General features: G+C 39.6%; 1 protein-coding gene and 1 long non-coding RNA gene across 3 annotated transcripts in view; one reads left to right on the top strand and one right to left on the bottom strand.

Annotated features, from left to right (window-relative positions):
- Positions 1 to 261, bottom strand: part of LOC134155581 (uncharacterized) — a 2,237-nt gene extending 1,976 nt beyond the window's left edge. The window contains exon 1 of the long non-coding RNA XR_009961626.1: positions 1 to 261. This exon is cut by the window's left edge and continues 933 nt beyond it. This is a non-coding gene — a long non-coding RNA (uncharacterized LOC134155581).
- Positions 262 to 13,473: 13,212 nt separating this feature from the next.
- Positions 13,474 to 57,130, top strand: SI (sucrase-isomaltase). Of its 2 annotated transcripts, XM_062603009.1 has the most exons (31): positions 13,474 to 13,500; positions 21,063 to 21,214; positions 29,163 to 29,219; positions 29,531 to 29,655; positions 30,037 to 30,125; positions 31,645 to 31,694; positions 32,965 to 33,135; positions 34,025 to 34,174; positions 35,778 to 35,984; positions 36,804 to 36,958; positions 38,715 to 38,883; positions 39,664 to 39,760; positions 39,872 to 39,984; positions 40,089 to 40,214; positions 41,287 to 41,415; positions 41,533 to 41,640; positions 41,919 to 41,981; positions 42,225 to 42,359; positions 43,145 to 43,229; positions 44,189 to 44,327; positions 48,122 to 48,255; positions 48,671 to 48,705; positions 48,790 to 48,906; positions 50,141 to 50,289; positions 51,259 to 51,343; positions 51,454 to 51,510; positions 52,172 to 52,296; positions 52,584 to 52,672; positions 53,948 to 53,997; positions 54,576 to 54,746; positions 55,993 to 57,130. In XM_062603009.1, the coding sequence occupies exons 4-31, from the start codon at positions 29,567 to 29,569 to the stop codon at positions 56,053 to 56,055; spliced, it is 3,150 nt and encodes a 1,049-aa protein (XP_062458993.1). In that variant the 5' UTR covers positions 13,474 to 13,500; positions 21,063 to 21,214; positions 29,163 to 29,219; positions 29,531 to 29,566; the 3' UTR covers positions 56,056 to 57,130. The 2 variants fall into 2 exon arrangements, with proteins under 2 accessions (XP_062458993.1, XP_062458994.1); XM_062603010.1 differs by lacking the exons at positions 13,474 to 13,500; positions 21,063 to 21,214 and having other exon boundaries at positions 28,696 to 29,219.
- Positions 57,131 to 72,089: the final 14,959 nt, after the last annotated feature.

Genomic DNA, 72,089 nt, shown 5'->3' with positions numbered 1-72,089 from the left:
CTGTGAGATGTATCTGTTAAGCAACTGTATGTTCTCTAGGTGCCAAAGAGAAGGACAAGCATGGGCACCTGCAGCAACAGGGAATGGGGGAGCATGGCTGGCAGAAAGCAGTAGCACTGCACATACACATCTGCACTGTAGCCTGAAGGTGCTGCCACTTATTATCTTTGTTCCAATATCATAGAAACTGCATGTAAGTTTTAGCCCAACTGAACAGATTACATCCGTCTAAGTCAAAGCAAATACATGTCTGCAGGAAATACTGATAAAACTGCATGCAACATGCATGTTTGGAGGCTAAGCTTATTCCTTAGTTACTGTGAATGTCAGCTTGCATTATTGGTGAACACTGAATGAAACTAGTCTTGAAGGTATTATGGATAATCATGTTTTATTTTAAATATTTTGTCAAGCAAATTTGAGCAGGAGATTGCAGAACAGTCACTGAAAAGAGAAACAAAGTTGTGATGCATCTCCTCTTTTTGTGTTTATTTGAGATACTATAACCACGTAACAATAGAGTCACAAGCAGAAAGACATTCTTCAGATTGGTGCTTTTCTAGGGCATGGTTCCTCACATGATTTTGTATGGGCACATCCCTGTGGACAAACAAAGCTCCATCAAAGTGAGGTCTGACTACTGCGTAGCATTTCATAGAAACAGGATGTAAGAAGAATCCTTTCAATTAAATAAGTTTGTTTACAACTAGTAAAGCAGTTTGCAACATTCAGAAAAATCGATTTCCTGGTGGACTCGCTTACCATTTTATCATATTGTGCCAGATTGTGCATGTTACTGATGAAAAGTAAGAACTCACAGAAGTTATGTAGGGAAAAAATACTCTAAGTTTTAAAAACCTACAATCCTAAAGATCAGATTTCTGGGGGGGGCGGGGGAGTTGGTCTCCTTTGTAATAGTAGTTAGTATTATTCAATAGAATTTCCTATCTGCAGATGTGGAAAATCTTAGTAAATGATATGGATTTGTGTGTGATCAGAATGAGGGTAACTGAACAGTTAACTAAAAGACTGATGCTGTATTGATCATGACGGTTATATTTCAGTGACTAGAATAAAGAATATACTGTAATTCAAAGCATGTATTCAACAGAAAAATGCATAGACATATACAAAATAGAAACAAAACCCCAAAAACTTCAGCTTGTGCAAAGTTTACACCTTTATTTATTTTGTATCTGAGTTTATAGTAATAATTTGAGATAACTTGATTGTCTGAAAACCCAGACTATTAAAGCTTTCAAGAGAATAATATTCTTATAAAACCTACACAGTACTTTTAGAGCATTTGGATACTCTAAATAACTATGTACAGGTTGTGGATGTCACAATTTCTTGCATTATTAATAAAAGTAGTAGCTTTGCATCTTCCCAGTTCTAGTTATTTCTCTAAATATCTCCAGGAAATAGAAGCATAAAACAGCAAGCATTTAAAAATAATGGGTAAGCTTCTTTTGGGGAATATGCCTATAAAATGAGTCATGCTTATGTTTACAGTTTTATATTGATTTTCAAATCATAAAATAAGTACAACGTTACAAAATGGGCAAATCAAGGCTGTTACTGTGAGGTCATGACTAAGAGTCAGTAGTATCTCACTATATAAGAAACTCTAGTATCAATGGGTAATTCTTGTTTATTGATGGACTTTTGACACTAAACTGAAAAGATACATAAAATCACGTGATATTTCAGGAAAAGAAACCACACAAACCTAGGCTATTTCAGCAGCACTGAAACAGTTTTCAATCAAATGAAAATTTTAGTCACCTCTGAAAGATCAGTCATTTTTATGTAGGGTGTACATTAAAGAACACCTAACAATTGTATTTATATAGACATAAGTACATATCAAACATACATATTTTGATAATTTTGCAGATGTCCTCAGGACCTCTATTTCATGAAGGGCCCTGACTGGGCATTTTGTCTAACTAAGTAAAATACTATATAGTACTAATTAAGTCCTAAACTACTATCTTCAGTACCACACTATGGACTCTACTTTCCTTGAAGTGCTGTATTCATGGTAACTTCATTATTTGTTAAATATCGTAATAGAAAAGCAAACCAAACTTCTTGTTTTTTAAAGACAGACATCTTTTCCATCTCATTAAATATTTCTCTACATTGGCTCACATATTTTATAATGTAATTACAGTACAGTCAGTATAAAATTGATAATATTTATTCAATTTTAATTTACAGAGATGTAGCAGGCTGTCTTCACTGAAACACTACCATAATGAGACGAATTACTTTGATGCTACTTTTCAGAAGATGTGACTTTGAAGCAAAGTACTGACCTTTCAGGAGAAAATTCCCAGCATACAGTCTTGGTTCATAAACAAGCATTTGTTACACAGAATGCTGACTACAATTGCACCCTTGTATTGTTGCTTAACATTTTTCCTTGGAAATAAACATATGTTCAACTGTGTTCAGCCATAAATAGATATGTTAGAAGGAAATCTAATCCCCTACTTGAAAATTATACTGAAGAAATTGTATGCTTTATCTTCTATTGGTAATGTCTCTCTTAAGATAATATCATTATATAGGAAATCCTGAGCCTTTCCTCCACTGTGTTTTTTGCCAGTTTTATCACTGGTAGAACTAATTGCAGATCTCAGGTGGTTTTCAGTGAAGTTCACCTCTACGTTTCCTGGTCATTCCTTCTTTTTTTTTTTTGATGGAGCTTTATATATTTTCCAGAGTATGTGAGGTAAAAGCTTGCTTTATTGTGAACTAAAGGTTTCTTCTTTTTCCTTTTTAATCAGAAGATGCAATATATGTTTGAAGAGGAAGCAGGAAACTAATCCTTTTTGCACAGATAGTATTTTTTTACTAATACTAGATCCAACTATATGCATTTTGTATTAATTAATTTATTCATTCTGGAAGGGGCAAGCACCCCTAATAGATGATAGTAATTAACAAAAGTAACAAAACATATCTCCAGCAATGTTGTCAACTAAACTGTGTAATCTTTTCTGAACAGCAAAAGTATATGCCTGAAAGATGGAAACTAGCTAATCAGTTATAGCAATAGCTGGCCAGTCAGTAACTTTTTAAAGCAACACAAAGGACTCTAAAGTCTTAGGTAACAGAGTGTGCTTATCTGTTTAGATCTGACGGTTTTCCTTATTTTCAAGTGTTTTAACATCCTGTAGAATTACAGAGAAGTAGACTTGATGTTCTTCCAATTCTCTAAGCAAAGCTTAGTCACTCATCTTGCTACAAACAGTAACTCCTTCTGGGGAAGAAACAGGATCATGTTGCAAACCACATACCTAAGCAGTCAGGGAGAGGAAACCCTTCATTCTCCAGCAATTACTACAATGCTGCAAGACCTTCTGGTAGAGCCAGGAGATGTAGCTCTTGCGCATCCTGACAACAACCATCCTTGAGGAAGTTCTGCCAGCTCTCAGCACAAACAATACTCCTCAACAGCCATTCCTCATCAAGGAGCAGGGACCCAAGTTAAATACATTAAGAATTAACAGTGGAAAGGCAGGTACAGATCTCACTGGTAACAGTTCTGTCCCACACTGCGTGGATGACCATGACTGCCTAGGTCAGGCTACATCAACTTTGAGAGCAAGGTGAAAGAATAATTTCAAGTATCTGCAAGTCTTATTTACAGTATTATTTAGGCAAGTCTGAGCTTTCATGTATGCTGCATGTCTTTGAGATCAACCAGCATCAAAGCTTTGGGCCTGGAAACTCTGAGTTGTTCTGTTGCTGCTGCCAAGGAAGAATAAGAAGAAAAAACTCAGTGAGTTTATTTCTCCAGAGCTTGAACTCATTGACAAGAACAACCTAAACAAAGCATCTGTGGCCACACAGTTCTGGATTAAGTGTCTATAAAAGACTAAACCCCACCAAGAGATTACTACTGTAAAAGCTGAAACTATGAGCTGGGCGAAGGGATACACCCACGTAAAAGACAAGCAACTAAGATGGAGGTTGCCGAGGAAAAAGTTTGTTATTGTCTCCTGGATGTCATTTCATATGAGAAAAAGCAAGAGGTAGTTTTGTCCCATGAGCCCAGTGATTCTCCACCTCAACAGCGGGTACATGCTAGGTAGATTCAAGTAATGTATATGGAAAGGCATGCTCTCTCTCCTCTCTGACTGTTCATTTAACCAGCTTTTACTTTCACTCTTGGAATAGGGTTTATTTAGAAAAATAAAAAGTGTCTGTGTCAGTCTTCAGATAGGAAAAATTACATGTTAAGAACCAGCAGTTCATTGTCAAATGAACTTCAATTTCAGTTCAAAATAATTTGCAATTATATAATGCTTTCCACTTTCAGAGCAATTTCCATATTAATTAGGTTTTTTAGCACCTTTTGGAGTTTAAATTTAGTTTAGTATTGGTCAAAAATTTGTTCTGGTTCTTTCTCTATGTGACTAGAGCAGTGGCCTTGGACAAATTTCTCCTGCTCAATTGGCATGGTCATTTGATACTAAACTGGTGCCTTTTGGTAGCGATTGCACAGGCTGAGGGCGGAAACAGCACCTACGCTTTAATTTTCAAACCAGCCTTCTCAAGGTTCAGGCATCTGTTGCCTCTGCTGTGCTTTCAATCATGTGCAGATGCTAAATCTCAGCCTGCTACACTATTGCAAAATAGCAATAATGAACTTGGTTTTCCTTTGTTTGTTTCACAAAAGTAGTTTCAAGACAAACAATTGAGTATTTAAATGTTTTAAAATGTTATCATTTCCCTTTGAATTGATGTGCAGTTCCCCCCAGCAGCCACAGCATTTTGGGAGTGCTGTCAGTAGGACAGGCTACAAGCACTTTTTCTCCAAGTCCCATGCACACTGTGGGGGTTCAGCTGAGCTAGCCACCAGTACATTCAGTGTGCTGAGCTCACCTCACCCTGAGGAAGCCAATTTTTCACTTGCTCCTTTTACTGTAGAAGGAAGTTAAGGGACAAGAAACCAGGAACTAAAGAAAAAGATATGATCCATCAATGTCACTAGTTCAGGGCTGGGTCACCCAACTCCAGAGCAAGAGCCATGCCTGCAGGTGTGATACTACAAAGTGTGTCTGCTCCCTGGCTGTGTGAAAAGCAGCTTTCTGAAAGCTCTTAGACAGCTGAAAGCTCCAGTACGAACAGTGACAGCTGAAGGTACAAGAAATGTCTGAATTCTTACCTGGAGAAAATAGCAAATCTAAGACAAGGCTAAGCTTTCTTTGTGCGAGAGGTAGGGACGATGACAGGCAGAAGGTTAGTGATACGTCTCATTTAGTCTAGCCTCACACCAGAATGCTTCTGACACTGGGTTGTTTCTGTAGAGACTAAACTACAGCAGTCTCTTCTGTAGAGACTAAACTAAGCCCTTGGCTGCAGGAAGGAGTGACAGTAGCTCTGAAAATCAAGAAGCCTTGTGCAGTATCAGAAGCACTATGCATGAGCAAGGGCACCATGTACTAATGGCTGCACAGGCGACAAGAAGTGCTTACCATATCATCTTTCCAGGAAGAGAGGATATATAAGCACAGGTCACCAGAGTACTAAGAAATAATCTTATTTGTGATTATATTGCCAGTCTCTGAGGGCTGCAGATTCTGGTTCCTGACTTGCAATCCTGACTGAAACAAGTGAAAAAACAAGTAAGGAATTACAAGCAAATGGAATAATTTTTCCTTCTAATAGTTCTTTCAAACATCAACTTGGTAAATAACTAGCTCAGATGAAATAGTAAATATTTCCTTGTCCTTTCTCCTGTTTCTTGTTTAAGAAATACACTTTAGAGGGGAAAGATACCTAGTATAATTGATTATTATTTTTAAAAAAATCTTTTCCATCTGTAGAGCATGAGTCTTTTTTTTTGTCCTCATTGCTTGCTGATTCATTTTATTTCATGGCTACCCATATCCCTTAAGAGTTTAGAAAGCATCTCTAAATCTTTCTCTGAATTGCCTCTGATAGAAAAACATGCAGAGGTGCTTAATGCTCTATAGGTGTTGGGTATGTATCTGTCTCTTCTTGGGTGAGCAAAGCTGGCATAGCTGGTTATATGATTCCCTAAAACCACAAGCTTGGCTTGACAGCAACCAAACTTCCCAGACCTTGTGCCTAGGCTTCTGGTGTGTAGAAGCTGCGGCTCACCAGCAAACTGAAATACACCTGATTCCCATCCAATCAGATTGCACAGTTTGCCTTGCCAGCCAATCAGCATGCACATAAACACCCACCAACAGAGCATGCTCCACATTGTCTCTTGACCAGTGTGTGGCCAGGCATGAGGTCCTTGAGCTCCAGCTCCTACTGAGATATGAAGGCACTGAAGGGTAAGGCACTGAAGGGTAAGGCACTGAGGTGCTCCTCAAGTTCACATGGGCCATTTAAACCCAATGTGTCTTTTGCTGCTGTATGTTGATACAGCTTTGGTTTGCTAGTTCTCTACCTGTGGCACAGTGCAGCTTTTCAAATTCTTAAATTACATTTTTGCTGATGTTTGGAATACATCTGCATGCATACTTTTTAATTATTATTCATGTGCTGCAGCTTTGGGGAAAAGCATCCGATGAGCTATGTTGTTCTTATTAGTAACCTGTTTCCACTAACTGGGTGGTAGAAATGCGTGATCAAGTTCTTCCTGTCGTGACCCTGGCTGAGTCAGCTAGCAATGCCCACATTTCTATATGGAGGCAGCTGCAGTAACTAAGATTGTTGTGGTAGCCATGAAGTTATCAGCTGTTCCAGCATGACCTTCACTGTGATGTAAAGGGTACTAATAGTGCTAGTGATTTCAGTGCTGTTCCCCAGGTAATACATAAAGACTGCTGTTGTATGGGAAAGACCTCTGGAGCTCCAAAAACTAATTTTAACAAAAGAAAACAAACACTGCCAAAAGCCAGGTAAGTTTGCTCCTGGGTTATCACCAGGAAAGTACAGATTAAGTAACTCTGTATCTTTGCTATCAACAAAAACATTCCTTATTTTATCAATTTTTAATTGATTTCAAATTCGAAGGTTAAAGGAGAGGTGGGAAAACTTAACCACTTTTAAATATTTGTGATCCAGATCAGAGTATAAATTCTCATTAAAGAATGGGAAGGTTGTGCAGTAATTCATTCCTATGTGGCTATATTACAGATTTTTCTCATTTTCTCATTTTTCTCATTTCTACGCTGTATTTTCAGTAGAGGTACCAAAGCTCTACCATATATAATGGGCCTCTATTTAGAATGACATTATGCTTTGTCTTCTGGTTTTGTTCCATGTAATTAGGATTTCCCTTCAATCCTATTTATTTCACTGTAACGTCTCACCTTGTGTTTTCTTCATGCAATCTGCTTTACATATCTGCCTGAATCTGACAATTTGGGTCTGTGGATTTTAAGTTTACACCCTACGAGTTAACAGATTGCAATCTTTCTCTGACACACACTAATGACCAGTTATGTTTTACTCAAGATGCTGCCTGAAATGAATAAAGACAGGAAACTTTTGAATTCATTTGCATTTAGCTTCTTGGTGCACTGCTACTAGGTAAAGACAGAAAATTTTTGATGTATTTCTGTGTTATTACATCTATAGCCAGAACCAATGGCTCTAGGTTCTATACCAAGTGGTTTCTTAAAAATCGCATGGACTGAATAAAACAGCCTATGGTTTTCTGTCACAGGAGTTTAATTTTAAAATATTGCAACTTTTTTTCTTCTATCTATAGTGGACTTGGAAAAATAACTTGAAGAAAAGAATGTGTTGTGTGGGGGGTTTATTTTTTTTTTCCCATGCAAACCAAGTGCAATTTCTATCTTTTCCTGAACAATACATGAAGCCTAATGGTAGTTTGTTTGTTTGTTTGTGTGTCGTCGTGTCCCCCCCCCCCAAGTGAGGACTGGAATGTTTTTATTGAACCAAGATAGAATCTCATTTTTATACAGCTGTTTCTACTGAGCTCTCCACCCCCGCCTCCCTCCCTGAAAACATCACCTAGTTAGAAGTGTCAGCATGCCCTTTATCCTCTTTTTAATAATAATGAGGAGACCAAGTAACTGATATTAGGGATCCAATCCATAAAAATAAAAGTAGCAGATCAGAAAGTACAGAAATGGCAGACAAATGCAGAAAATGTAACTGTAAAGTGAAGCATATTTGAAATAGTGCCATTGGGCAAATATACTGATGACACCTTTTCTTTCAAAAGTCAGTTGATTTTACACTGCATGGGCAGAACCTGCAGCTTAATGATAGGTTAACAAAAAAAAAAATAGAGGAGGGTTTTGTTTTGTTTTTTCCCTTAATGCTAGGTTAAAAAAAAAAAAGGAGGGTTTTGTTTTGTTTTTTTCCTTTTTGTTCCCAGCCACCACCTTTGAAGCAGCTACAGAGCTGATGCTGTGTAAGAGTCTTCATTCCCATAAATGTGTGCTTTGAATCTCCGTTATGTTTTTTGCATTAAAGTTGGGAATAGAAATATCCGAGGACTTCTGCTCAAGCCTTGGTTCAAGGGTTAGGTCTCACTGGCTTAATATCGGTTTCAATGTAAATTGAATAAATGAAAGCTTGATCAATATTTGGTTTTGATAAAGCTATAAATAGACTAACTTGAATGGCAATTTGCAAATTTTAGTTTATTATGATTATTTTGTTATTTTTTAACCATTGTAACCTGGAGAGCTCCTAGGATATTTTGGAAATTCTGCTGAAAACAGATAACAGTTCAATATAAAAACAGAAAATGTAGTCATACATTTCCTGATATATAGACCTTAAGGAATTTAGGCAACATTCTAGGACTTTATTACAGAAATACATCTCTTCAGATATTAGCATAATATTTCATTGGGAGCACTGTGGTATCTAGCATTAAACCAGTTGAAACAAAGGGTACTGTAATATCCTCTACTTGCTAAAGGGATCTTGGTTCATATTTCAAGAGTAATTTATCTGACGGCAGCAAGAGCGTCTCCACAACAAGGTTACACTGGTAAAAAAGCTGTTTCTTCTTTGGAGCAAAGTTTTCCATGACTGTGAGTAAGGCATTGTTAAATCTGTAGAGTCAGTAAAAGATTGGACCACATTCTTAAGGAAGTATTGATAGAGAAGCAGTATTAACTGTAAGAATAACTAAATTCCCACTGAGCTGCTGCTGTTGCTTTGGAAATTTAAGGAATATTTCTTATGGTGCTTCTTTTATGCTAGTCACTATGAAAATGATTGCCAACTCATGGCATAACCCATAGCTTTTGTGTTCACCCAAGGATGTTGCACATACTCATTTCTTCTGTTGGCAGCATAGCAACCCTGGGTCCTTATGGGAGCTGCCTAAGCACCTATCATAAAACTTAACTTGCTCCCGGGGAAAAAAAAAAAATATCAGTATGCTCCATGGCCACTTTTACATCCTGTAGAGACACCAATTTTAGGTTACAAAAATTACTGGATCAAGTTTTTTCCTAAGTTTGGCATGTTCCTTGCTCCTGTCTTTCTATTCTCTCACCTTTTTCTCTTTCAAGAGCCATTGCCTATGGCTGATCCTGTGGGACACACAAGTGTCTAATTCTCCACAGACCATGACTTTGTTCCAATCCTCCTGTGCATCATGGGGTCACTCAAGTTGCAAAATCATTTAGTTACAGGCTGGACTGAGAGATTTTCTCTCCCAGCAGCCATCAAAGAGGCTGGTCCTAGTCCTGGCTGGTCCTAGCTACCTGGTCCTAGTAGCTTTCTACCCTAGACTGATGCACTAAGGTATTTTCCTCACTTGATTATACTAAGTAGTGGCAAGAGCTGGAGTCAAGGACTTTGTGGTGATGTTTAAAGGAGAGGAGACTGAGAAGATTGAATGAGAGAGTATCTTAGAATGGAAATGAGGTGGTCACAAAGTAATATACTTGTGCTTTGAGATTTGTCATGTGGAGAGCGTAACTTAAGGACAAGGTAAAAAAACCCCAATGTATATTAATGGAATAAAGCAATTGAAAAAATTATGGTGCTGAGCCTTGTGGTGACAGCTGTAGTAAGGAACCCCAAATGAGCTGCAAGATACATTCTGGTTAATGAATGATGGTGTTAATACCTCAAGGTATAGATGGAAGGGGTCTTCCTCAAACATGTGAACAGTGTACCTGGTGATTTTTTTGGAGCTGCTTCTAACAATTTCAGCTACTGTAATGTGACTGGGTTTCTGTGGTGTTTGCTGTACCCATGGTGTGACCAGAGCATCACGAAATAGAAATTATTGATAGAGAATGGCAGACAAGGAACTGCTTTGCATCATGTACCCTTGTATTGTTTGCAGCTTCTACTCTGCCCATTATGAATCAGTCCCTGGTCTCTTATCACAGAAGATGCCACTTCAGTCTCTTGCTGCAAACATCTTGTGATATAAATTCAAGGCTGTCCTGCGTTCAGCAGTAGGAGTCATGTTTCTCCTTCGTGGTAGCTGGTGCAGTGCTGTGTTTTGACTTCCAGCCTGGGAACAGTGCTGGTGATACCGATGTTTTCGGTTGTTGCTAAATGATGTTTACCCTGACCAAGGACTTTGTGAGGCTCATGCTCTGCCAGGGAGGAGGGAAAGCCGGGAGGAAGCAGAGATGGGGCGCCTGACCCAGGCTAGCCAGGGAGGTATTCCATACCACAGCACGTCATGCCCGGGGTGGGGGGTAACTGGGAGCTCCCCGGAAGGACACGGGCTTCCGGGTGGAACTCGTTTCTTGGCTGGTGGTATCATATTCTCTTCCCTTGTTATTTTCCCTTATTGTTGTAGTTGATAGTAGCGGTGGTGATTTGTGTTGTACATTGGTTGCTGGACTGTTCTTGTCTCGACCCGTAGGAGTTGTACTCTTTCGATCCTCCTCCCTGTTCCTCCAGGGGCAGGGAAGGGAAGAGCCCGGGGGGGGGGGCTCGATTGTTGTCAGCCCGGCACCATTCACTGGGAGTGAGTGAACAAGTTGCCTGACTGGGTTTAAACCACGACATGTATGTGTTTTGACATGCCAGTGCAATGCACATGTATTCCCATACTTTCTTTCTTTAACTAAAAAGAAGAAATTTCTCTATATTTAAGGCTATTTAATAAAGTTAAATGTTCCTAACAAATATTAAATGAATTTCAGCTGCCTGTGTGTATTGATCTGGATGCTGGAGGTTAATTTTAATTAGCTTTATTGCTGGTGCACTGTTTAATGAAGTATTGTTTCTCACATGGGATTGAGCAGCTGGCTCTGCAACCAGCATGAGCACCTTAGTGCAGCATGCCTTGCTCCACTGTGTCTCACAGGAAAAAAAAAACAATACTTGGAAAAAGATGACTTTTAGACAGCCTTTTAAAAAATTAATTCCATCAGTATACACTCCCTCATTGCAGTTGTGATTTCAGCAGCAACCAGTGTAATTTTTGTGGCAGTTTCTTCTGCCTTCACTGAACTGCAGCCCCTGTGAAATGCCGTAGGAACACATATGTTCTTCCACTTTACAGATAAGTAACTTACTCTATTACCTATTAGCCTTTCCCAAGTGTCACAAGCATGGTATCAGAGCTCATTAGAGGCTTTTGTCAAGTATGTTTATAACAAATCTATACCTTCTTTCATAAAACAAGATACAGTTTGAGTTATTCCCTGAAGAAGGGAATAAACTTGGAGGGAAAAAAAAAACCCACCACACAACAAAACAATAACAGGGGGGAGAGGATTTTGTTATTCTGTTTCAGGAATATCAGTAACACATAAGAAACTTCACAGTTAATCTCAGGAGAAAATTGTTCCTTGTGTGTAAAGTGTTCTGCAGGCAACAAAATACGTTTCTGTGATTGCCCACTAGTGTATTAAATAGCAGTAATCTACACTGTGTGAATTATCCTGAATTAGAGATTTATTGCATGAGGTCCTTAAGGAATGTTTTATTTAATCACCAGGGTTAGGAGACATGGTTTAAAACCTGCATCATTTATAAATTTTGTTAATTTAGTAAAGTAGTAATGTAATTTTTGGACCTGTGTTTTCCTTTTACCAATGTTGTTCATCTGGGTCTAGATGGGCAAGAGGAAGGTCAGTGGGCTGGAAATCACTCTGATTGCCCCATTCTGCCTGGTTGTGATCATAGCCTGTGTCCTCATTGGGCTTTTAGCATCAGGGCAATCTGGAGTCAAAAGAACAGGTAAGTGGTTCCCATTGCTGCTGTAGGACCAGAGCAAAACTCCTAAGTGAGAGGTGCTCAGCTCTGCTTCCTGAGAATATTTAGAAGCCACAGATCTTCAGGAAGTGTGGTTGGCATCACTTCCATCACTGTTGGATTCAGACTTTTCAATCATAGAGCCATAGAATGGGTTGATTTGGAGGAACCATAGTTCCAACCCCCTTGCCATGGGCAGCGACACCTGCTGCTAGATCAGGTTGATCAAAGCTCCATCTAGCCTGGCCTTGAGTGTTTCCCAGGATGGGAAATCCACAACTTCTCTGGGCAACCTGTTCCAGAGCCTTGCTATACTTACAGGAAGAAATTTCTTCCTAACGGTCAATACAAATTTATGCTTTAGCAGTTTAAAGCTATTCCCCCTTGTCGTTTCCCTAATATATGTCCCTGTAAAAAGTCTCTCTCCGGATTTCTTGTGGGCTTCTTTAGGCTCTGGAAGCTGCTCTAAGTTCTTCCCCGTAACTTGTCTTCTCCGAGCTGAACAACCCCAGCTCCTCCAGCCTGTCTCCATAGGTGAGATGCTCCAGCCCTCTGAGCATCTTCATGGTCCTTCTGTGGACTAGCTGCAACAGCTCGGCATACTTCTTAGGTTGGTGGCCTCAGAGCTGAACACAGTTCTCCAGGTGGGATCTTTTGAGAGCACAGTAGAGTGAGAGAATCTCTTCTCTTGAGCATATGGAAATTCAAATGAAAAGAAAGGAAAAAGAAAACAAAATCCACAACAACGTCCCTGCTGTCCTTTCCAAAATCAGTATTTTTGCTGCTCTCAATGTTCCTGTTATGTTTTTACTCTCAACCAAAGTGAAGCATGGTTATTCCTTCCTGTAGATAATGTTACCTGCTGTAAATGCAAGACATAAATCACATATCTAGAAATTTATGATCATAAAAAAAACTTTTGCCCCATTCCCCCAAAAGACTCATTTTTAGTCTGTTTATTTTATATCTCTTCAAAATGGTTTAAGACGAAAAACACAACTGGGGAGGGAAAAATAAACGAAGGTATCAGGAAAACTATGTGGGAGTACACAAACTGCGGAAAAAAACCCTACAACCATGAAACCCTGTATTGGTACATTAGAAAAGGTGTATGCCCTCTTACAGGGGTCTGATATAAAGCACCCTGATTTACATACAGTTCCATTATGTATTAATAAGTCCACTTAAACACCAGGATTGAAGCAAATAGCTTGGGGATGGAAATAAAAACAATGGCTAATACACAAAAAACACTTCTGTGTTTTAGTAAAACTACTCATACAGACTAATATGTGCATATTTTCTGCCTGCTTTTGTGCATGTTGCAGACAAAGCAAACAGGTGACTCCATGTATTTGTGTGCATCTCAGCCTAAGACAAGATTTTTGCATTTTGTAGTTCTCATTCCAAACATATACAATGTTCCAAAATACACATAAAGTGACTTTCAATGGTTGGAGGAACTGAAAACCACCATTGAGTCCCCTTTTGTCAGCTAAAGTTGCCAAGAGGTCACCTTAAAGCCAGTCTGACAAGCATGAAATATAATGAAGCATCTAATAAGAGGCTTAAGGTATTTTTACCTGGGCTCTAATTCAAGCTGTGGTGGAAGAACAGTATATCAGGTGTCGAGGTTTAAACCCTAGCCAGACATCTTGTTCACTCACTCCCAGTGAGTGGTGTCAGGCTGGAAGCAATTGAGCGCCCCCCCCCCTTCCGTCCCCCGGGCTCTCCTGTTCCCTGCTCCCGGAGGGATGGGAAGGAGGATTGAAAGAGTGCAACTCCCACGGGTTGAGACAAGAACAGTCCAGCAACCAATGTACAACACAAATCACCACCGCTACCACCAATGACAGCGATGATAAGAGAAAATAACAAGGGAAGAGAATACGATACCACCTGCCGAGAAATGAGTCTGACCCAGAAGCCCGTGTCCTTCTGGGTAACTCCCAGTTACCCCCCACCCCGGGCATGACGTGCTGTGGTATGGAATACCTCCCTGGCTAGCCTGGGTCAGGTGTCCTGTCTCTGCTTCCTCCCGGCTTCCCCTCCTCCCTGGCAGAGCATGAGGCTCACAAAGTCCTTGGTCAGGGTAAACATTACTTAGCAACAACCGAAAACATTGGTATCACCAGCACTGTTCCCAGGCTGGAAGTCAAAACACAGCACTGCACCAGCTACCAAGAAGGTGAAAAGTTGGCTGCTACTGCTAAACCCAGGACATTATCCACCCCTTATTCCATACCATTCACGTCATGTTGAGATCCCACATTTTCAATATACCATCACTCTCCCACATATATACATCCATATACATACAGACCAAGAGAAAAAGATAATTTTCTTAGTGCATGGACGAATCCCTATAATGCTGCTGAGTCCATTAGGTCCATGATGTCAGGTTCCATCTCTTGTAACAATCTTTCAGGGCAGGAAAGGCTGTGTGCAGTATCGGATCGTTGCCTGCTGATGCTGGTCGTTCCTTTACTGTGGAACTCATCTGGTTCTATCAAAGTTCATTCTCTGTTGGGATGATGGTTGGAGGGAAGTCAGGGCTAGTCGCTGGTGACCTGGAGACATCTAGTTGATGAGCTATAAAAGTATTACACAGCAGGCAGCAGCATACAGTTAAGTTCATTGGCTGTTTTCCCCTAAAATCAAATCCCCTTGAGGTATACATCGGACTTCCCCATCTTCCCGCATTACCCACCAAGTATATCCAGGTCCCTGAGCAAAAGCAATCCCACAAGTGGGTTTGCCTTTACCTGAAGCAGGAATAACCCAGACTCTCTTTCCCAGCAAATTCTTCATATGCACCATGGGAACTTTGTCCCCCTCTACAATATGTAAAAGTTCTGACTGGGCTGGGCCAGCCCTGTTGGCAGATCCTCTGGTGTTGACCAACCAGGTGGCCTTTGGTAAGTGTGTATCCCAATGCTTGAAAGTTCCCCCACCCACTGCTCTCAGTGTAGTTTTTAACAGCCCCTTCTACCATTTGATTTTCCCAGAGGCTGGTGCATGGTAGAGGATGTGATATACCCACTTAATGCCATGCTCTTTGGCCCAAATGTCTATAAGGTTATTCCGGAAATGAGTCCCATTGTCTGACTCAATTCTCTCTGGGGTGCCGTGTCGCCACAAAATTTGTTTCTCAAGGCCCAGGATGGTGTTCCGGGCAGTGGCGTGGGGCACAGCATGTGTTTCCAGCCACCCGGTGGTTGCTTCCACCATGGTAAGCACATGGCGCTTGCCTTGGCGGGTTGTTGGCAGTGTGATATAGTCAATCTGCCAGGCCTCCCTGGTTATACTTCAGCCATTGTCCTCCATACCAAAGAGGCTTTAACCGCTTGGCTTGTTTAATTGCAGCACATGTTTCACACTCATGAATAACCTGGGCAATAGTGTCCATTGTTAAGTCCACCCCTCGATCCGGGGCCCATCTGTATGTTGCATCTCTGCCCTGATGGCCTGAAGTGTCATGGGCCCACCAGACCAAAAATAATTCACCTTTATGTTGCCAATCTAAGTCCATCTGAGCCACTTCAATCTTAGCCGCTTTATCCACTTGTTGGTTGTTCTGGTGTTCCTCAGTGGCCCGACTCTTGGGTACGTGGGCATCTACATGACGTACCTTCACCACCAGGTTCTGCACCCAGGCAGCAATATCTTTCCACAGTGCAGCAGCCCAGATGGGTTTACATCTGTGTTGCCAGTTGCTCTGCTTCCATTGCTGCAACCACCCCCACAGGGCATTTGCCACCATCCATGAGTCAGTATAGAGATAAAGTACTGGCCACTTTTCTCGTTCAGCAATGTCCAGGGCCAGCTGGATGGCTTTCACCTCGGCAAACTGACTCGATTCACCCTCTCCGTCAGCAGTTTCTGCAACTTGTCGTCCAGGACTCCATACAGCTGCCTTCCATCTCCGATGCTTTCCCACAATACGGCAGGACCCATCAGTAAACAAGGCATACTGCTTTTCACTTTCTGACAGTTTATTTTATGGTGGGGCCTTTTCAGCATGAATCACCTCCTCCTCTGGTGACATTCCGAAATCTTTGCCCTCTGGCCAGTCCATGATGACTTCTAGAATGCCTGGACGACTGAGATTTCCTATTTGAGTTCGTTGTGTAATTAGTGCAGCCCTTTTACTCCATGTAGCATCAGTTGCATGATGTGTAGAGGAGACCCTGCCTTTGAACATCCAGCCCAGCACGGGCAACTGGGGTGCCAGGAGGAGCTGTGCTTCAGTGCCAATAACTTCTGAAGCAGCTCAAACCCCTTCATAGGCTGCCAGTATCTCTTTCTCAGTTGGGGTATAGCTGGCCTCAGATCCTTTGTATCCCCGACTCCAAAAGCCAAGGGGTCAACCTCGAGTCTCCCCTGGAGCTTTCTGCCAGAGGCTCCAGGTAGGACCGTTCTCCCCAGCTGCAGTATACAGTACATTTTTTATATCTGGCCCGGTCCGGACTGGTCCAAGGGCTACTGCCTGAACTATCTCTCGTTTAATTTGCTCAAACGCTTGTTGTTGCTCAGGGCCCCATTTAAAATCATTCTTCTTCCGGGTCACATGATAGAGAGGGCTTACAATCGAACTGTAATTTGGGATGTGCATTCTCCAGAGCCCCACTGCACCCAAGAAAGCTTGCGTTTCTTTCTTATTAGTGGGTGGAGACATTGCTGTTATCTTGTTGATCACATCTGTGGGGATCTGGCGACATCCATCTTGCCATTTTATTCCCCAAAATTGAATCCCCTGTGCAGGTCCCTTGACCTTACTCTGTTTTATGGCAAAACCGTCTTTCAGCAGGATTTGTATTATTTTCCTCCCTTTCTCAAAGACTTCTTCCGCTGTATCGCCCCACACAATAATGTCATCAATGTATTGCAGGTGTTCTGGAGCTTGCCCCTGTTCCAGTGCAGTCTGGATCAGTCCATGGCAAATGGTAGGGCTGTGTTTCCACCCCTGGGGCAGTCGGTTCCAAGTGAACTGGACACCCCTCCAAGTAAAAGCAAACTGTGGCCTGCACTCTGCTGCCAAAGGAATTGAGAAAAATGCGTTGGCAATATCAATCGTGGCATACCACTTGGCTGCCTTTGACTCTAGTTCATACTGAAGTTCTAGCATGTCCGGTACGGCAGCATTCAATGGTGGTGTGACTTCATTCAGGCCATAATAGTCTACTGTTAGTCTCCATTCTCCATTCGACTTTTGCACTGGCCATATGGGGCTATTAAAGGGCAAGTGGGTCCTGTTGATCACCCCCTGACTCTCCAGTCTACGGATCAGCTGATGGATGGGACTCAGGGAGAATCGGTTGGTGCGATATTGCCACCGGTGCACTGTTGTGGTCGCAATTGGCACTTGTTGTTCTTCGACTTTCAGCAACCCCACAGCAGAAAGATCCTCTGAGAGACCAGGCAAGGTGGACAGCTGCTCAATTTCCTCAGTCTCCCTCCAAAGCAGCAATACCAAAAGCCCACCGGTACCCTTTTGGGTCTTTGAAGTACCCTCTCTTGAGGTAGTCTATGCCGAGGATGCATGGAGCCTCTGGACCAGTCACAATAGGGTGCTTTTGCCATTGCCTCCCAGTCAGGCTGATTTCAGCCTCCAGCACAGTCAACTCTTGGGATCCTCCTGTCACTCCAGAAATATAGATGGGTTCCACCCCTTGACAGCTTGATGGCATCAGGGTACACTGTGCACCGGTATCTACTAGAGCATTATACTTCTGTGGGACTGATGTGCCAGGCCATCTGATCCACACAGTCCAATAAATTTGATTCTCCCCTACCTCCACCTCTAATGGTCATCACAGCGTTGGACACTTAAGTCATGGTGAAAGGGATTATTCTTCGTTATCACAGGAGCTGGAGTAAAATCAGCTCTTCCACTCCATCTGGGAAACTGATCACCGGCGACTGAAGCCATAGCTCTCATGGGATGATCAGTCTTGGCCCTTGCTCCCCTCTTCAATTCAATCACCCGTTCCTCCAAAGCTGAAGTAGGTTTCCCATCCCACTTTGTCATGTCTTCTCCGTGATCCCACAGGTAAAACCATAGGGTACCCTGTGGCATATACCTCCTGTATATCCTCTCTTGAACAATAGGACGCCTTTTGTTAATAGCTGAGACGTGTGTTGGTACACGTGAGGAGCTGGATAAATCAGATAGATCGTCCCTCAATTGTTTGAGGTCCTGGGACAGTTTTTCCACAGCTGAGATGATGGAAGGGGTGAGATGGTCTTCGAACTCTCGGAGTTGATGAACCATTTCATCCACTGTTAGTGGTACTATGTCATTCCAAGTTACTGTTGCCAATGAATGGGCATATGATGACGGTGCATTCCATGTGAGTTTTCGCCACATGGGTCGTGTACATTCAACTTCATCTGGATCTATGGATGTATCCCCATTATTCGGCTTGATGTGATAGATCATCTCTACAATGGCTGATTCCCTCAGAGACTGGATGCCTTTGTCTATAGTAGTCCACTTGGCCGAACGACTCGTAACATCGTCCTTGTATGGAAACATTTCTTTCACAGCTGCCAAGAGCCGCCTCCAAAGGCTGAGGGACTTTCTCTCTTGCAATTGCTTTGTCAATTCCCCCTTCTCTAGCAAGTGATCCCAGCTGCTTGGCTTCTGTACCTTCTAGTTCGTGACCATCGGCCCCATTGTCCCAGCATCGGAGTAACCAGGTGATGATGTGCTCCCCTGGTTGACGGGTAAAATCTTTTTGCATATTCCGTAGCTCAGTTGAGGTCCAAGGTTGAGAAGTTACCTCTTCTTCTTCTTCTTTGTCATGTGATGATGACTCCTGATCAGATGCTAGACCGGGTGGTGAATTCATTGTTTCTTCATCTCGCTTCACCTTTCTTGTGTCTTTTTTGCTTTTTCTCTTGTGTATAGGGGCAACCGATATTGGTACAAATTGGTCCTCTGGTTTGGCTGCAGTGATTATCACTGTGGTTTGAGTAGCGACTGTACTTGATGATGGGGGTGGTGTAGCTGCTGTGCTTGGAGCTGGGGCAGCCGCGCTGTCTGTTGCAGTCGAAGTTTGAGCAGCTGCTGTACTTGCCACTGGGGTAGCTGTGCTGTTCATTGCAGCCAAAGTTTGAGTAGCGACTGTACTTGTCGCTGGGGGTGGTGAAGCTGCTGTGCTTGGAGCTGGAGTAGCTGTGTTGACTGTTGCTTTGCCCTCAGATCCACCAACATTCTTTTCCTTTTGAAGGTGCTGGATAGTGTTGAACAAGGCCCTGTAAGCATAGGCCAAGCCCCAGCACGTTGGCATGATTTGTCCCTCTCTGGTATGGCCAGAATGACCACACACCACATTTAAGTGTTTTACTAATTCTTCTGGATTTTGCAGTTGTTCAGTAGTGAAATTCCAAAGTACTGGAGGGGCCCACTGACCTAGATACTTGCCCATACTATCCCACACACCCTGCCACTCATGGCTGTCCAGCCTCAGGGAAAATCTCTTGGTCCTCCTACATCATCATTTGACCCCAGACAAGACCCAAACCTGACTCTGCTCAACTCTTGAAATCAGTCGTGGGCAAAACACACTCTGTATGCGTGCCAACGTGGTGATCCCCATCATGCTCAGCAAACAAGTCTCAACAGCATTAAAAGGCCATTCAAAACCTTCAAAACTCTCAAATGATGCTGTAAATGGTCTGGAGAGAGGACTGGGAGGGCAAAAGAATGTCTCCTTCACAGGTTGAGCACCTGAGAAGGAGAAAAATGATGTGTAATTGCTAAGCACTTCTATTATATACCTCCCAAAGTATAAAGGTGGTGACCACACTGGGAACATAAGCCAGATCAGTTTCATGATCAATGATTCTATTGTATTACAAGTCATTACCATAAAGTACAATGAGACAAAAACCTTAGCCCAAGCCCCACACTTGAAAAACACTAATACAGCAAATACCGGATGGAAGTAAGGTAACATATACTGAAACTGTGAGATCAAGAGGAACAACCTTGAGAGCCAGTAAATCAGCATTGTGATGAGTGACTATTAATCCGGTCAGATCTGTCATTACCTCAACCCCTCGAGCCCCACGTTGGGCACCAAAATGAACTGTCAAGGCTTAATCCCTAGCCAGACATCTTGTTCACTCACTCCCAGTGAGTGGTGTCAGGCTGGAAGCAATTGAGGCCCCCCCCCCTCCCCCCTTCCCCCAGGGCTCTCCCCTTCCCCGCTCCCAGAGGGATGGGGAGGAGGATCAAAAGGGTGCAACTCCCATGGGTTGAGACAAGAACAGTCCAGCAACCAATGTACAACACAAATCACCACCGCTACCACCAATGACAACAACAATAAGAGAAAATAACAAGGGAAGAGAAAATGATACCACCTGCTGAGAAAAGAGTCCCACCCGGAAGCCCGTGTCCTTCCAGGTAACTCCCAGTTAACCCCCAGGGCATGATGTGCTGTGGTATGGAATACCTCTTTGGCTAGCTTGGGTCAGGTGTCCTGTCTCCGCTTCCTCCTGGCTTCCCCTCCTCCCTGGCAGAGCATGAGGCTCACAAAGTCCTTGGTCAGGGTAAACATTACCTAGCAACAACTGAAAACATCGGTATTATTAGCGCTGTTGCCAGGCTGGAAGTCGAAACACGGCACTGCACCAGCTACCAAGAAGGAGAAAAAATGACTGCTACCGCTGAACCCAGGACATCAGGGCAAGGAGCATATGTGAGCACAACAGCACAGTACCATTTAAGAAAAAGTAGTCTTTTCAATTTTAATTTTCTTGTATTTTCACAAGAATAAGCATATTGAACTAAAAGACTGGCAATATCCTAAGTCAGAACTATGTGTTAGCAATGGAAATTGTTTGAACTAGCTTTTAAAGGCCTAGCAGTTCTGTTGTTTAGATATGCACAGATCACTGATCCTAGAACACAAAGATTTGAAGTCCCTCATGAACATGTGGGATCTTTCACTGGATCCGCAGCCTCCAATTTAAACTACAAAGTGGATGTGAAGCAGAACCCCTTTGGCATCGTGGTGACGAGAGTGAGCAACGGTAGAGTGCTGTAAGTAACATTGGTGCTTTTTTTGAATAACACAGATGTTACTGGTTTTCTCTGAAAGCCCATGTTACCACGTAAGCAATGTGTGGCCAGGGTGTGAGGTGCGCTTTTGTACATGTAGTGTACTTCTCTTTGTTTGACTGATGGATGCTCTGCGAGGACTCTAGCTGTTCCTTTGCAAGCAAATTCTGTAATATGGAGAGCTCTGCCTGAAAGGTTTAGGTCTGTCTCTTTGTTCACTTTCCCCCAATACTAGGGAAATCTTTACAGCTACTTTGTGCCGTCATTACAGGGATTTTTGCTATCCCAAGGACTCCTTTCCAGTGCTTCAAATCTCATGGGAACATTCTTCATTGCTTTTTTAATCATATTTGTCACAGTAATGCTGCAGCCCTGAATCACTAAAACCAGGCTGCCCTTTGGACTTACGAGCATAGAATCATGGAATGGTTAGGGTTGGAAAGGACATCAAGAGTCATAGAATCATAGAATCTTTAGGGTTGGAAAGGACCTTAAGATCACCAAGTTCCAACCCCCGTGCCATGGGCAGGGACACCTCATGCTAAAGCATATCACCCAAGGCTTGAACACTGCCAGGGGTTGACAACCTCCCTGGGCAACCTATTCCAGTGCCTCACCACCCTGACAGGAAAGAATTTCCTTCTTATATCCAACCTAAACTTCCCCTGTTTAAGTTTTAACCCGTTACCCCTTGTCCTGTCACTACAGTCTCTAATGAAGAGTCCCTCTCCAGTTTCAACCCCCCTGCCATGGACAGCAACACCTAAACCTAGACCAATGTCACCCAAGGCTCTGTCCAGCCTGGTCTTGAACACTGCCAAGGATGGAGCATTTACCACTTTGGTCAACCTGTTCTAGTGCTTCACCACCTTCCTTATATCTAACCTTAACTTCCTGTCCTGGGTTCAGCAGTAGCAGTCATTTTTCTCTGTCTTAGTAGCTGGTGCAGTGCTGTGTTTTTGACTTTCAGCCTCAGAACACCGCTGATAACACTGATGTTCTTAGTTGTTGCTAAGTAATGTTTAGTCTGACCAAGGACTTTGTGAGTCTCAGGCTCTGCCAGTGAGGAGGGGAAGCCAGGAGGAAGCAGAGACAGGACACCTGACCCAAACTGACCAAAGAGGTATTCCATACCACAGCATGTCATGCCCAGCATGTAGAGCTGGGGACAGTTACCCGGAAGGGCTAGATCACTACTCGGTCGGGCTGGGTATCTGTTGGCAGGTGATGAGGGGTTGTATTCTCTTCCCATGTTATTTCCATTATCATTATTTTTATTGGTGGTAGCAGTAGTGATTTGTGTTATACCTTAGTTACTGGGCTGTTCTTATCTCAACCTGTGGGAGTTGCATTCTTTCAATTCTCCTCCCCATCCCTCCAGTAGTGGGGGAGGGAAAGGGGGGGAGTGAGACAGAGACTGTGTGGTTCTGATTTAAGGCTGGGCTTAAACCACAGCACTTCTCCTGTCTAAGTTTGAACCCATTACCAAGAACAGCTGGTGCAAGCCCTGTCATGTGACACTCCAAATAAAGTATTTGATAGATTTGTATATTGACTGCTTTCTTCTCATGTAGGTTCTAAAATGAAATAAATAAATAAAACAAACCTACAAACCTAACGGCATAGCTCCAAGACCTGTTAGAAAGGGCAAGTGTCAGGATGTGTGTGCTTATTAAATCAGTCCAAGAATGATTACCTGTCAGAGTCATAGGCCAGTTGGATTATCAATGCTTCAAGTTTAATTAATTAGAGATTACTTCTGTGGTCTTGTTAGTATTGTTTTCTTGTTTAGAATACTCTCTAATGATTGATTTGCAATTATAGAGAGCACAAAAGATGGACTTGGTATTCAGTAGTGCATGACTGATTAAACAGGTATATTGAGGGAGAATAAGAAACCTAGTCCAACAGAACCATGTTGAAACAGTGCTCTGGAGGACAGTCTACACTTTCAATAGGTTTTTGTTTAATTTGATAAAAGTGAATGCAATTTTGTCTCTGAAGAAGAAAATGACAATGATGATTGACTCCGAGTTTGAGCATCTTAAAGACAGCTGATGTTAGCACGGGATAAAAGCAGCCCCTCAGAAATAAATCCTTGATACACTTGTTTACACAAGATAAGTGTGTTCCCTCAACTCTTAAACAACCAAACAAAAGGGAGGCTTCATTGGAAGAGTGGGGATCAATGTGTTACTACAGTTCCACTATGTTTTTCACAAAAGGCTTTTCAAGCACTGCATGTTATTACTAAAAGCTAGATGGTATTGATGAATGTTCCCCAATTTTTGATTTTTGTGTTGATGTGCACTTGAAAACCAGTAGATAAACATTCAAGTATTAGATTCCTCAGTTTCTACTGATGAAGGAAATTAATACCAATATGTACTAATGCATTGCTGCGCATGCTTCTTCAGTTAACATCCTTCTAACTCAGCAAATGATGGAAAAGTTCCCCTTAACAGCTGCCCTTTTACAAGATAGAATATGTCTGTCAACAGTTATTTGTTTCTGTAATCTGTGTGGCTCTCTCTCCAAAATGATTTCCAGTGCATGCATTTTTCAGTAATTCTAAGATAAGACTCTTACATGGACACCTTCTTAGACTTTGATCCAAGTTCTCTTCAGCAGACAAGTATGTGGTGCTGCTCTGTGAGTTCCTCACTGCATTGATTTGTTAACAGAGATAGACTGAGGACATATGGGTTAATATCAGATGACATGCTGAATCAAACAATGATACTCATTGTCTGCTTCTTGCTTTTTCTGACTTTGTATGCAGAAAATATATAGAAAAAAGATTTTTCTGTACTTTGGGAATGCAAACAATCAAATATTATTACTATATTCATGAATATATTTTGCTTGGATATGGAAATTACTAAAGCTTCTAAGCACTCACTTGAGTTAATGCTCTGAGTAAAAACATTTAAAACCTTACATATCTAGTACATAATCAACACATTATGGACATTTTAGAGAAAGAAATCAATGTCAGGCTTGAATGAAAGTATATTTTTTAACATGAATATTTTTGGGCTGTTTTTATTGGAGTTTCTAAAGTAAAGTAATGATTTATAACTAGCTTGTGAGCTTCAAATAAACACCATTCATCACTATTACCTCAGCTTCATAAAGGAGCAATACATTTGCTTTACTTTGAGAGAGGACTTCAGTATTTTGTTGAAATAGGATATATACTAATAGAAACTAGGGGGAGAGACTGCATGTAATTAATTAATAATTTGTAATTTGTACCTCTTACTTTGAGAAACCTTCTTGGAGAGTTTTTTTTCTGAGAAGACATTGCAGTGTTTACTTTTATGTACGGCAAGGTAAGCACTGAGTGAGCTCACTGGGGACAACAATATCAGTGTTGGATATTGTTATGAGCTGAATTGTTAAAATTAATTAGGCATCTAACAATGCAGGTAGATACTTCTGAATGTGAGCCATGGAAATATGTATGTCCTTCAGCTGTCTCTCCTGTATTTGTGATACCTATGTGTCCTCCACCATTAGCTGGCAAGGAAACGCTGCGCAGAAAAAGGTCCTAGCTAAGCACAGCTGTAGGACAAGCATAAAAAAAATCCTGCTTCTCAGCTGTCTCCTTTGATAGCATGGTTGTTTCCAGCTCTGCTGGTTAAGACACTCTGCAGCCCAACAGGACCTTGCTTCTTGTCTAAATCCAACTGCTCTGACAACTGTAATTCTATATTAGCAGCCCTCTGTGACACTGAAATAAACATATATGTATACACACACCCCCCTTCTATTTCTCATGTCTTCTGAGTTTTCTACCTTTTCTGTGGGTTTGTTAGATTTTTTTATTTTCTTTGTAAATTTGATAGCTGTGGAGGAATTTGACAGGAGAAACTAATTATGTGCTGTCAAGATAAAATTACTGAAGAAAGTGATGCACAGTATGATTTGCCCTGGTGAAATATCATGAAGCTCATTTTTGTTTTCAGGAGCAATATGTATATTAGCTCACATTTGTCTCACTATAAACAAACACTGTTGTAGAAATAATCACATTTATTTTTTATGTCTACTAAATATTCCTCTTATAAGCTACCTGTTCTTAGTAATTAGTACATTCAGGTTTGAAGATAGTTCTTATCTGAACAGCTCTATTGAGTGTAGACTCATTAAGTTAAACTAACAGTGAACAGAATCAAGTTAGACTAATTTTAAGTCACTGAAGTTCTGTTTCTTATTACACTGTTCTGAGTTCTCTTTTATAGGGGAAACAACTATTACAAAAGTTGTTAAAATTTTTAAGGTTTTTGTTGCTAATAATAACAGAAAAACAACATTAGAAAAGAAATGAAATAAAGCAAGGCACTCTTATTTCCATAGATTAGACATAAAAACAATTATCTTGCAAGATTAAGAGAAATACAGATTAGATGTAAAATCTAATCTATGGTGAAAGGTGATGAAAGCACTCTTCAAGTTCTGTTGTTTGCTTGATGTGCGTAGATATTACCCAGAAATAGTACTGCTATATGCAGATTTGCCTGAAGATCCATCACATCTGCTTGCTTGTGTTACCTGTATATTTGGGGAAGTGTTTGTTTTAATGCAAAAAGTTCTCATAAAAGAGATGTATGCCAGGAAGAAAAAAACAGAACTGTAGGAAGGTGTCAGGATTTTTGTTTTATTGTTGGCTATATTTTGAGAAGTTTCAAGTTCTACCTGTGATACATTTTTAAATACCCCAGAACAGATACTGTTATTAGATTTTAATCATCTTACTTTCCCTTTTTATCCTTTAAGTCAATGAATAACTTATATGGAGTTCAAACTTTCTTTCTGTGTTTGGAAGACAACACTGGAGCCTCCTTTGGTGTTTTCCTAATGAATAGCAATGCCATGGGTAAGAAATCTTTCTCTGTAGCTCTCAACATTACAGTTAAATGTCTTTTAAAATAATCTGTGGAATTGGGATCAAAATTGAGTTGTTGTAGCTGTCCTTTTTTTTTTAAAGATACTTCATGAAACATTTTAAAGAAAGTTATCTGCAGATATCTGATGACAGTCATTACTGTAAGCTGTTTATGCCAACCTCATGAAGTTTAACCATGCCAAATGCAAGGTCCTACACCTGGGTCGAAGCAATCCCAGGCACAGCTACAGGTTGGGCAAAGAAGAGATTCAGAGCAGCCCTGCAGAGAAGGACTTGGGGGTGCTGGTTGATGAGAAACTGAACATGGGCAGTCAGTGTGCGCTCGCAGCCCAGAAAGCCAACGGTATCCTGGGCTGCATCAAAAGCAGCGTGACCAGCAGGTCAAAGGAGGTGATCCTGCCCCTTTACTCTGCTCTTGTGAGACCTCACCTGGAGTATTGTGTGCAGTTCTGGTGTCCTCAACATAAAAAGGACATGGAACTGTTGGAACAAGTCCAGAGAAGGGCCACGAGGATGATCAGGGGACTGGAGCACCTCCCCTATGAAGACAGGCTGAGGAAGTTGGAGCTGTTCAGCCTGAAGAAGAGAAGGCTGCGTGGAGACCTCATAGCAGTCTTCCAGTATCTGAAGGGAGCCTATAGGGATGCTGGGGATGGACTCTTCATAAGAGACTGTAGTGACAGGACAAGGGGTAACGGGTTAAAATTTAAACAGGGGAACTTTAGATTGGATATAAGGAGGAAATTGTTTCCTGTTAGGGTGGTGAGGCACTGGAATGGGTTGCCCAGGGAGGTTGTGAATGCTCCATCCCTGGCAGTGTTCAGGACCAGGTTGGATGAAGCCTTGGGTGATGTGCTTTAGTGTGAGGTGTCCGTGCCCATGGCAGGGGGGTTGGAACTTGGTGATCTTAAGGTCCTTTCCAACCCTAACTATTCTATGATTCTATGATTCTGTGATACACAATACAAGCAATGTGTATCTCACAGAGAACTTGAAGATTACAACTGAAACCTGATGGTTCGAAAACCATCTGGTGCCTGTGCAGTAGACCAAATTCCTTTCCATGATTTAAATTTGTCTGAATTTTTAACTTTTTTTCCCGACTGTGGGCATATTAGCACCAAACAAGAAGATAAAGTTTTGGAAGAAATAGATTTATGGGCAGTGTTAGCTAATAGTCAGTTAAAATGTGTTGAATGACTCTGCTGTTAAAGATGGGTAGGGGAGAACGTGCAATTCAAAACTCTGTGAGCCCATAGAAGCAGGTTCTGGTGTCACAGAACTGAAAAGGCAAACACGTTGCAGCTATGTGCCGTTGAATTTCTGTCTCTGAAATAGCACTTTTCACATTTGGCAGACTGTTTTCTGCCTGTTGAAAAAAAATAATAGTAATAATAATATTATATTTGTTTTCAGCCTCAGGATCAGCTGTGTTTGGACCTGATTCAGTGTTTGTGAAAGCCTCCAAGTATTCCTTTCCTTTTCTTCAATGTTTACTACACTTTCCTGCCCTGTATGCACTCTTTATAAAGCTCACACTCAGGGAGACACAGTTGTACGACCACTTGTGCAAGAGTAAGTTTACTCATCAGCCTTTGTGGTATTCTTATTGGGAATAAATAAATCAAACACACTAAATGTTGTTAAGGACTTTCTGAAGACTGATGTATTTTGATATTCCACTCTACAGTGATGATTCTAAATAGTTATTGCCCTGAAATCTTGGGGTTGCTGATGATGGTATAGTTCCTAAACACTGTTACTGCTATATCCTTCCACTTGCCCAGGTTCTACTCTGATGAAGAGACATGGAATATCTATAAGCAGTTACTGTGGGATCCTGGGCTTCGTATTTCCCCTGTACTCAGTAGGTTTGACTGGTTTGGTATCTATCTCATGATCACTTCATAGGGCACAGGGATACTTTGAGGAACCAGTTCCAGCTCTTTTGTCTGGCAGGCTACTGCCAGTCCTGTTATTCCTTTATTTCTCTGATTAGAAACCACCTTCAAGTTCTGAACCTTTGTTGTTTGGTCTTGTGACAATTCTGTTATTCAGCTTAAAGGTTATAGCTCCTCTACTATATATGCCTTTCCTTCTGAAATCACACTCCCCCTCCTTTTGAATGCTGCAAAAAGCTGAACCACAAAAGTAGGCTCTGATATTTCCCCAAGGATCCCAGGAAATTTGCTCTGATCCAGTTCTTTGTCTTGAGCAGACCTGTAAAGTCTTTTGGCAAAGTGATTGCGGAGGGCCTTGCTCAACAGCATTACCACAGCTCTATCGCCAGTGCAAACATGGTTTTTGCAAAAATCTCAGTGAGAAAAGAATGGACTGATATGTACTTGCCAGCAGACAAACTGGGACTCCATTTGAGAGGAGGTTATATAGACCCTATTCAATAACTCGCTAACACAACAGTTGCAAGGTCTGCCTTTAAACTGAGTGGGTTTATGTTTTGTTTTGGTTTTTTTTCAAGAGTGGGCATGGGACTTTCAGGTTTTCAGCCTGTAGATGGATTCCCAGCAAGCTGAAGTTTTCCTCCTATTTTGCAGTCCTCCATGGAGTCAAAATCATCTGGTCTGATATTCTGATTCACCTCAACTTTGTTTTATCCCTGAATTTCCATCAGAATCAGCTTTTCTGCTGATTTTCAGCTTGTCTGAGCTGCAACAAGAAAACAGATTGTGGCTTATTCTGTGGCAGAATCTTGTAACTTGTGACTGTTAATGCCAGTAACACATATGCCATGGAGAAAACCAAACCATTTATTAAATACATAAATGAAAGTAAGGATCTGAAAGATGCCAGCTCAAAAAAAGGGGGAAATAAAGAAGACACAGAGATACTTGTGGGTATGATATGAGCTACTGGATCTGAAGCGTTGTGACTTTGGGTCGAAGTCATTGAGCTGCTGAATTGTAAAACGTTGATTCAGTGGCCTCCCAGCAGCTTTGCAGAAATTGTGCTTGGATTGTTCTCTTCCTTTCTGGATATCATTTCTTTTTCATCTTCCAGGGTGTGGTTTCAATTCAAGCATATATTCCTGATGCTGTGTGGTATGAGTATGATACGGTAAGTAAATGCAGAGGAAGCTGTGGGGAGATTTTGTAAATGGTGATGTGATGAAATAAGATTTTCAGCCCTGCTTTGGTGAGAGACGCCTAAAGTAAACCCTGCAGGAAGTAAATGGTGAGATAAGGGAAGAAAGGTGGTGGGTTAAGTGCATGACTCAATGCCTTTATGTGCCCATTGGCAAGTAGATATTTACATAATTTGAGCCTTTTCTAAAAGGAAGCATTAATATAAAACTCAGGGTGTAAGAAAAAGTTCACAGCAGAGAGTAATGGAACATACCCATTCTGTTTTAATTCCCTGTCAATAAGGGAGCAAAAATTTCAGTGAGAAAAGAATGGACTGATATGTACCTGCCAGCTGACAAAATGGGACTCCATTTGCGAGGAGGCTACATCTACCCTACTCAACAACCAGCTAACACAACAGTTGCCAGGTATGACTTAAAACTGAGTGGGTTTATGTTTTTTCTTCAAGACTGGCCTTGGGACTTTCAGGTTACAAACCAGTAGCAGCCCACTGTATTTAGCATTTTTGCCTTGAAATATGGGGGTAACTGTGAGCCACGCTTCCACAACTGTTCACATGACAGGCGCAGTGATTAATTCCAGGTTTATTTGCATAGCGTTTTGTAAACTTGCCATGTGTTTTAATAAATTGACATAAAAATGAAAGGCAGCCAAGGGCTAATCTAAGGTAATTCTCAAAGTATTGCAGCCCTGTTGAGCGTCACATTCTCAAAATGAACATGAAGGATGCATTCAGGCTGGTTTGATATTTGTTACAGATGTAAGACAGAAAATCTCTCTTTCAACAGCCGCAAGAATCCAATGGGACTTATAATTGCTCTGGATGACAATAATGCTGCTTCTGGGAACTTGTTCTGGGATGATGGAGAATCTACAGGTGAGCAGTTAACAATTGTGAAATAAGTATTATTAGCAAAACTTTAATGCATACAAGTTTCAATCGTCCTGCTGATTTCATGGAGCAAGAATAAGGCATTGTGAATATAGAAGCCTCCTATTAATACCTGAGCATTACTTTTTCAGCACTATTAATAGTGAAGCTGTAATTGTTAATGATTTAGTTTTCACTTGTTTAGGTTTCACTATGGCCTTAAATACATTAATGTTTGCTACATTAACATGCTGACTGTTAAACCATGCGGTCAAGCCATATTCTGGCATTCATAGAGACTGGTTTCAAGGGGGACAAGAATGCAAATAATTAGGGTTTGATGCTAAGAATCGGTAGAAGATGAAATCCGCAGCAGTATCTGAATTCGTGCATTCTTACTTCAGATACAACTAACAAAAGACTAACATCTTCTACAACTAATCACCTTCTAGACACTTAAGTGGTCTAGTTTCTTTGGTTTATTCTCCTCTTGCTAAAAGCTACCTTTATCCTTTGTCACAATATATTTGTTTCACTTGTGCAGGGATCAGGGGTTCAACTGAACTTCCATGAAAGCAGGCAGGTCTTGGCCTTCAAAGCTGCATTCCCATTTCCTAATTGCATAGCTACCTTGTTCTCTTCAGTATGCATTCAACCTGAGGATCTCTCATTTGTTATTTTCATTGTACCAATCGTATCACCCAGAAAAATTCTCAAGCCTCTATTACTTTATTTTTAGTTTTGTGGAAGTTTGGGATGCTTTTAAGAAATAGAGCTGTGATTTGTCTGGTTATTGCTGCCATAAATATCGAAGGTCTTGGGTGGCTGCTATAGGTATGGGTGACAGCTCTATGTACTCCTTTGTCAAGGCCTAAAATAACAAAGCTATTATTGTACTCACTTCTGTTAAGAAACAAAGCAATAAAACATCTTATGAGTTTCTTTCCTGACCAAAACTTACAGGTTGCACTCTCTTCAGGGAAACTGTTTACAATTTGTTTGCAATGACAGTATTTTCCGTTACATACATGGTGGAAAAAATGCCAGATTGACTCAACATTTGGATTTCTTTTCCCTGGGTGTGCATTATTTCCTCTCTTATGGTTCTGTGGTAGAGATTATTGCTATTATTCTTGTCATTTTTGCATGAAAAACACTGTTTAGGGTATTTTAAAGGATTAGCTTCAAGCCATTCATCTACATTTAAGACAAGGTAAGAAGGTGTAAGAGTAAAATAAAATAAAATTTAAAAAAAAACAGTACATTTCAGAAAAGCTGGTTTCAATGAATGTTTGGGAAATGTGATAAATTAGACATCCTGGGAGACTGTCCTAAGGAAAAAAGTAAAGGAGACATTTCCATTTCTCAGAGAAACATTAGTAAATATTTGAGACACTCAGTGCAGTCTCTAAATGCAGTAATGATAATAATTAGAAATCTATTGGTCTCTAGTAGTGCCACAGTTGTGGTTTTAATGCTGTTCCTTTCCACACTGCAAATGTAAACTTCTTTCTTCACTTTTTAGGTACAATTGACAGTAAAGCCTACATTTACTATGAGTTCACAGTTTCCAATGTAAGTATTTTACTTTAAAAGATCTTACAAAATTTTTCAATGTTAGCGGCAGTACCTTCAAGGACTGTTCTTTTCTCCTTCCTTGTTCTCCTGTAAGATTTACTAAGAAGCAAAATATTTGGCAAAATCAAGTCATGTTCAAAACACTGTCATTTTAACTGGCATTAAAATCTGCTGGTTTTAATTTTCCTAGTTAACATAAGAATCTACAGAAATTCTATTTAAGAATAATAAACTCAGGAACAACATTTATTGAATGAGAGGAATGTAAAGCACCAGTGGGAGTTAAAACAGAGGCCAGAAGGTGGTGAATGTAATCTTTGCTATTCTCAAAATACTGAAAAAATCTTTGAATATGGTAAAAATATAGCTGAAATTTTCCAAAGAGTGAGGGAGACGTACGGCTTGTCTGCACCCACAGAATCTACTTCAAGGCTATGTTTTAGGGTTTTGTTTTTTTTTTTAAACTGAAATGTTCTTGGCAGGGTTAATTTATGGCAGAGTGAAGTCCAACTAGTGTTTCTATTCAATATTTACCCTAGATACCATATGACAAGGACTCCAAGTGATACGATAGCATATTTTTAGTATAATAATAATTTCTGCTAAAGTTATTCTTTCCTTTGCCATTGTGAAACACCAGGGTGGCAACTGAGAAAGAATGCATGAGAACATGGGAGTGAAGCACATGCATCAGTGTTTTTTTTTAATCATATAATCATTAGTAGATAGGGAACCTCAGTCACTGTTGGAGTTTGAGACTCTTATAACAAAATCATTAGTTGGCTGTAATGATATTGAATTAAAAAGTAACATAAACTTTCACATTTAGAGTAATAAGGAAGTTACACTCTGGCACATGTGCCAGCCACTGTACAGATCCATTGTTTGGACTTTTAATATAATAAAGAATGGAATTGACTTGGAACTGGTATTTTTATGTCAGGAAAATTGAATATGAACCTTCACTTGTTAGAACCCCACAAGATCACAGTAGAGTAGAGGTTAACTGCCTGTAACAGACACCTGTCAGCCTTTTCTTATTTCTGAAACAAGCAAAAAAAGGAATCTGAAACACAACTATGAAACTTTTTATATGCATGTTGAGAAGCATTATTGTGACAATAAGCAGGGTAATAATATGTTAGGGAAAAAACTACTGGCTTACTTAGTGCTACAACATAAGATTTTGAAAAAAATTGTTAAATCAGGAGTATTTTGACAGGGTTTTTTTTTAATAAAAATGTGCTCACTATTTTTTTTTTTTTAGAACGTTCTAACTATGACTGCTATAAACAGCAATTATGCTGATCCAAACAACTTGATGTTTGAAGAAATCAAGATATTGGGATCCCTTCAGGAAATAACAGCAGTTACTGTATCTCAGAACAATGTTGGGGAAAATTTTCCACATAATATCACCTATTATCCTTCAGAAAAGGTAACACAAGAATGGGAAAAGAGAAAGCAAACATCTATGAAATTGCATCACTTTATATATTACAAAGGACAGCGCTCAGTCGCGTCATTTCAATGAAATATGACATCTATTTTGTTACAGAAAAAAAGTATAATTGCATTCAACTCAGCTGCATAGAAAGTGCTTCTACATTTTTCTCTCAGACCTTCTGTGCAACAGAAAGTTTTGTTATGCAGTTATTCATACAGCAACATTTAACATCTAAGAGAAGGAATACCTTCTATGATTTTGTGTTATATTGGAGGATGGTTACAAATACTTATGTATGTTTTAAATGAATGTTTATGCATTGATTTTTAAAACAACATCACACTGTTTAAACCTCCTTTATCACTTCATGCAGAATTTTTCACAAAGTGAATCCGGAAAAGAGCAACCCTGTATTCATGTGCAAAGCAAGTGCTCTGGTGCTAGTGGAAAGCTTTCATGCAAGTGCTTTCCCACGCTAAGGATAGCTCCAGCATTGCTTTGAATTTGCATTGTACACCCTTCTCAATTATTGCAAACACCTAAATTACCTATTATCACAGGTGCTGAATGAAAATAAAACTATTTTTTCTTACCTCTTGCATTCATATTTCTAAAAATGAAGGATCTGTGCCCTTACATTTATTCCTGCTTTATTCCAGGGAAGCTGTGGGATTGGCTCTTTTTTTTTTATTATTCTTAATTTTTTAGATTTTATCTGCAAGCAAATCAGTTGTGTGTGTTTGTATAAGTGAGACTACATCAAATATTACATGACAAGCTTTTTTGTGAATTGACATTAAGAAAATGTGCTCTCTGCTGACTGAAGGGCAAATGGATATGATGTGGGATTTGTTAACTGTTTATTGTTTAATATTTACAGGTTGCTCATATAACAGGACTTCAGCTTGAACTAGGAAAATCTTACACAGTACAATGGAGTCAACAACTGAGTGTCAATGAAAGATTTGACTGTTATCCCAGTCCCAATCCAACACAAGAAAGATGTGAACAACTTGGCTGTGTTTGGGACGTAAGCAAAAATAATTTCTTGAAATTCATGAGACAGAAATGTTTCCAGGATGATAGCTTTCTCTTTATAGTTGTTACAGTGGAAAACAAAAATAGTCCGTCAGATTTGTCAGATTTAAATAAAATGGGGGCGCGGACATCAGCTGTCCTAGCAGATGTTATTTACTTCACTAAAACTAAGGTAGTTGCCAATCATATAAGTTCTTCTGAAGTCTTTCAGAAACCAAGCTAAAATGTGGCATTTTTTGAAAGACAGAAAAAAGTTATATTAGAGTTGTGAAAAAATAGAATAGTATCCTCAGCTACCTCTTCTGTTTCACTGGCACTGTGGCCTGCAAGTTCTATCGCCTTTGTTGCATCTTCATAGTCATTCAAACATACTTTAAGTCAAACTGATTACTCTGGATCTCAGTTTGGGAGAAAATCCTTAAATCAATAAAAATTTTGACTCTTATGTGAACTTAATTGTGTATTCCCGTGTTGAGGGGCTATTTTGAAATCATAATCTCTGACATGCAGTTCTTTAACACAGAGCTTCATTCATTAATATCCCATGGGATATTAATTATCCCATTATTATGTGGGAGCTGTGTGCCCTGGTAGGGTTAAACTTTAAAGGGTCCCTCCAACTAAATTACTCCATGATCCTCTAAATCTAAATTTTACAGCCTGAACATATATCCTAACCATGAAGAACAAAATTTTCTGCTAACTACTCTTGAACCAGCAACAGCTGAAGTGGCTGTTGGACTCTCCTGGTTTTGTTGCACTATTAGGAATATTTTTTTAAATTTTGGACATTTGGAAATGACTGGTTTTGTGAAATCAAACTCTGGTCCTGTTATGAACTGAGTATGTTTTGAATGCTTGCTCAGGTTGAAAGGTGCTTTCATTTTGATGAAAGCAGATGAATAAATATTCATTAACAAAATGCACAAAGCAGACATAGTTTCATGTGAACAACTAGGCAGGATTGATGGCAAATATCCAGAAGTGGAAAGCTAATGCATTAACATTCACCACCCCATCTGACCTCAGAACACCTAGTTTGGGTGTTTATGTTCAACTGTAGCAGGAAACTGAAAGTAATTTTGATCTTGCTGTCAGGAGATCTTTGCTAAATAGGATGCAATTCTCAGTGGATATTTTAAGGGGAATTTGTGTGAATAAACCCAATGGAAAGGTTTCATCTGAATATCCAATGGGTTTTGGGCACACTCCCTTGATGGCAGACAGTGATCAGAGAGCAGTGCGATTAAAAGGGAGGAAGCTTTAGGAATTCTAAGAGGCCACAACTAAGCTATGTTGTGGGATTGAGCTGAAGGTCACAGATACACGGAAGTTAAATTCACCTTCATAGTGCAAGCATTCAGTTTCCTGACTCAACTATTTGTGCAGCCTTCACTGGATTGTTTGTTTATATCTGATTTAGAGTAGAGATAAATGGGTTCTGTTCACTAGTTGAGTAAGCTTTTTCCACAAATTCTACATTTGATAGATATGTGATAAAAATGGAAACTTTGGATTCCATGCTAATAGCTAATACAAAAATACAGCAGGTCAGTGTAGCTCACTAACCTGTAACTTATTTCCATTTGCATCAGGAAACATCAGGCCCGGGTATTCCATCCTGCTATTACAGCTCTGACAATGCTTATTCTGTAGACCAAGTAGAATACACCTCATCAGGTTTGGCAGCCAACCTCATCTTAAACAGTGCCAACACCAAAGCTAATGAGGATTACACTACCCCAATTAGTACACTACGCTTGGAGGTGAAATATCATCTTAACCACATGCTGCAATTTAAGGTAATGTCATTCCAGAATTTCTAAGGGTATGCAATGTCCCGTTGTTAAAAACAGCCTTATTTATAGAAATTATAAGGGCTTTTTCTAGTCAGTTTTATATTACACAGAATGTAGCACCCTTGCCTAGGTATGTTTCTCCTTCTAATCCACTGTTACTGCTCTTAGCTTGCATATTTTTTGTCCTAGAATTTTGTACTCAGTTTTCCAATGAAATTATATGAATCAAAAGTATAATGTCAATGTATATCTAAAATGTCAACCACAAACTCCGGAACTGAAGGCCTTTTATTAATATACAGGTAAATTTATCTATAAACATTATCATTTTCACAGTTGATTTTCAAGTTAATCATTTTACTTCTATTCTAAAATTTTTAATGCACTATTTTTCAGAATATAATTTATTACTGTGAGTGTAATAACACTGAAATAATTGTGAAGCCTTAAAGCAGTCAGGCATAAAAAAACTCCCGTCAGCTTTCAGAATACAGGAAACTTTAAAAAGTATCTCTCAAAGTTGTCTGAAAGATGAATCAGAAAGATATTCACTCTACATACATATATATATTTAAAATACAGGTGCATATTTTAAGTTAACATAAAAAATGGACAATCCATTCCTGATCCAAAATAGGTCCTTTAGGTTCATTTCTTTTTCCCCAAACAAACTACTGTGAATGAACTGGTTAAAGAATACATACTGAAAGAAAACACTCATCTCAGGGTTTTCAACAATTTTCTATCAGATCAGATTTCTATTACTATAGATAAGATTTCAAACAACTCATTCACTGAAATGAATTGACTTTTACTTTATAGATCTATGATTATCAAAATGCACGATATGAGGTTCCAGTACCACTAAATCTCCCAAGCTCCCCAACAAGCACAGATGAGGAACGACTCTATGAAGTATCAGTTCAAAAAAAACCATTTGGTATACAAGTTCGCCGCAGAAGCACGGGAAGAATCATGTAAGCCACAGTAATTTTATTTTATTTCAGCTGGTTTAGTTAGCTCTTTCCAAGCCAAACTATTTCCGTGTGTACTGTGTTCTAAACACCTTAAGACTCGCTCTTGTACTCTTCCCATGAAATGGTTCTGTCTGCCTAATGCCAGATGCTGCTCCAGTGAAGGTTGTTTCACCATTGCATTGTATGAGAACACTGACTAGAATCATAGAATAGAATCATAGAAAGAGTTGGAAAGGACCTTAAGATCATCTAGTTCCAACTCCCCTGCCGTGAGCAGGGACACCTCACATTAAACCATGTCACCCAAGGCTCTGTCCAACCTGGCTTTGAACACTTGCGATGGATGGAGCATTCACAACCTCCCTGGGCAACCCATTCCAGTGCCTCACTACCCTAATAGTAAAGAATTTCTTCCTTATATCCAATCTAAATGTCCCCTGTTTAAATTTTAACCCGTTGCCCCTTGTCCTATCACTACAGTCCCTTATGAAGAGTCCATCCCCAGCATCCCTATAGCCCCCCTTCAGATACTGGAAGGCTGCTTTGAGGTCTCCAAGCAGCCTTCTCTTTTCCAGGCTGAACAGCCCCAGCTTTCTCAACCTATCTTCATATGGGAGGTGCTCCAGTCCTCTGATCATCCTTGTGGCCCTCCCCTGGACTTGTTCCAACAGTTCCATGTCCTTTTTATGTTGAGGACACCAGAACTGCACACATTACTCCAGGTGAGGTCTCACAAGAGCAGAGTAGAGGGGCAGGATCACCTCCTTCGACTTGCTGGTCAACACTCCTTTTGATGCAGCCCAGGATACGGTCGGCTTTCTGGGCTGCAAGCACACACTGAAGCCGGCTCATGTTCATTTTCTCATTGACCAACACCCCCAAGTCCTTCTCTGCAGGGCTGCTCTGAATCTCTTCTTTGCCCAACCTGCAGCTGTGCCTGGGATTACTCTGACCCAGAACTAGGGAGAGTTTGGAGAAAGTGCCCTAAGCAATATCCTGTTTTTTTCTCATAATTATCTGAGGTTTCTCCCTGGTCACTTCTTAGTCTGACACTTGCTAAAAATCCTTTACAACATGATGAAGTATGGAATACAGACAACTCCAAAGTCCATTTCTTCTGCAGTTCCCATTTGTCCGAGAGGCACAACAATTTTCTACACTTCCTAAATATTTCCTCAGGTGACCACACCACTGATCATTAAGGACTGATCGTTTGGTTTTGAGGAATGGTTACAAAAAAGAAAATAAAAATAGTAGTGTCTTAACTAACTTGCAGATGGATTTTGGTAATACGACAGCCAATAAGTCTGATAGGAGCTTCATTGTTTTCCTTGATTAAGATGAATTTGGAGCTAAAAAACAGAACAATGATGTTAGCAGTTGTACGCTTTATGGTTTTTATAAAAAAAAAAAAATAAAAATCTTATGTAATTTTTTTAAAAGTACCCAAAACTTCATTGCAAGCTGAGTTCCTTGATGCAACTTGGTGTGCATGATGCCTGTGTATAATATTTATGTCTGTGAGAGACATGGAGGACTTTGTGTTTCTAAACTGTGCATCAAATTCTTAGACATCCCCATTTCATATGCTTGAAGTTTTCTCCATAGCCATAACAGATTTATTCCACCTTTACGGAAGAAAGAGATTTTTCAGAGAAAAAAAGTAGCCTCAAAAAAGTAACCCAAAAGAAGTGTCAGCTAAACATAGCCCTGAAAACACTGTATTCTTGCTTTTATTTTCTTCTTTCCATATTAGCTGGGATTCACAGCTGCCCACCTTCACATTCAGTGACATGTTCATTCAGATTTCTACTCGTTTACCATCCCAATATATATATGGACTTGGAGAAAATGAGCACACAGCGTTTCGACGTAACACAAGCTGGCACTCCTGGGGAATGTTCACAAGGGATCAGCCTCCTACTGTAAGTGGAAGCAAATGTGGCTTTTGGACCAACGATCCTAATGTGTGGAAGTATCCAGCAGTATTTTAAAGTCTAGTGGATGCCTGCTGGTACTGGACACACATATTTGCTTTGATTATATTTATCATGGCTTATAATTTGGATGGTTTCTCAATTGCAATGGTCTTCTCTAATCATATTCTTTGTGACCTGTGTGTGGAGTCAGATGTCAGAAGACAGCAAATGGCTTAGAAATAATAGCACATTCTTCCTTTTTTATTCTTCTCGGCTAATTATTCTGAAAGGTAGAAATGAGTCAGGAGAACTCCTACTACTTTGGGATTAATTTAGTGTTTACACAGGTAAATCAGAAATCTTGTGTCTATGTGTATACCTGTGTTATTTCCTATGAGGGCATAATGTTTGCAGTTTTGAGGGAATGACCAATGAAACAGCTGAATTTCCAGTTCAGATTTGAATATATTTTTGAGTAAATGAAAGTGAACAGAATGCCACCAGCATCTGCTCCTGGGGAAGGACTTTCTCATTAGCAAGTGTTAAAGGCAGTAATATCTTTGCTTTGCTTTCTGCCTGGTCAATCTGAAGACAACTGACACAAATTGTGAAGTTGAAAGTGATGTTCTGTAGGTATGCTTTGTAGGTGTGTAGGGTTTAAGTATATAATTCTGGAGTTTACTTGTATGTTTGGCAGTCATGTCTCATCTTTTATTAAATTTATTTAATAAGTTAGTGAATGCTTGTGATATTTCCCTGTCAATATGTATTTTATGTTGTTTGCAGTACGAGTTGAATTCTTATGGTCATCATCCATTTTACATGGCTCTTGAAGAAGACAGCAATGCCCATGGAGTTCTATTTCTTAACAGCAATGCAATGGGTAAGAAAAACTTAGATTTATTTTCTCAGTGTGTTTTATTTTTATGATCACTGTTTTGCAACAGTGGCAAGTCCAAGCACCGTTTTTTCCTTTCAATTTCTCCATTTCCAGATGTGACATTACAGCCAACACCTGCCCTGACATACCGTACCATAGGAGGAATCCTTGACTTCTACATGGTTTTGGGCCCAACTCCGGAACTTGTTGTACAGGAGTACACTGCAGTAGGATTTTTACTCTGTTACAAACTAGTGTTTGTTTAATTGGTTGGTTTGGTTTGTTCTACTCATCTCATGCATTCACCACAAATATTCTTTCTTATTTTTAGCTGATTGGACGACCAGTCATGCCACCCTACTGGTCTTTGGGATTCCAGTTGTGCCGCTATGGATACGTGAATGACTCAGAAATTGCCCAGGTGGTGGAGGAAATGAAGGCAGCTAGGATTCCCCATGTAAGCGGTAGCAGTTAACGTATGAACTCATGCCAGAACTTTTGTCTTCTTAGTATTAATAAAGACCATTTAAAAGCACAAAATCAAAGCCCCCCCCCCCCCCCATGGTAGAGTAGAGCAGACTATTTTTATGCCAGAGCTGAACACAGAATCACAGAATAGTTTGGGTTGGAAGGGACCTTCAATGGTCATCCAGTCAAACCCATAGCAACGGTCAGGGACATCTTCATCTAGATCAGGTTTTCCAGAACCACATGCAGTGTGGCCTTGAATGTCTCCAGGGATGGCACATCTACCACCTCACTGGGCAACCTGTGCCCGTGTTTTACCACCCTCATTGTAAAGAATTTTTCCCTCACATCAAGCCTAAATACCCCTTTTTTAGTTTAAAATTATTGCCCTCATACATCTCTGTAAACTCTAAACCATGTTAAATGTAGGCCATAGGCTGCTGTAATTTCTTTATCATTTGTACCAAAGCAGCACCCAGATGCCTTAGTCAGTAATGGGCTCTAGCCCTGCTGCTTATGAAACAGCAATGGTCAACAAGTGAAACAAGCAAGAAAAGAAATGAATCAGCATCATTTCAGTATTATGGTTCTATGATTCTATGGTATATTGCTCTGTGTCTTATCAGCTATGATTTGGCACAGATTGTTGCTGGGAAAGTTGGAATAGCACCTATACCTAACAAAATTATACTGTAAATTGAATATGACTCTTCATTTTAAATGTACTAAACATCACACTTTCAATACAGAGCAGCTGTTTCAACCATTTCCTTACAGATATGGTAGCATATGTACAGTTTGTGTACATACCTGTATGTACAAATCTAGGATGTTTTTCTCTGTCATGTGTTAATTTCTACCCTTAGACTAGATGCAGTAGCAAAGGGTTTATTTTGTACTGGACTTGCTGATAGGGTGTGCAAAATTCATTTAATAGCTTTAGCTTAAAGTTACAGCTGCTACCAATTTTACAGGTCAAAATTTTTCACAGATTTTCAATGAATTTCTAGCCGGCAAAATAGAAAAAATATTTTATTTATTTATTTATTTTTTAACTGCAGGATGTCCAATATGCAGATATTGACTATATGGAAAGGCAACTGGACTTCACCATTGGCACACGCTTTGCTGGATTACCAGCTCTGGTTAACAAAATAAAAGAAGAAGGAATGAGATTTATCATTATCCTGGTCAGTTTTGAGTACTACTTCTAACTTCCAATATATCATTGCAGAATGCAGGATATATTCAACAGCATTTCTAAAATTGTTTTCTGAGCATGCAGGTAAAAGTGTCTTTAATTACAGGATCCAACCATCTCTGGAAATGAAACCAATTATCCTACCTTCTCAAGAGGTGTACAGGATGATGTCTTCATAAAATGGCCCAATACCAATGACATTATATACTCCAAGGTACTGTTCTTAAAAAATGGTGATGGTAGAGGCATGCTGTATCCAAGTAAACAGCATGTCAGCCTAGGCTTCAGTGCTATCCTCAGTGGGAAAGTCTGTTAGTAGCATAATCATGCCTGGATGTAAATGACACATGTAATAAATACTACAAATTGAATTGCCTTCAGTTTGTGTTGTCGTTCACATAGATATCAGGGAAGAATGGTTATATCTGTCTGTTGCTGATGCTCATTCAGTGTGGTTTGATTATTTTATAATAATGTCCTTTGTCACATTAGGTCTGGCCATTTCTTCCTGATGTGGAAGTCAATGAGTCGCTGCCTGAGGAAACCCAAATACAGGTAAATATTGCTATGGCTTTCTTACCGATTCAAATATAGACAGAGCAGCACATGAATTAAGGAAAATAGCAGCAAGCTAGTTGATGAATCTGGTGAGAAAAATAAGGCGCTGAAATTCACTACACTTCCTAACAGAGCCAAAAAACTTAGTGAATAAGTAACTTGTTTTTTTAAACAAATTCCAACATTGTAACAGGACGCTTTCAAACATGTATCTGTTTTGTTTTTCTACTATTTTTACAGCTCTATGGAGCACATGCTGCTTTCCCAGACTTCTTGCGCAATTCCACAGCAGAGTGGTGGAAGAGAGAAATCCTGGAGTTCTACAACAATCCCACCAACCCCTCAAGAAGCATCAAGTTTGATGGCTTGTGGATTGTAAGTGTAGAAATGAATTCAATTTCTGGGTTATTCTTTTTTTCTCTGCCAGACACTAGCAGAGAAATTGCACAGTATATGTACTACCGATGAAGCTCAGAGGGTATCTGGTGTTGAATTGCCATTAGGTAAAATAAAAAAATAATAAGCTGGAGTGAAAGCAATCAGAGCACCAGGCAGAACCTGATCCCTCAACCAAAGGCACCACTTTGGCTCTAGGTTGTACTCTTGCACTGCCTTGGTATGTTGCGACTTTCTTCCTCCACTGCGACACTCATTGCACAGGGGAAACAGGCCAGACTCACAGTTCTTCCCTTGAAACACTTTGTGGCTCCTTGTCCCTGCACCATGCCAGGGACTGTAGTGATAGGACAAGTGGTAATGGGTTTAAACTTAAACAGGGGAAGATCAGGTTAGATATGAGGAAGAAGTTCTTTACTGTGAGGATGGTGAGGCACTGGAACAGGTTGCCCAAAGAAATGGTACATGCTCCATCCCTGGCAGTGTTCAAGGCCAGGCTAGACAGAGCCTCAGGCAAACTGGTCCAGTGTAAGGCATCTCTGCCCATGGCAGAGGGGTTGGATCTAGATGATCTTAAGGTCTTTTCCAACTCTAATTATTCTATGATTCTAAGATTCTGTGATTTTGTCAAGAAAACATGGAACGGCAGACTGAAACTACAGCTGCAAGTGATTCTTCTACAACACTGTTTGTTTGTAATACAGAATTTAGTGTGTTTTGCAGGTTTGAAGCAAATACAATCAAGTTTTGCTCTCTGTTTTTAGGACATGAATGAACCAGCAGCTTTTCTGAATGGTGCCATTGGGGGCTGTAGAAATGAACTCTTAAATATGCCACCATATGTGCCTCGTAAGTCTGATTACTCCTTAAAAGTTTTAGGTCATTACAGTTATTATGTAATTTCTGATATGGTGTATGTGGCATAAATACGTAAAGTTAGGTATATAAGACCACAACCCCTAACTGAAAGTGGTCCTTAAATTCTGAGAGTACGGGTATATTTTAACCCCATCTATTTCAGTGGGAGCTGTAACTGCATGACATTTTTAAAAATAAAGCCATTCTTAGTTGCCTTCATATGGATTCTGATACCTATTTTAGATCTAGGTGCTTTGCTCCAGGCATGGTGAAGAACAGTTCTCTGTTTTGCAGTTTGCTCAGATTAATAATGCAATTAATTAAAAATTTAGAAAATATTCTTGTGTCTCTTCTCATTACCATTCAGCTAGAATAGATAATATATATAATACAGCTAGAACAGATAATTACCGTTATCTATACAAATACTTGAAATACTTAGCATTCTTATCTTGGCTTTACATAAGTACTTGTGTACAGTACCAATCAGTAATTTCTTTATTAATGGTTTATTAACATACTCATGTTGCTTACTCTTGTTTTCAGTTATTATGAATAGTTTCTAAGAAATTGTAAGGAAGTTAATATTCAGACACAGACCATACTCCCTGCCACACCCATTTTCTCTGTATATATGGATGATCTGATGATGCTTACAAAGATATGCAATGTCTTCTGAATTTGAATATACTTTGTACTCTTTGAGCCTCTTTAGTAAGAACATCTGTAACTGAGCTATTAACACTTAGAGAATCAGATGCCTAAATAGGAATGTTAGAAATATTCTATTTTGGAAATGTTATTTTTATAATTATAAATAAATAAATGACAGTGTACATGCCTAAAAGAGACTGAATGGCTATGAAATGATGAAAAAAGGAAAAGTAACTCTAATCATTCATAAACATTTGAATGTTCATTATTAATTGGTTTTGTTCTCCTTCCACTAGATTTGGGATATCGGTCAGATGGGTTAAGTGCCAAAACTCCATGCATGGAAGGTCAACAGTATCTTCCAGATGGTACCCCAGCTAGACACTACGATGTCCACTCTCTTTATGGATGGTCACAAACAAAACCTACCCTAGAGTAAGTGAAGTTTGCATACTTTCTTGTTGTCTCCAAAATGGGTTACACATGAATATTCTGTGTCTATATTCTTCGAGGCAAACTTTCATCAGCTTATTTAACATGCCTGAGAAATCTTTCTTTTCACTCCATTATCTTTGATTCTTCAGTTTAGCTAGAAGTGGACTTTGATGTTCCAAAGTTTAAGCAGCAGTTCTATATCTCTGTCAGCTGGGACTATTTCAGCCCCCTACTGCCCGGTTAGCACAGTGATTTTGCCCATGGTGCAGGCAGGGTAATACGAACCTGAGCTGCTGGAAGGGATGTGCAGAAGAGCAAGTATGTCTGCACAGTTCAAAGCTGAAGCTGTGCTTCTGTTATTTCACTACAATAAATACTTTCTGCAACTGGAGCCAGCTAGAAGAAAAAACCCACACCTGCTCAAGCATGTCTACACCTGCAGCTGCATCACTGACTATCTCAGGACAAGCAGGCAAAGTCTTTGTTTTGAGTCTAGAAGCTTTAAAATCACTGACCCTGAGCAGATGCAGTTTTCAAGGTACATTTTAAAGAGAGTTTACCCAAGTCTGGTACTAAAGAAATTTACTGCTCGCCCAGTTGGGGAGCAGGTTTTGGTATACCTGTTTCAAGGTCTTCATCCTTATAAACATTATGTTGTACAAGCTTAATTACTGACCTGGATTATGAAATAAGATGGTTACAGTGCTGTTTCTCATATAGTTTAATTTGTACCTAATTACTCACTATCGAGTGTTTCCATATCTCAACACATTCAAACACAATGTGTCTTCTTTTCATCAGAGGTTTCTATTATGAGGCAGCCACCAACGCTAAGCCAGGGCAATGCTCTGCATTGTAAATGGAAGCAATCAATCCAAAGGCTCTGCTCTGGTATTCATTCACAAGGCAGAATGGAGAACAGGTCTGAACATCTTGATCAGGTCTTGGGAACAGTAATTACTCCAGGATAGTCTCACACCATTATCATAATTAAAATATAAAATGCTTCCTGTTTTTAGGTTTGGCTGGCATGACCTGGTTTACTTCTAGCACTGCCACTGTTTTCACCTTACACTGTACATCCAGTGAGGAAAAATGAATATAACTTTTTAAGAATGGCTTGATTATGGCCTCTATTTAAAACAAATTGAGTCGTAGTGAAAGGGGAAAACAGTGTCTTTTAAATTGGAAACTGTGTGCATAAAGCTTGACTTTTAAGAATTTATTTTCTCAGTTCCAAGTCAAATCTCATTATCTGTTCCTTTCTGAATAGTACCCCAGCCTGCTACAGATAACATTTGATCTAATGATAATATATCTGCTGTTTCATCTCCAATTCAATGAGTAAGCAAGGAACAGTGTTTCTGTAGAGGGCTTAGCAACTTTATAGACCTTGCTACCTTTAATATCACCAAAAAGAAATAAAATATTAAGGCTGCTTGAATTTTTGTCTGAGTGGATGTTATACTTGGCAGCACGAGATTGCAATGCTGCCAGTCAAGGCAGAAGTGAAACTGCTGACAGGACAAGAAGGAATATCTGATACTTCTGCTGTCAGCCAAATCACATGCAATTTGGGCATTGTAAGTAAACAATAATTTGACAGTAACAGGAATATTACCAGCATTTCTCTGTATTAAGTATGAACACAAATGTAGTGAAATATGTCCTTCTGTTTTGAAAGGTACCATAAGAGAAACTATTATAACTTACACACCTTTTACAGATATTATCACACTTGAAATTTAAAGAAAATGTTATCTGCAAAAAAAATAATATATATCAGTTTCCACTTTATTCTTTGGTAGTAACTGAAGGAGTACTTGTGCAACAGAAGATATGTAATTGCTTTTCATGTATACAGCTTTGGCTCACCCCTGGATCACAGAGTTGGCACCTTGAGTCAGCAAAACACTCAGGCCATACTCATTCTTGAGCAGTTCTGTGTATCATATACACTTCCTTTACGTTTGAAATTTTATCTGCAATTTCCAAAGCATTGTTGAAGTAGGGTAGACTAAGCAGAGGCTGAAAATGTTGGATAGCATGTTACAAAGAAATAAAAAGATACTAGGAAACTTACAGTTTGTCTTGGAAGAAATAATTACAGCACATTAGTCTAGTTCAATTACTATGGTAATTAAAGTGACTTGTGTATTTTTTCTGTAATTATAGTGTCACTAAAGCTGCAAATCCAGTAGAAAAATAAATAAATAGTGCATTATTGAAGCAGCTGTTTAGACAATTATTGTGGAGTTAGCATTGGAAAGCAGTGTGATTTAATCAGTGAAGTTTCTGATTAGTACTGTGGTTTAGTACTTTGCTGTAATGATTCACAGGGTGTGAATGGCTGCAAAGGAGCTGTTCTAAGAAAGTGGAGCAGTAATGCATCCATGCTGGGCACACAGCATAGACCAGCAGCATACACTATAGAGAAAGGTGTTCATATCCTCAGCTGAGAAACCAGGAATCATAAATTCCCCTGAACTCAACAATTTTAATTTTCTTTTTTCCTGCTTTAAGCTTACTTGTTTGCAGGTACTTTGAGGCAATGACCAAGGTTTTATTTAAGGAAATTAAATAAAATATTTAATTTCCTTAAATAAAGTTTTTATGTATTTGAGGAATGAGGTTACTTAGTTAATTTGTTCTCCATCCAGCTCATTCACACCCACACCTCCCAGACCTCAAGGGCTCTTCTGAGTCATCAGCCTGTCACAGTCTCCTCTCCCTGTAGCAATGATCCTTAGGAAGGCCATAGCAGTTTAGCGCCAGAACATCAGAAATGCATGACAACACTTTCCTGGTGCTAGCTATTTTTTATACCCCAAACCATAGTGCTTACATGTTTCCCACCCTGTAGGGATTTGGCTCTAATTTGGGAAATAAAAATAAGTCCCACCATCCTCAAAAGTTAATTAACCTCTGGTTGACATCCCTTCTGCTTATGAGGAAGACAAATGTGATCACACCAAGAGGTTAGCTAATGCTAAGGTAGTCACACACATTGGTGTCACTCCTTCACTCTAATACCTGTTACTTGCCACAAGAAGAAAACAGCTGGTTTAGTATGTTGCTTCCAGACAAATCCATGTTGGTCATTCCATATTGATATCATGTCATCTTGGTATTTCTGAAGTTATTACAGATCCATTACTTGTTCTAATATTTTTTTTTGGCAACAGGAGTTACACTGGCAGGTCCAATAGCTCTGGCACCTCTATTTTGCCCCTTCTGATATTTTTTATATGATTTTTGTTGAATTATTTTTAACTGCTGCTGCAAGTTTTCAGGTATGCTAAGAAAGGAATGAGGTGCCCTGGAACACACCATGGAGACCTTAGATGGAGACCTTAGAGAAAGTGCAAGTTGGGCTACATCCACAAGTTGTGGTTGCTTCACCCCTGGAAGCATTCAAAGCCATTTTTGACAGGGCTTTGATCAACCTGGTCTGGTGGAGGGTGTTCTTGCCCATGGCAAGGGGTTGAAACTAGATGATCTTTTCCCTTCTAACCCAAAACATTCAATAGTTTTATGATTTTAACATGTCCTTGCCTGCCTGTTCTTTTTCCAGTTACAGGTTGGCTGACACTGCTGAGCTACTATCGATACGTGAATCACAGTAAATTGCCATAAAAAGCACATCTGCATTGGATGTATGCATATTCATGCATACAGCAATGCCCTCCTTTGCTATGAAAATATAAGCCCTTTAATTTCAGAGAACCTGGTATAATAAATTCCCATGTAATATTTCTCATGTAATTTGTTTTTTGCTCTATTTTCAATGTCAGAGGTTTGCAGGATGCCACCAAGGAGCGTGGGATCGTTGTCACCCGTTCCACGTATCCCAGCAGTGGAAGATGGGCAGGACACTGGTTAGGTGATAACACTGCAGCTTGGGATCAGCTAACTGCATCTATTATTGGTATGAGAAAGAAATGTATCTGTATTCAATTTACTGTATGCAGTTACTTCTTCTGCTTCAGCTGCTTGCTTCTGGTATTCATGTGGTTTTATCTCATGTAAGCAATTTAACTGAGGAACCATAATAAGTGGTCAATACCTTTTTTAACTTCTTTAGTTCTGCACCAGGTGCTAGGAACTCTTTTATTCCCTTGGGATCAACCAACTTTGTGCCCTGTGACCTGCCCTCATTTCTTTCTTTGCTCCTGACCAATCAGCTCCCATCACTCTGTAGCAGAAAAACATGGCAGACTTGGGGTTTTTTATTTTCATTCACCATTACAATAAGTATTATCTATGTAAGCATTAGCATACCAAAGGGGGAAAAAAAACCCGCAAAACAACAGCCAGTAATATTGAATTATTTTTCCTTTCAGGTATGATGGATTTCAGTCTCTTTGGAATATCTTATGTAAGCTAATGATTTATTACCTTATTATCTTGATGCTGTACATAATTTTATTTTATCCCAATTGGGTCATTTTGAAACTTTCAGACAGGAGCTGATATCTGTGGCTTCTTCAAAGACTCAGAGTATGAGCTGTGTATTCGCTGGATGGAACTAGGTGCATTTTACCCATATTCAAGGAATCACAACCAGAAAGGAACAAGGGTGAGTCACAAGTTTTTAACAGTTGTTAACTGCTGGGCCTTTGCAACACAATATAGAGACCAGCCAGAACATCGTACAAGCTCACCTGGCTCAAAAAATTACATTCCAAGCAAAATGGACACAAAAAGATGTTTGGCTCTTTATCAAATAAAAATTGTCTTTTTTTATATGCTAGCTTGCCTATAAGGCTCCCCCTCACCTGGGAGGCTTTATGCTGCTCTGGGATTTGGACCGCTTGCAGGAAGCATATTCTAAGTTTGCTTTGACTGACTCCCACTCCTACGTATTTTTCCCTGTGCATCATTTTTATTTAAACACGCTACGCTGGCAAGACTAAAATAGAGCGCTTTGGTGGCAAATGCACTTAAAGGAGCAAAGCTGACCTTAGTGCTCTCAGCCCTAATTGACCATAATTATACATCAAATGAGAAAACGGAACAGTGTAATCAGATTTTGGAGTAAGACTCGGCAATTTCTGTACTCTGCACATATGCCACCATCAGATATTGTATTTCTTTTAAGAGGAAAGTAATTGCCTAAATGTCGGTCTGTGCTGGCTAAGGACTATATTCTAGAAAGCTGTAAAACAAGATAACTGGAAAAATAAAAAAAAATGGGAACAGCACTTCGTTCCAGTTAAAGCTCCAGGTCTAGCAGAGTAGAGCTATTTATATAGCATATATCTGATGGATTAAAGTCTCCTTTTCAGAAACTGTGTGCTTTATCTTGCAGCGGCATACCTTTCGATAGGTCTTTTAATGCCTTTAAAAAAATGCAGATTCAGGGTTATCATGTTGCTTCCAGTCTTGCCCAATTTGCCAAGGTATTCTTCAATACATTTAATAGAGATTGGAAGTGCTCCCTGACATCAGTTGTTAGTGCTTCACTCTCTGCTTGCAAGTCCTGAGTGCTGCCCTGCAGAAAAGAGGGATAATAAATTATGTACACTAGGATGTGTCATGCCTTTGGGACACTTTGCATTAAGCAGTTTTTATAGTACTCCCCGCAGGTTTTTCTCACCTTTTCCCTTTTCAGTTCCCCTCTTAGGGCTGACAGTGGTACCTGCTGGTTTTAGTGTCACTTACTTCTTAATTGAAGCATAAATAAATGAAGGTGCTCTAATTTGGCTGAGAAATTTCCTTGTCTTTCTCTTGCTTTGTTGATTTTGGGTGGTCTGGGGTTTTTGTAGCTTTTCTGAGCAAAACCCAGCTGGACTAACGAAAGTCTCTTTCAGAGGCAAGATCCTGCTTCCTGGAATGCAACATTTGAGGAGATTTCCAGGAATGTGTTGAATATAAGATACACCTTGCTACCTTATTTCTACACTTTAATGTATGAAGCCCATGCCCATGGCAGCACTGTGATCCGCCCCATGCTCCATGAGTAAGTGGGACTCCTATACTCTTCTTATCAGGAATTTCCACTGAAAATTTTGTAGTTATGATCCTCATAGTTACAGCAATTATTATTCAAAAAAAAAAAACAAACAACAAAACAACCACAAGGTTGAGTATGAGCTTTCAATAGCAAGCCTGACTCAATTAGCACTAGTTCTTCATTTTTCAAAACTGAATATCTTATTTTCTGGGAGTAAAATTCAAATTTTAGATCTCACCTTTAACCTCTTCTGGGGCAAGGAACAGAATGCCAAGTGTATGTAGAATAAAAAAATAAAAAAATATAAAAAAGCAAAAAATTGCTGGATAAAAACTTTTGGGAAAAGATACAATTCTGCCATAAATCATGAGAGTTTTGCAGGGGAAAAAAAAAACTGGCTTTTTTGTTATGTCCAAGCTTATATACCTGATTTTTTTTTATTTATTAATGTTGTTAGACACAGAAGCTTTCTTTGCTCCTTGTCAGGTGGGTCAGTACCTGCAAAAACCTTTCTTCTGTTGTGGAGTTAGATGTGCTCTTCATCTATACACGTCTTGTCTGAGGAACACTGAGCTGTTCACATGTGTTGACTTCCTCTTTTCAAAGCAATTGCTTAAGAAAAAAGTAGCACAAGTTAGAAAGTGGTTCCCAGTCTGTCCAGTACCTAATCTTACTATTGCTAAAACTGGCCAGGCACAACAGACCTTCTGAGTTTTGTGATCTAAATACACTGAATAGCTGTGGCAAAGAAATGGAAAAAGAAATCTAATAGCTTGTATTTCTCTAATGAGTTTCACATTAGGATCTTTGTGTATTCCTGGCAAGCATTAACTGATTTATGAATAGTAGAATAAAGATGAGGAAATATTAGGTACTAGGAACAGTACATTCAAATGCTGACAATAGTTTTTTAAAAAGGAACACTTTGGAAAAGTTCAGCATGCAATGTTTAATCATTATTCTGTTAACTTGAAGGTTTGTAGAAGACAGAACAACCTGGGAAATATACGAGCAGTTCCTTTGGGGACCTGCACTGCTCATCAGTCCTGTGATGCAACAGGTACATTTTTAAGAACTTAAGAAAATACTAATGTCACTTTAGCTTTCACTTTTCACTGTCACTTCATTTTTTTCATTTAAGGTACCTAAACCAAGTATTCTTAATTCCAGAATGCTGTAACAGTGAACGCTTACTTACCCAATGCCCGCTGGTATGATTACCACACAGTAAGTAATTTTAAAAACTGTATTTTATATGTCTTCTTCACAATGCTGCTTAGACAGCAGAAAGGGTGTTCTGAGAGTAGTGGTGAGGTGTGAACCCCTGCCCACCCTTTTACAAACTTCCATTCAGTATTTCTTCTTAGCAATGTAACAGCTACTTAGCTAATAAAAAGAAAAGCAACCTTGATTCCTGTAATTATTATCCCACACTAATATATAATAACATGACTACAGCTAGAGTAAATTAATTTGAGGTACTTCTGTTGACTTTTTTAAGCCTCAAATAATGTACATAATGACTTTGTAAGGAATACTGGAATGGAGAAACACAAAACACATTTAGCTGCATCACCTTTCACAGAAAATAAGAAAAGATTTGGTAATTGGAAGAGCAGGCATCACAGGTCATTTCACTAATCACAAGTTTGTGTTTCACCAGACTGGCCTCTTTAGTTCGGCTACTGTGACCTATACTCAAGGCAATCTTTTATAGATCCTGCATTTCAGTTTCCCTTATAAGCATTTGGTAGTTACTTCTGCAGTAGAAAGTCCTATTTCATCAGGCTAGCAAAACATGACAATTTCATTATAAAAAAACAAACCCAAACAAACCAGTAAAGTGGGAGCAACTCAGTAGAGGATTTTTAAAATCTTTTGTACATAGGATGAAGATATTGGCATTAGGGGACAGTTCAGTCTTTTACCATCTCCTTTGGAGCATATCAATCTGCATATCCGGGGTGGATACATCCTTGCTTGGCAAAAGCCTGCTAATACAACTTTTTACAGGTAAGATTGACTGAAATTTAAAATTTAGTTTTGCACAAATACAAATAGATAAAATACTATCAGTCCTCAGAGAAGATACAGGTATAATGGCACTGGAGCTTTATGGCCGGCTTTTCTTTCCTCCTGATGGCCTCCTTTAAATTTCATAGGATTAGTTTAAGAAGATGACTTTGGGAGATAAATTGAATGGCGTGTAATATTTTTTTAAAACATTCTAACATTTGAGAAATATGAAATGTGGTTGGTTACCTGAGGATACTGAGAGAAAAATACTATGTTTTCTATAGCCGAAAAAACCCCATGGGACTCACTGTTGCTTTGAATGACACTCTGAGAGCAGAAGGACAGCTTTATTGGGATGATGGGGTTCGCATTGGTATGTATGATGCTTTTTGCTTTCATAAAGTCTTTTTTTTTTTGCTATAAGGATGGATGGTCAAGTTATTTTTCCTGATTTAAACTGCATAATGCTATGATTTATAGAATTAATATGTTGTATGAAGGAAGCTGTGCCTGGGATGAAAGGCAACACAGATAACAAGGATTTGTTCTCAAACCAATCAGAACCGTATGTGTAGATTATGTGGGAAGCTTTAACTAATTTTGTCAACATTACTGAACTTAAATCGTCTTCAGATAAGAGATATTTAAAAGTCATTTATCCTTTCCACGCAGTGTATTACCGTTGTAATAACATTAAGCTATCACCCGAGATTACTGCAAGCAATGCAGGAAATGGTGTTATTTTGCATAATGATGTGTAGGGAAGTTTGCAGGATGCTGTTAGTGTAGTTTTTGGTGCTCCACTTACACCACTGCACAGTAATTCAGAAACGATGACTAGGTTCATGGAAATCTAATGATAAATGAAATCAACATAGATTACAAGATGCCTCTCACCAGGATGCCTGTGATCTCATTTTGGTAAGGCAGAAAGGCAAGAACCTACAGTGCTCGTGATTATCAGCATTACTTTAGTGACAGGACAAGGGGTAATGGGTTTACACTTAAACAGGGGAAGTTCAGATTAGATACAAAGGTGAAGTTCTTTGAGGGCTGTGCAGCAGTGGAACAGGTTGCCCAAAATGCTCCATCCCTGGCAGTATTCAAGGCCAGGTTGGACAGAGCCTTGGGCAAAATGGTCTAATGTGAGGTGTCCCTGCCCATGGCAGGGGTGTTGGAACTAGATGATCTTAATGTCCTTTCCAACCATTCTATGATTCTATGATTTAGTGCTTAACAATAGGATTGGTAAAATGTACAACAGCAGTTTCTATCAATCATGGCTGTGCCACTGGACAGTGAATAGTGTTGGATGTGGGAAATTACTTCCATGCCTTCCTCAGCGAGAAACATTTTTTCTCTTTCTGGTCTTAATACCCTGGACTTTCCTAATGCTATTTGTTTGCTTTCTTTTGTATCAGACCTCTAAAATGTTCTTACTTTGTCCTCATTTAATTAGCATGCTGTCCTCTAATGAAAGTATTTTATGCTTAAAAGTGTATCTTTTGGAAATACAGAAATTTATTCGTGTGTATATACATACCATATGTTGATGTGTAAAGTACATATAGACACAATTTTTGAACTAACATTTTGATAATGTGTTGAGGTGAATAACAAATACATTTTATTTTATTCTTTTTGTCAGATGCATATGAAGATGGTGTATATCTGCTAACATCATTTACTGCTAATCAGGTAAGTAATGTTAGCTCACATTTCTTTTAATGATCAGTTTAGGTGATTACTATTATATTTTTAATTTTGGGCATTTTAATTTGGAACTCCATAATGCCTTGGTATCTCACCCTAACATTAACTTGTACTCACAATGGATTAGACTACAAGTAATATGATTAAACTGCATCAAGAACAACTTTAAGAATGATTCTGAAGTTAACAATTGTAGCGTATTGTTAAACAAAGTGTACATTTATGGCATTGTAATTTCTGATACAGTTCTGAAAGTGCAAGTTTATTTCATAAATTAGTTCTATACAGTGAAAGCGCACATCAGTGCTGAACCTCTGGAACATGCAGAGGGGTCAGAACAGCTATGCCAGGAAAACCAGCACTTGCCAGTGAGAAGGAAGCTGAAGGCTGCAGACAGGAGGCTTTAAGGTCAGCAGGCTTTGACCCTGGTTTACAGCTGCAGAGAAATATGACTGCCCAGCAAAGAATTTGATTTTCTTCTCAAGTGAAAAGTTTGAAAAGTTCAAGTGGATGTGTACCAGTCCAATGGCAAGTCTTTCTCTTTTTTTTCCGTTTCCTTTCAGAATGTTTTAGATATTACAGTTTTGCATCACGGTTACTCTGATCCAAACAACCTGATGTTTACTGAAATTAAAGTCCTGGGGGTGCCCTCCAAAGTTACACAGGTGAACATATCGCAGAATGGTGGGACAATTGCATCATCTCATGCTGTGGACTACAATAACACCAAGCAGGTGAGGTGCCTTTTGCAGGGTAATGCCACCTTATGGCTGCATATGTGCTCTTAAACATTTGGAGATCCAGTTCTCAGCTGTAATACTATATTTAAAATGTATTTAATAAGATACATCAGGTGATGATTATACCATATACTGTTTATTATACAATACACTGATTATACCATACAGTACCTACTGTAGGTAGGTATGGTAGAGCACAGCAATTGCTGTTAGGAACCCAAACTGCTTCCAACAGTGAAAAAGTGGTGGATTTTAGGTTGTGCTTTGTTTCCACTCTTCTTAATAGCTTACTTGCAACCTGCAAGTATTTTCATCGCCTCAACATGACCTCATTGTTGTTAGTCTTGTCTGACAGCATTTTCATTTCCCAGCCCTGTTTGCCTACAATCATTCCCTATTCTTTCATATCACATCTTGGCTGTAGGCATTGCAGCACAGGGTTCTTTCTTACATTCGAGTCAAATCCCACTTCTAAAGTTATCGGCACACTTTCTACCACCTTCAGAGCCCTGGGACTTCCACTTGCATGGGTGATACCGGTCCAGAGAATTTCCCCCTCCCACCTCACTGGACAGTAAAGTCAGGCACTAATAAAGCAGCTGAAATAAATACATATAACTGTATTGCCATTTGAGATGGCGCTTCTCTGGGCCATCCTTCAGGTATGAACAGAATGGCTGAGGCATTCAGTCTTGCCAGTTTTCTTACAGAGGGAGTCTGCCTAAACTCTTCTATTGCTGGGATCTTACTGCCTTTCCTTTGAAATTCAGTATTCTGTTAAGTCTTAGTTCTTTCTCTTTCACAGAAAGCTGGAACTATGTGAGTTTTGTGACTAACCAAAAAGATGAGTTAAAAATGTAAAATCAAATGAAAATGTTTCATTCTGCTGTTGAATTTTGGATGGAACAAAAAAGGGGGGAATTTGTACGCCCAGCTGAATCACAGGATGTTCCAAGTTTTGCTGCCTCTTTAAGATTTATTAAAAAAAAAAAAAGTAACAGGAATGTCAACTCTATGAGGGCCTCTGAATCACGGGAATGGATCAGAGCCTCACCATCAGAAATCCAGAAATCTATGCTGGTTAAACTATGTTTATAATGATACAAACACAAAAGCAAATGAAGAGGCATAAATTCTTCTTACCTAAACCAAGAAGCCACTATCTCTGATGAATATAAAAAAAGCAGTGGATCTTCAAGGCAGAATTGTTAATTGCTCATTTTGTCTGTTTTATTCACAGCTCCTGACAATCACAAACCTTCAACTTGAATTAGGCAGAAGCTACACCGTGCAATGGAGCTAAAATGCCTGCAAAATAACATCGCGCATACCGCTTAATCTTCTCACTATTATAGAACTGTCTTTCAATTTTCCCACTTTCATACTGCATCTGTGTCATCTTAGAATACTTTTTATTATAAAAACATACTAGTTAGTTCATTTTCATGTATTATGGATACAAAGCAGTCACATTTCAGTATTGTTGAAGGCCAACTACAAGGTCTCCATGCGATGCAAAAATCTGCAATTTAAACAGCATGGCACTTCCGTATAACTTCATCTTTCAAAACCGAGAACTGAATGTAAACCTCCATGTTTTTTCAGAATAGAATTTCTGGCTGACCTCACGTGTGCCAAATCTTTGTTTCGTTAAAAAAAAAAAAAAAAAAAATAAATGCAGTCGGTGTTAGCTGCATGGATTTGGGGCTGTAATTCTGCCTATATTTAATTCATCTTAATTCTGGCTATGTAAGTCACTATGACAGAGAAGTATTTAAGGCCAGACAAAACAAATGTTTTCAGATTACTGGTTTAGCCTGAAATGATGTTTCAATTTGTTGATATATAAAATACTAAGATACTTGTAGAAGTCATAGGGTTTCCTTTTTGCAGGGGTGTCAACAGGGTTTTTGTATGACTTTAGCCAGATATTTATGTTCCCCCGTGTTTTGATCTGAACATGTAAGATTAAACTTGAAGTTTCAAGGTTAACTAATAAATGTTGGTCTCTGAGTGTTCATTTAGCTGAAGGAAATGCTGTTGTATGTTTACTATAATAGTAATTCATATTAAAGACTCTTTGTATCCCAAGAGTGCAACATGTGATATAAACAGATTGGTAAAGTATGTTTACAATTAAATTTGATGGGAATAAACTGCTGTCAAAGGTAATAGCAAACTCTAGCAACTGTGCTTAAGATTCATTTAAAGGATTCCCCTCTGCTTTGAAATTTCATGGTAAAACAGCTGAGTAGCAAACATGTCATAGGTGGATCAACGTAATTAATTTATTGAATTTATAGAAACTGAATTTATTGAAGCTTCCCCATAAAATAATAATGAAATTGGCAATCCAGAGAAAATGATCATTTAAGTTACCATTTTGACAAATATTTTTTTCTGAAGGAACACACTACACTGTATCTCTGAAGCTACTGGTGAACAGCTACTTAAGTAAGCTGGTGCAATGACACATCCCATCACCGCAGAGAGGGGAACTGCAGGTTACTGACCCCTCAACCTATTCCCTCTCATGTCACCTCCTACCACTTTGCATACACCAGACTTATTTTCAGAATTTTTCTCATTAGATTTATCTGGGGAACCTCACTGTTCTGTCTTCTTGGCTTTGAGAGGCTCAGTACCTCCGATGAGCTGTGTGCACTTCTGCCACAGAGTGCAGCTTTTACCAAGTCTTCAGAATAATAATTTATGAGGAACTCAAACAGGCTGAGAAATTACAGCTTCAGACATTGGCTGGCCACTTTAGGGAGTACTCCCTGGTGTGTCTCTTCCTTCCTGCAGTTTTTACAAGCAGGGGCAGTCCAGCAGATCCTGGTCCCCGCCACTCACTTCTGGAACATCTGTGCAGCAGCATTGTCCTTCTCTGGAGATCACAGTAGCAGAACACTGAACTCGGGGACACTTCAATGCAGGTTGATAGTAGCTCTTCAGGTAATGCTTCTCTTTAGGTCTGATACCTACACATGCTGGGAAACATCTCCTGCTGCATGACATCCCATTAAAGTCCACAAGCCATGGTGAGTATTGGGAAGCTTTCAACAGAAGGAAGTAAGCAGCAACAAGCATACTACATGTGTACAGGGTGGGATTTTTTGACTCCCACTTCCTCAATAGTTTGACTTTCTAGCACTTAAAAAAATCGCTCAGAAAATAGCACAACACCACCAGAGGTTGACACAATCCTGCTGCTCACTGCAGCAGAAGATTCTCACTGAAGGCATAATACCTTCCCTGAAAACCATGAAGTTCTGCTTTCAATATCCTTTTTCAGAACTTTATTGGCTGCTTCACTGGGCAAAATAAATCCAAAGAAAACAGTATTTGAAAAAAGTCATATATTTGTTTGGTATATTAAAGTTTTCAGCTAACGTTTCTCTAGTATTAAGATACCAGATCGACATTATGAATAGTACACTCTTGTGGGCTTGCCCCATAAGGCATCAAGACAGTGTTACAGACCCAACAGACTGCTGAAAAGGGGGAGAGTGCATTGAAAACACAGCTTGACATGCATCCTGCTCTGAAACCTGTACTGAGCACAGGCAGAGGCAGGCACCACTAGATAAAGCTTTTTGCACTGAGCCACTATCCATTTGTTTGGATAGATGGACAAAAGGAAAGCTCACTTCATAATGAAACATTCTGCCTTTTTAATTCCTGAACAAAATGAAAGTTTAAGCCCGACCACTTTCAGCAGGGTTCTTCATGTCATATGTAAGCTGAAATTGGCCTTTGAGACATACACGTGGATATACGGTATATGTATACAGAAATGTGTGCATACACACCTCTTTATCCATTATATCTATATACACATGAACATAATATATGCATATATGCATATGTATGTACACATGTAACTACATGCATTTTATTTCATCATGTGTAAACGGAGCTCCTCTTTACAGAGACTTTTTAAAATTTTAATAATGTTCAGGTTTTGGGGGAACTACCCCAGAGAACAGCCTGCTGCAAACAGGGCCTTTCAAGTACACTTTTTTTCTTCAAGAAATGTTCAAGTTTTAAGTTGCTCATCCCAGAGCTGACCCAAACCTCACGGGAATCAGTGAGTTTCTGTCCGTGGGCTTTGGATCAACTCCCAATAGGTCTGTTTTTTAAAACCTATGTCTCCCACCCCTGGCATGGTCAAAGCTTAATTTACCAGAGCAAAAATGGTCTTCAAAAGCACTGTTGCAGACTGAAAGCACAGCCTGGAGATTAAATCAAGGTCAAATAGCAGGTTAACGAACTTCGTAAAACTGTCTCACCTAGCCATGTAATTAGAAGCTTTAATTAAGAAAGAACTTTGGCATTCCAGGTGCTTGAACCTTGGCATGCAAAGGCTTAGAAAACAGAGAAATGTACGGCAATTTCACTTAAAGTCTAATGGTGGTTGTGCAGATCCTTCCAGCTTTGGCTAACATACTTCAGCAAGGCAAAGAAATGTGTTATGGCAATAAAAGAGCAGCAGATTCAGAAAACATGTCCAATGAATCCCTCTGTAGATGACAGCTTTTCAGGTACCAGAGGATAATCCCACCTGTTTTAAGGAATATACACTTCTTTAGCCACATAAGGAATGGTTAATGCTGCAGTTACTTATTGCTGCAGCAGTGAAGGTGCTGTACAAGCTGAGCTGTGCTCCAGCTCCCCAGGCTAGCTTGAGTGCAGGGCCACTGGCCAGCCAGCAACAGGACAGCTGGAGGCCAGGTCCATAACTCCATCACAAATCGTAAGGAAACCACACTTCCAATGACAGGCAGCATGACCTCAAATACCTCATAGCATAGAAGTACTTCATAGCCAATTATTATTAATTCATCAACCCGCCTAGCAAACACAGCAGTTAGCCTTGTGCACAGAGCCCACACAGCCGACCCAAAGGAGAACACTGACGAAATGTGGCATTTTGGATTGAAAGGCCAAGGTGGGGTTATTTTGGTGAATTCCTACCTGGCTTCTGTGTCCTCTGCTAGGAAAGCTCTGCTTTTGGTCTTAAAAAGAGAGAAATCAGAAAAAATATAAAATTGTTTTTTCATTTCATTCCTTTTCACAAATGGTGAATATATCAGACATCTCTGCAGCCTTCTGCATCCTTTAGTAATGGCTATAGCAATATGTCCTATTCAGATTTAACTACCTTTCTCATGCTTCATAAGTAGAAGGATCCAAGAATCCTTCAATACTACACCCACCTGGAGCACAAGCCTGCCTGCAAATATCTAGAAGCTTGCTTTCTAGCAACAACGTGATGAGCACCATCGAGGTACAGTTCTCTAAATTACAGCCCCGCCAGATGCATGGCTGGAGGACATTTCCAGAGGATTGTCCTGTAATCACCAGAGGGTGACTTACCTTGAACAGATCATGACTCAAAACCTATGGAAACAATAATGACATACCGGAGTTTCCAGGATGTTTTTGAGTTGGAACCCAGACCTCCAGGACAGTGGATTAATTCCTGCAGTATCACATCTGGTACTACCTACTACCTGGGAAGATGACAGAAACAACAGTTTTCAGCAATATTGTTACAGTATATTCTACAGAAATAGTGAGGTTGATAAATATTTCTGGTTCTCACAAACTAAAAAATATCTGGAATGCTTGCATTCTTTGCCTTTTAGAAGATGCCAAGTTGAGTAGCTCCAGAAAGGACACCTTCAACACTAGAGCGAGTGGAAACACAGCATCTAGGAGCCTCAATTCTGGGCAGCGAGAGCCACTAAGGGAGCCTCAAGTCCTCGACAGGCCTTGCCCAGGAGCCGGCAGCTCAGCCTGGAGAAGAGAAGGATGTGTGGAGACCTCATACCAGTATCTGATGGGGGTCTATAAGGATGCTGGGGAGGGACTCTTCATAAAGGACTGTAGTAACAGGACAAGGGGTAACAGGTTCAAACTTAAACAGGGGAAGTTTAGGTTAGGTATAAGGAAGAAGTTCTTTACTGTGAGGGTGGTGAGGCACTGGAAGGGGTTGTCCAAGGGAGCTGTGAATGCTCCATCCCTGGCAGTGTTCAAGGCCAGGTTGGACAAAGCCTTGGGTGATGTCTGTGCCCATGTCAGGGGGGTTGGAACTAGATGATCTTAAGGTCCTTTCCAACCCTAACCATTCTATGGTCCTATGTTGTGTGATTATCCTTCCTCATGTCTCATGCTGTGGCTGAAGGGTATTAGCAGCAACCCGTTCAATACAATATCACCTCCCTTAGATTAGATCTTCCTCTCTGAAACTGTTGCAATTTGAAAGCAGCTCTTTCACTGCTAAAAAGAAGTGCCCACTTAAAGGAAAACTGCCACTAATTGGTGTGGGAAGGAAATTACAAAGAATCAGCTCACATCTGGCTTCAGTGTGACTCCAAAGGATTTCCAAATGATGTACTTACTTACTTATGCTGAAGGACTTCTCTTGGGTACGATGTATATGAATGAGCGGATGGGCTGTCTGGGGGTGGAGTACCTCTGTTGAACAGGAGCAGACACCACTGTGCTAAAGAGACATTGATGGCCCTGAAATTACTATTCCACTAATGTAAAAGATAAAACTGTGTCACACTTGGCTGTGCTTGCTCTAATAAAGCTGCCACACATGCACAGTTAATTGGATTTTTCCTCGGAGCCTGGAAGGAGCAGCTGGATGGCAACATCTGGTAAGGCAGTGGGAGTGTGGTCCGGCTTGCAAAACATGAGTGGGATTTCACTGTTCAGAAAAGCATAGGCAGGGTATGAGGTTTACAAATGTCTTCTCTGCTGTGGCACATGGAGCTCACCTCTATGTCCCCTCTGGGATGAGTTCTTTCTTCTTTCCTTACATTGTATTTACCTCAAGGTGGTGAGTAAACTAACATGGTCATATGTTCTAAAGCTTGTCCCAACACCAGTGACAGGCACCAATATTTTAGTTCTACTTTATAAAAAATGCAACAGTCTTTTGTACTATCAGATGATGAAGTTTTGATGTGCATATATATATATTTTTTCTTTTTTTTTTTTTTAGCTAATCCAGGAAATTTTGTTAAGAAGTTGCACCAGTACTGAAGAGTTTGTATGTTCTTCCTTACATTTGCTGAAAATGCCAATCTTACATTGTTCTGAAGATTAAGTCAAGCTTGATGGTGTTTTCACTGCTATTAGTAATACGAATACTGCAATATGCATTTTTTGAATGACAATAAATTGATATGGAAATGTTAAAAATGAATCCAATGTGATATAACACTTCAAATTATCCTATGTGGCAAGGTTAAGTGTTTAAATACACATTTGGTATATGCTACATATATATAATACTTAAGTGCATGTATAAGTGTGTACACTTAGACAATAAATGTATTCTTTACATTACTAATATTAAAGTCTATTGTGATGTAAAGTAAGTGGGTTTTATTTATTATATTATTCTCAGTCATTTTAGATTAATGTTTAACGCACATGAGCCATTATACACATTATAATAATTATGCAATAAGCAATTTAGAAATGCTCTCTTACCAGTGTTTGCCTTTTAATAACCTCACAAGACCCTTCAGGTGGATATAGTGCGCCATTTACTCCCACTGTTATAAACCCTATAAATTCAGGGTCAGGTTGCAAAGCAGCTAATGATAATATATTCCAGATATTTTTAAAAATTGAAGGAATTTGCACTGAGCACTCATTGCAGGAAAGGCAAATAAAAGTGACATTCAGGTGGGATGGCAAAAAAGTATTTGTTAAAAACATTATTGGCCATATATTGTCTCTTAAAAATACCACAGGGAAGGAGCAAAGAATCTGGTCCTGGTGACTCCCTCCAGGTCCATGGCATGCAAAGAACTGAGCTGGAAGATCTGTTATATAACATTGGGAGTATTCAGCCTCTATCTAGATCTGAATATCCAAACACAGCTGAAGGAGATGGAATTAAATCAGCTGTGCAGAGGAAGCTGTGCCTTGTATTGATTGCAATGTCTGAAATGAAGCCAGCAAATGGAAATTTGAGAAACAGTTGGGTTTTTTCTTTAGTTCAATCCTTTTGCTTCACTAATACATTTATTTCTGATTGTTATTATTTTTAACAGATTCGTAAGAAAATAAACAGTATTTCTCAACGGTATTTATACTGCCAGATACAAATCTAATAAATGTTATCTTTAATGACACCTTCTGTCTCCTCTGAAAAGACTGCACAGCTCAGTATATTCATTTAAAGGAACAGCTGCAAAATCTGTTTCCTCCTCTCTGTTGTTTCCTATTTGATCTATGCAGTTCCTCACACCATCCTGACACCTGTATTTGTACTGGGGTGTTTGGATTAGAACACATAGAAAAAAATAAATCTGTCCTGGTAGGAAACAAGATTGGGTTTGATGTTTAACTGTGGCAGTTATCGCTGCATTGGAACTTGGGCACTCCACTCACTCCCTTCCCATGATGGGGAGGGTCAATGCCAAGACGGGACTTGCCCTGGATAAGGAGCTGCTGAGGAAAATTCAAAAGAAAAAAGAGGCTTATAAAAGGTGTAAAGAGGGACAGGCAGCCTGGGAAGAATACAGGGATGTTGTCCAGGAAGCTAGGGATCAGGTTAGGAAAGCTAAGGCCCAGTTAGAATTAAACTTGGCTAGGGATGTGAAAGATAACAGGAAGGGATTCTACAAGTACATAGCAAATAAAAGACGGACTAGGGACAAAGTAGGCCCCCTCTGGAAGCTATCAGGAGAGCTGGCTACCCTGGATTTGGAGAAGACTGAGGTTCTGAATGACTTCTTTGCCTCAGTCTTCAACGGCAAATACTCTGACCACACCACCCAAGTCTTGGAATCCAGATACAGGGACTGTGAGAATGAAGACCTTGGGCCCACTGTAGGAGAGGATCTGGTTCGAGACCATCTTAAAAATCTGAACGTGCACAAGTCCATGGGTCCTGATAAAATCCATCCGCGGGTCCTGAAGGAGCTGGCAAATGAAGTTGCTAAGACATTGGCCATCATATTTGAAAAATCGTAGCAGTCAGGTGAAGTTCCCAATGATTGGAAAAAGAGAAATATAACCCCCATTTTCAAGAAGGGGAAAATGGATGACCCGGGGAATTACAGACCAGTCAGTCTCACCTCCATGCCTGGCAAAATCTTGCAGCAGATTCTCCTGGAAGGCATGCTAAGGCACATGAAAATCAACAAGGTGCTTGGTGACAGCTAGCATGGCTTCACTAAGGGGAAATCCTACCTGACCAATTTGGTGGCCTCCTATGATGGGGCTACAGAACTGAGGGACAGGGGTAGAGCAGCTGATGTCATCTACCTGGACTTGTGTACAGCATTTGACACTGTCCCACATGATATCCTTGTCTCTAAATTGGAGAGACATCAATTTGATGGATGGACCACTCGGTGGATAAAGAACTGGCTGGATGGCCGCACACAAAGATTTGTGGTCAATGGCTCAATGTCCAGCTGGAGACCAGTAACGAGTGGTGTCCCTCAGGGATCGGTGTTGGGACCGTTTTGTTTAACATCTTCATCGCTGACATGGACCGTGGGATTGAGTGCGCCCTCAGCAAGTTTGCCGATGACACCAAGCTGTGTGGTTTGGTTGATACGCTGGAGGGAAGGAATGCCATCCAGAGGGACTTTGACACGCTTGTGAGGTGGGATGATGTCAACCTTATGAAGTTTAACCATGCCAAGTGCAAGGTCCTACACCTGGGTCGGAGCAATCCCAGGCACAGCTACAGGTGGGGCAAAGAAGAGATTCAGAGCAGCCCTGCAGAGAAGAACTTCAGGGTATTGGTTGATTAAGAAACTTAACATGAGCTGGCAGCATGAGCTCGCAGCCCATAAAGCCAACCGTATCCTGGGCTGCATCAAAAGGAGCATGACAGCAGGTCAAAGGAGGTGATCCTGCCCCTCTACTCTGCTCTTGTGAGACCTCACCTGGAGTATTGTGTGCAGTTCTGGTGTCCTCAACATAAAAAGGACATGGAACTGTTGGAACAAGTCCAGAGAAGGGCCACAAGGATGATCAGAGGACTCTAGCACCTCCTGTATGAAGACAGGCTGAGAAAGTTCAGCCTGGAGAAGAGAAGGCTGCATGGAGACCTCATAGAAGCCTTCCAGTATCTGAAGGGGACCTATAGGGATGCTGGGGATGGATTCTTCATTAGGGACTATAGTGATAGGACAAGGGGTAATGGGTTCAAACAGGGGAAGTTTAGATTGTATATAAGGAGGGATTTCTTTACTGTAAGGGGCAGTAAGGCTCTGCAACGGGTTGCCCAGGGAAGCTGTGAATGTTCCATCCCTGGCAGTGTTCAAGGCCAGGTTGGACAGAGCCTTGGGTGACACGGTTTAGTGTGAGGTGTCCGTGGCCATGGCAGGGGGTTGGAACTAGATGATCTTAATGTCCTTTCCAACTCTACCTATTCTATGATTCTATGTCTTGGCTAGCACTCACCAACTCAGATGCTGCCAAAAGGTATAGCTAATGGAGGCAGGTAAAGGGAAAGGTTTTCTTCCTGTGTTAATACCAGTAAAAAATATCTCCTTGGGTAATCACATTATAACAATATTTGCAAATCCTTGGAGAAATATTAAAATGATTCCCTAGGAGAAAAAGATTAAAATAATTCTTTAGCATCTCACAGGGAGTTTAGAAACTGCTTTTAGTTCAGGACATGTTTTTGCCTCTTCTTGTGCCTTTATCTCCGTGGTATTGGAAAGGGCACATCCCTTTCCTGCTTCTTGTCTTAAGATGGCTTTTGGTTGTTGGTTTTGGACAGCAGCAGACCAAGTCCTCCAGAGCCACAAATCAGGGATGCAGTTAGGTATTTTTCTGTAGCCTGCTGCTAATTCACTCTTTTGAAAAAGGAGAGCCATCCACAGTCTACTCTAAGCAGAGATCCTTTGCTGGCATACAAGAAGAGAGCTTTCCTCTCTTCCTCCTATGCCGTATCACCCCGCTAACTCTTCTTTCCAGTTCACAGGGGTCCCTGGCATCCCAGCTCTCTCCCTCATCCTCCTCGGCTGCCAGGTCCCTGCAGAGACTGAGGGAGTGCCACTGGCTGAGCAGATCCCTTGTGCGGGAGGCACACTGGGCAGCTCCATCCCAGGGCTGGCAGGAGCCCTGACATCCAATGTCTAAACCACAGCCAAACACTTTCTTACAGCAGGGCATCAAAGGTTTTTCTGATGTTTCAAAACTATACATTCCCTCATATTAAATAATGAATGAAAAGAAAATAGAATTTCCTGCACTGCATATGCAAGCTGTTAGATTAATTTGTTCCTATCCAATATTCCTGGATCCATTTTCCATTGCAGCAGGCAGTGACGCTTGGGAAGCATGTTTTGTTATTTTTCATACCAGGCAGCTCTTGCTTCCTCTGATTCCTTTAATGAAATACCTCTCACAATTGAGCTATCTCCCTGTCAGCTACTTTTCTCATTTTCATTGCCAGCCTTTGCCTTCTGTTCAATGCTCTGGCTGCTACAAGGCTTGAGAAAACACTTTTACTTGTTCAAACTATTCCATCTCTAACTTTAGAAAATGAAGTATTTTCATGCCACCTCTACACAACACAATTTTAAACAGATCTAATCAGTTCTGCCCTCTACCTTTTATAACTAGAAATGTTTTCAAATAAAAACAGATATCACATCCTTCAGTGATAGCCTCATCTCTCATTCTTTTCCCATATATTTCAAGCAATTAAAAAAAAACCAACAAAGTTTGCCTGACTTTGAGAACTTCTTACCCTCAGCACAAAAGCCTTTTCCAAGTTTTAATTGAAGCTAAACATCTATTTAGGTTACAAAGTCCTATCTTTAACTTGAATAGAATAATTCCTTTTCTTGTGTTTAACCTTTGATCAGCTACCTACTTTTGAACTTTTGGATAACTATCCCCTTCTTGTTATCCTTGTCCCATTTCTTTCATAATCCTTGCGTAAAGGCACCCTATAAATCAAAATAAAGTTCTCTTTGGTGAAATTACTTTTTTCTTTCTTTTTTTTTTCTTTTCTTTTTTCACAGAGATAGTTTCAGTCACTTTGTTTGTCCTCTTGTTTTTGAATATAACCACAATAGTGATCTACAATATAATGCTGTAAGATGTTTGTAGAGTTTTAGAATAACTTCAGTATAGCAAGAAAAAAATATATGAACCATGAAACTAATACCAATATTCCAGATTATGTCTGAAGAATCAACTTGTCTATGATGGCCTTCGCCCTGCCTGTTCCACGGTCACTCACTGGATTCACCTTCCTCCTCCACTTGCCCATCACCCGCAGAGATGGACCACAATCAGAATGCCAACCTGCTCGGGCAGGGCACAGGAGGGATAGCTCTCTCCAAGGTGAGATGAGGGAATGAGCATTCTGCTACTGCCTATGCTTGTGAGTGGTCCCTCCAGGTGATGGATAGATACCCTTAAGGATGCTCCACTTTCCTGCTAGGATTCAGAAAACTCTAAAAAGAGAAAACTTTCTAAAAAGAAATTCAGAAAACTTTCTAAAAAGAAAGGTATCACACACTGCTTAATTTGATAGGCATGTTTTTCAGAATTACACATCTTTACACCTCTCTCTTCTGCCTCCCTCTGATCAAACGGTCTCTGGCGATGCGGGAGGGAAGCAAGTGACAAGTAGGTTGCTTTGGGTTGCAGTAAAGCAACATGTGACTCATTTTGCCCCTTAGTAATCTAACTTCTGATGTAGTTACCAACCCTAAACTACGCATGCCTGGCACTTATGAGAGCTTCTGTTACAAAATTTTCAGCATTACATTTCAGAATATATGTACTTGGAAATGTATCATCAAATCCTCCTATGTTACTAGTATCACTCAAAAGAACATGCGTTTATACAAATAATAGCATTCTTTTGAAAATTAACATAAATCTAAAAATAACATCTTAAAAATTGTGGTATGGTCTGAATTTTTCTGTTTCTATAATATTGACAGTGTATGACTTAGAACATTCTAAACTATTAATTACCTTGGTTTAAATGCTTGCATTAGATGACTTCTTGCTTCAGGGCAGACACAGGTAACAATCTTCCTTATTAATACTGGTCTCCAAATCAATTCAGAACAGAGACTTCAATTTCTGTAATCATAATGCATGAACTAGTAAACAGTTATCAATCCCCTTCTCCCCAAATAGTTTCAAACTATTTAGATCTGAGTGATTCATAATTCATATAGCGCTTGCAGACTTGGCACGTGTAAATGTGGTTTTTTTTTTTTTTTTTTGAAATACCCTTTTTCATCACACATCCCACCCCACTTCTTTCACTATCATATCCCAAATGAAGAGTAGATGTTTTCTTTAGTCAGTGTGCATACAGATATAAATAAAAAGCTGATTATAAAATTAATAATGAGTCCTTCCACGCTGGGTGTCTTAGAAAAACAGAGAGTAGAGTTGCACACGAGGGCAAAATACCTGGAGGGATGAAATGAAGTAGACTAAAACTAGTGACTGGGGTCTCAGTTCACAATCTATTTTGACACTGAATTTATTACAGGCAAGGCTAAATATTTAATTTCAAAAGGTACACTGAATATAGCTGGGGATACCACCATTCTTTCTGTGCATATCTTGCATTTTCCTCACTTACATGAATGCATACTGGCCTCTGAAACACTCTCAAGGACAATTTATTGCCTGAGCATTTCTTTAATGCAACATTAAGTCACAGAGGCTTACTTCAAAGGTAGCAAACTTTGAAGCAGGAACACGAAAAGTTTGGCTACTGAAATCACCCAACAGCCTGGCTGACTTTGAAAACTATTTCCCCATGGATTAACCTAATTTTTCCTCTATGGAGTATCATGTTCCCAAAGAAACTGTAAGATTAATGCATAACGGCAAGAGAGACAGCTTTAGGGCACAGTTATTCACCACCAAGGAAAGCTGCGCTGGCTCCTCACTGTCCAGTTTCCTAGGGATGCTCAACTTCCTGCATGCTCTTTTCATCTCAGCATGTTCTGCATGGCAGCACCTAGCAAATAAAACAAACAAACAAAAAATTTTAATAAAATAATCTGGAATTAATAGATTTCTGAAACTAAAGGGTATTACCAAGATGAACATAAAGAGAGATCATCTTATTGAAACTAAAAATCATGATACTGCTGAGAGGGTAAGCAAGGCAATATTCAGAAGAGCCTGGGACTGCAAAGTCCAATTAAGTCCCTTTTCTTAGCATCTTTATATTAGTTCTATTTGGCATCAAAACATCAAAGCCTGCTCATTCATGTACTTTATTTCCCTGGGCAACACCTCTGTGCACAGGCAACATTTTATAGTGTGCTTTAAATTTGAATCAAGTACACTAACATTGCTCAAGTATGGTAGCAGTGGGTGACACTTCAGTCATGTGGCTGTAAAAAGTGCGTAAGTGTGTGAGAAAAGCTGGTTTGCAGTTACAAAAATATTCACAGTTAGAATATTTTACCTGACCCAGTGATTTTTAGACCTACAGATATGCTTGTAAACATGAATTGTTTTAAACAAAAGTTATGTACTAAGGTGAACCAGGCTGTAAGTCCCTGTGTATTATTTTATAACAGAATGCTTGAAGAATAACTGACATTTTTTCCTTTATTCTCTAAGATGAAAAATATGTTATTTAAAAGCTTTTTCTCCCAACTATGTGAATGCTCCAGGAACAAGACAGGTCAAGAATGTTGATAAGGGGGATCTCCCACATGCCTGTTTGCATTACACCCCTGTGCTAGGAGGGCTATGGGCTGGCACCAACAGCCTGGCTGGCATGTGGAGGGTGATGCACCCCCTTTGAGGAGGTGGGGTCACCTTGTACAAACACATCTGGCCAGTGTCCCCGTGAGCTGGTTATACACATCAAGAGGTGGCTGCAGAGCATCACTTATGGCGCTTGTATGGGGCAACAAAAGTAGCAAAGCCATAGATGATTCTGGTACGGATTCTCTAACCATAGATAACTAACCAACCCCAAAATAAACTGCAGCACAGAGACATCCAACATATGAGAATAATTTATAGTGCTGGATATTACATCCAAGAGAGAAAACAAACATTCCCGTAGTTCAAACTAATGAGACAATCTAAGTCTCAGTGCATTTTATTTTGCTCTGATGTTTCCATTAAAAAAACTAATTTGCAAATAATTTTAAAATATTATGCATATATGTACACATACACACACATATATTCCACACTGATATACAAATATATCAATATTATTACACCACATAAATAATATACAACTATGCTGACATACATTTATATACCTGTTGCCAGAGTGAATAGCTGAATATTGTGGAAATAATTTCCTTTCCTTTCCTGCACTGGCAGAGGTGGAGGCAAAGACCTGGGGCAGGGTGCTGCAAAGAATAGTTCAGAAACAACAGTGAGAAAAGTCAACAAACATGCATCAAAAGTGACTCCCCAAATCCTCAGCAACCTAATTTTTCCTGGTGTCACTGTCAGCCCAGCTAAACACATCTCTTTCATGGGATCAGTAAAAATAATCACTGAATTTTCTCAGCGTTTTTTGGGCTTGGATTTTCTCTTTGGGTATGTGTCAGGTAAGCCTTCATCAAAATTTCTGGAATAACACTGAAAAAAACTACCAGAAGATGCCCATGTATTTTGCAGCAGTGGGCTATTCTGACTGTTTCTCAAAGTTTGTGGTTTCTCATCTGTATACTGAAAACATGTTTCAGATCAGCATTCCCCTTACTGGATGTACATTATGTCCTGTTATACTGACTTCCAACAAGCTTAATTTTGTGGTATTCAGAAGTTTTTCTGCTTTTACACAACTTTCAAAAAATGAATATTGCCATCAGCCAGGGCAGGCTTTTGCTGGTAGCACCACATGCATGACCAAAGTGATTATTTAAATACTCACTCAGTACCTAGAAAATAGATCCATTCATTAATATCTTATGAGAAGTATTTTGGGCCAGGCTTTTTTGACTCTCATAATGCATTTTAATGCATTTCTTATTGAGTCTTCCATTACAGTTCTGGAGAGGTAATTCATACTTCCCTTCTATTCAATGTTCCCTTGCAAGAGAAGAACAGAGCTGGAATTTTCTACCTACTGCTAGATAATTCCTATGAGTTTTTTTTTTTTTTATTTATTACTAGGAGATGCTTGATAGGGAATATACTTTCCACCATAACATAAAGCATATTTATGAGAATACAAATACATATATGGGTCAAAAAAGAAATTATTATTTTCCTTAAAAAATGGGGGAGCAAAACCAAAACCAGCTTTTTATTTAATGACTACACATTGAAAATGTCGAACTTTGAGGCTATAAATTTATAACACAGATTGATTCAAAGTTCCTTTACATGTTGAGTAATGAATCATAATATTCTTCTTGTTATTACTGTTGTATAGAAATAACATCCTGGAGAGGAAATATTTTCAGCTGCTACAAATGGGGCTTTCACATTCATGTATAGCATATACCTACACAGAATGTGTCTATTGTCATAAATATTTACACACACAGACATGCATTTCCATGTTCTACCAAACTGATTATACTACCAGGTAAATACTAAGTTAGCTGACAAAATATATAGTTTTTCTCTTTTTTAATATATAATGTATATAAAAACTCCCAACATATATTGTAATGTTCTTTCCAGCATCTATGAAGAATACTGTTTCCATACTCAGTATGCTTCCTTTGGTTTTGTGAGATAATTTTAAATAATCATGAAAATTAATAAATCAGTACTTCTGTAGTAGCAAGGCTTAAATACTACATGCTTCATATTTTGATAATTATCTTCAAGAATGATGACAAAATAAATATATATTTTCTTAAACCTGATATTTTATCAGTTTTTTTGAAATTTTTTTTAATTAAAAAATATTTAAAAATCCATTTGTTTCACTACCAAAACCAAATGCACTTAATGCAAAATGTGTATGAGCACATCACTGTCATGCTTAGGTGATCACCACAGATAGTGTTGGCTACCTCCTGTAAATTAAAACATGGTTGTGTTGCAGCAAATCTGAAGCATTTTTCAAACACACTGCAGCCAAACAGCAGACAGAAATATTGTACATAGTGAGAAAATGCTGCTGAGAAACTTTAATCCCTCAGTCCCTTTACTGCAAGTATCATGCTTTTGTTCTTATTTGCTTTATAGGTACCTTATAAATATTTAACTTCAACATGACCCATGGAATAAAATCAGCTTTTAGCACAAGGTGACTGAGTGGCGATTTAGTTTAACTTTCAGGTACAATTAAAACTTTTATTGCCATTCTTCTGGAGAAGAAGCACAGACACAGTAAAATACTGAGGTGGGGAA

The sequence above is a fragment of the Pezoporus occidentalis genome, unplaced genomic scaffold (assembly GCF_034315485.1).
Source record: "Pezoporus occidentalis ecotype Australia unplaced genomic scaffold, CSIRO_AGI_Poc_V1 ctg8, whole genome shotgun sequence".
NCBI lineage: Eukaryota > Metazoa > Chordata > Aves > Psittaciformes > Psittacidae > Pezoporus > Pezoporus occidentalis.
This window is presented reverse-complemented; position numbering and strand designations above follow the sequence as displayed.

What these genes read in the sequence shown, in the direction of transcription:
- SI (XM_062603009.1), top strand. Translation starts at nt 29,567, where the DNA reads ATGTACCTGCCAGCTGACAAAATGGGACTCCATTTGCGAGGAGGCTAC. An exon ending in GCTAACACAACAGTTGCCAG is followed by an intron (nt 29,656 to 30,036) that starts GTATGACTTAAA and finishes CTCTTTCAACAG; the next exon opens with CCGCAAGAATCCAATGGGAC. An exon ending in GTCTCTTTGGAATATCTTAT is followed by an intron (nt 48,706 to 48,789) that starts GTAAGCTAATGA and finishes TGAAACTTTCAG; the next exon opens with ACAGGAGCTGATATCTGTGG.